Source organism: Nyctibius grandis, chromosome W (assembly GCF_013368605.1).
Source record: "Nyctibius grandis isolate bNycGra1 chromosome W, bNycGra1.pri, whole genome shotgun sequence".
Classification (NCBI taxonomy): Eukaryota; Metazoa; Chordata; class Aves; order Nyctibiiformes; family Nyctibiidae; genus Nyctibius; species Nyctibius grandis.
Genome location: NC_090694.1, coordinates 8,242,191 through 8,314,279, shown reverse-complemented (window position 1 = coordinate 8,314,279; position 72,089 = coordinate 8,242,191). Strand labels below are relative to the sequence as shown.

The 72,089-nt window shown below is 44.7% G+C and overlaps 1 pseudogene; it reads left to right on the top strand.

Moving 5' to 3' along the window:
- Nucleotides 1–11,746: 11,746 nt before the first annotated feature.
- LOC137675661 (tetratricopeptide repeat protein 33-like) lies at nucleotides 11,747–45,841 on the top strand (annotated as a pseudogene).
- The last annotated feature ends 26,248 nt before the right edge of the window (nucleotides 45,842–72,089 follow it).

The window sequence follows — 72,089 nt, the reverse complement described above, 5'->3', positions numbered from 1 at the left end:
AAGAAGGCATTCAGTAACTCTGCCTTCTTCTTATCCTCTGTCTCCAGGGCCCCCACCTCATTCATCAGTGGGCCTACATTGCCTCTAGTGTTGGTTTTACCTGCAATGTATTTGAAGAAGCCTTTTCTGTTGTCCTTGACCTCTCTTGCAAGGTTTAATTCCAAGGAGGCCTTAGCTTTCCTAGTTGCCTCCCTACATCCTCTGACAACAGACTTATATTCCTCCCAAGTGGCCAGCCCCTCCTTCCATGATCTGTACACCCTCTTCTTCCACTTGAGTTTGCCCAGCAGTTCCCTGTTTAACCATGCAGGTCTCCTGGTACCCTTCCTTGACTTCCTACCTGTTGGGATGCTCTGATCTTGAGCTCGGAAGAAGCAGTCCTTGAATGCTAACCAACTATCTTGAGCCCCCTTACCTTCTAGTACCCTGTCCCATGGGATTTCCCCTAGCAATTGCTTGAAAAGGCCAAAGTTGGCCCTCCTGAAGTCCAGGGTTGTAATTCTGCTAGCTATTCTGTTCCTGCCACATGAGATCCTGAACTCTACCATCTCATGGTCACTACAACCAAGGCTGCCCTCAACCTTCACCTCTTCAACCAGACCCTCCTTGTTAGTGAGGATCAGATCCAGCAGCGCTCCTCTCCTAGTTGGCTCATCCACCATTTGCATCAGAAAGTTATCATCAACGCACTGGAGGAACCTCCTGGACTGAGGATGGCTGGCTGAGTAGGCCTCCCAGCAAATATCAGGGTAGTTGAAATCCCCCATGACAACCAGGCCCTGTAATTGAGAGACTGCTCTCAGCTGCCTGTAGAAGGCCTCATCACCCTCCTCATCCTGATCTGGTGGCCTGTAATAGACACCCACAACAGTATCACCCCTGCCAGCCTGCCCCTTAATTCGCACCCACAAACTCTCAACTCGCTCCTGATCCGCCCTTGGATAGAACTCAATACATTCTAGCTGCTCACTCACATAAAGAGCAACTCCACCACCTCTCCTTAGTGGCCTGTCTTTCCTGAACAGGACATAGCCATCCATGACCACATTCCAGTCATGCAAGGCATCCCACCAAGTCTCTGTAATTGCCACTAGATCATAGCAAGCAGGGGTCAGTCAGCGAACACAGTGAGGAAGACTACTGGCCTTCATCTGAAGACCCCTGAGGACCACCAGGAAAAACGACTGTGCATGCGAACGGACATTTGCATATCATGGCTATGTAAATGAGTTCTTGGAAATCCTATGACTATGTATAACTTTATGGTATATATTCTCTGGAAATTTGCCAAACCGGTGCACACGATTTTGGTGGGACTACCCCCGTGCTGCCCAGCGCTGAATAAACATACCTACTTTACAACCTTGCCGGTTGTGGAGTCTGTTTTCCGCACGTCATTTTGACGAGCCAGGCAGGAGAACCCCTGCTCGGCTGCGGGATCGACTGAGGAAGCGGACGCCGCTAGGCGCGCCCCGAGCCCTTTTCTCGGAAGGGGCCTCCGATTCCAACTGCTCACCACGGGAGCAGACAAGAATCTCCTGAAGCCGCGGATAAATGGTATGTTTAACAGGGGACCGGTCGGGAAGCCAGTAAGTCGTTGGGGACGCCCACGCGTGGCCGGGGCTGCTGGTAAACCGCGCAGAGACGTCTGGCGTACAGTGTAGTTCCCCGTATGGGAGGAGGGTACCCGATGTGGGGATTCGCTGACCGATAGAGCGGCCGCTAGCGATCTTGAGGGTAGATCGAGTGAATCCGAGGTTATCGCTGCATCCAGTTATCGGGAGCAAGGACGGACCTTCTAATGACTGTATAAGAAGCAGGAGAAGGGTAAGCGGGCCTCTCACAATTGTGATATGAATATTTGCAGCTGCTGGAGGGATAATAACCGGAGCGATTGCTGTATACCTTATTTACAAGTGCCCGGGTATTTTACATCAAGTGTCTTTTACGCAAAGAATCTTTTATGTTAAGAGTGTTTTTATGTTAAAGAGTATTTGACTGCGTGTTTTATGTTAAGAGTGTTTGACTGCATGTGTATGTTTTGGTGATACGGCGCCGCTGTAAACTGAGTGAGAGTCCTGATTCATAGCACCGGATTTGTCTGTAGAAATTTATATATGTGAATTAGGTTACTGTGGGGCTAAGTCAATTCCTTTGGTATCGGAAACCTGGCTAGTTGGCGGGGGTGGGGAGCAGGACGGAGGAATCTCTCCTTCGCTGGTTCGGTTTAGAACCTTGGGACTTTGTGGAAAGTTTAGGAAGAAGGATAGGACCGACTCTAGAAGGGCTTTATGTGGATTCCGCAGGGCGGTTGTTAGCCTTGGACTGGGAACATTCCCTGTTTTGTGTGTGGTCTCTTTAAGAGCGTTTACCCGAACCTCGGTGTCCGGGGAACATTCCCCATTTTGCGTGTGGTCTCTTTAAGGGCGGGATATTGCAAGAGACGATTTGCAGGGAAGGTATCACGGAATAGTAAGATGGGTAACGCTCAAAATAAAGAGGTCCCGAAGAAAAGCTCCCTGGGATGCATACTGTTGTTGCCACTTGTCTGCGGCAAGCTCCGTTCGGTTGCTGGCTGGCCTGAGGCTATCTGCACCCCAGGGCCATTGAGCACTGACACCAATGTGAGGATGCAACAAATGGCGTTTATTTAACTGCGCAACAGCCTTATATAGTCGTCTTGTCCCGTACGAACTCGCACGATAATGACACATCCTGCTCCTTTCGCCACGCCTACCTTCCGTTACAGCCCGAGATTTTCCGGTCGCCGTACCCTAATCTACCTACATTTCCCCCTCCCCATGCTTCAAGTCATGCGAAGTAAAGCGTATCGCTGATTCTGGAGCCTTGCATCAAAGCGTAAGCGTAGCTGGCGGATACAACATCCCGAGCCCAGGTTCTCCAGTAAGATTCCCCTGCAACTCCTGAGATGCAAAGCAAAAGCAAGCTAATCATGAGCGCATTGTTCAAAGCTTTTGTTTCACTCAGCAACGGTCGCCGTTCCTCATCTTTCTTGGCACCCCGCCGCTTTACCAGACTCTCTGTACTGTCATGACTCCTCACGTCTGAAGGTCGAGGCTGGTGCTGTTTCGGCTTCCCCCACAGGTACTCCTGCAAAACATAAAGCTCGGACAGCATACATATTACTTCGGGTTAGGATTTTGTTTTAAATCAGGGCGCAAACAGTGTGTAGGGACCCACTGTATAACATCATCCCGTTTGATGGCGGCATACCCCCTCCTGTGATGTAGCAGCTCCCAACCTGTTTCCCACTCCGCTGTCCCAGGGAACTGAACCTTGACTGGGGGGCCCACTTCTGGCACCCCTGGACCCCAATGACGCTCAATTGGGGCACGCTCTTGGTCTCCCCGGGCCAGATGATTTAAAGAATAAAGAGCGCGATGTAAAATGTGAGATTGGTAGTTGACAGGAATTACGTCTGGGAATCCTTCCCCCTCCCCAAGAATCTTAATTCTGTGTTTTTGTTTCTTACTCAAACCTGGTTCCCTGTGTCTCGCAGAGCCCAGTCAGAGAATCCCAGCCTTGGTTACCCATAAATCCTGCTCTCTGTTGTTGAGCCACAAAGGCTGTATTGACCATTCGTTGCACAGTTTTCTGCAAGCATGCAAACAAACAGGGTAACACAAGTAGGATAATGCCTATTATAAACATTCCCATAAGCAGACTCTATCTACAAAACATGCAGTTTACTTCAGAACATACTGTTATTCTCTATTATTCTAGCTGAAAGGAAAATTACTGATAGGAAAGCTGATTCTGTGTAAAGGTAACACAGAGCAGGCCTTTTAGAGCCTACTCTGAGGCCTACTCTTGCTAAACCGTTGCTAAACCATCCGGTATCAATTTCCCCCTTTGGAAGTAGTTAGATTTATTATCTCACTACTTCCATATACTATTCTCAATGATTGCCTCAACACAACCCACGCAGATCCCTATGATAATTATAATCACAACTATATAAACTATTCCCTCTAATAATGTGGCTAACCATCCTTTTAGAGACAATCCACCGTACTCCTGCGCCTGTAGAGACAGAAGCATAACCTCGACCCATTAGTAATAGTTCCCCTGGTCCCAACCATTTGTTAGTACCTGGTTCCCTATACCACACTTTGCCTTTGTTTTGCACATAGCTTGCTCCCTGTCGAACTGCCTCCCAATGTATTACAATTGGGGGTCGCTCCTTGTCTCCTGCTCAAGTTAAATGGTTAAGTACATAAACAGCTTTTGCAAGTCTCTCAGAAGGTTCAGTTTCCTCTCCCCCTTTTTGTTTTTGCAGAAGCTGTTTCAATGTACTATGAGCACGTTCCACAATCGCCTGACCCGTAGGCGAATGAGGAATCCCAGTGACATGTGTAATACCCCATAGTTGACAAAATTGATGAAAAATCTGTGAACAGTATGTTGGTCCATTATCAGTCTTAAGTTGTTGTGGAACCCCAAGACTTGCAAAGCAAGCAAGTAAATGTCGTTTGACATGACAACCTGTTTCCCCAGTTTGTGCTGTTGCCCATATTACATGTGAAAACATATCAACAGATACATGAACATATTTGAGCCTTCCAAATTCTGCAATGTGAGTAACATCCATTTGCCACAGTTGCAACGCACTCCATCCTCGAGGATTTACCCCTATTCCAATTCCCATGCCAATTTTCTGACAACTAGGACAAACACTAACTAATTCACGTGCTTGTGCCATGGTGAGGTGAAATTGTTTCGCTAACATTTTCGCTGATTGATGGAAGAATTGATGGGATAGGCGAGCTTGTTCAAATAAATTTGGTGATATTTGCGTATAGGACACAAGTGTGTCTGCTTTATTATTTCCAATGCTCAAACCTTGATCAAATTGATGACTACGAATGTGGGTGACAAAATAAGGTACCTCTCTGAGGTTTATTGCTTGATGCAACTGTAGCAAAATGGTGTAAAGTCGCATATTTCTTATTGGTCGTATAAAAGCTCTTTCAATTCGATTTACAATGCCTGCTGCATAAAGAGAGTCTGTTACATTATTTACAGGTAAGTCCTTCCATTTTACAAAGACCTGGTATATTGCAAAAAGTTCAAGTGTCTGCAATGAGTCCTCAGTTTGTCCTGAGAATTTACAATGTTTCCATTGTCCATCCTCTTGCCAGGTAATAACTGTTGAATGTGATCGTTTCCCTGTATCAGTAAAAACAGTTAGTCCAGTCACAGGTATCTCTGATCTGATAGGTTTTTCTTCCCAATCCTGTTTGCAAATAAACTGTAGCTTTTTATCTTTTGGCAAATGTGTTAACAATTGTCCAGTAAAGTCCTGTAAGGCCATTTGAAAAAGAGTTGACTGATTTGTTAACCACTGTAGATATTCCTTTCTGATAGGTAAATAGATAGCACCTGAGTCTAGTCCGGTAATGTCTGTAATTCTTTTATGCGCTTTGACAAGCAATTGTGCTATTGCTTCCACTTTAACCACAATATTCCGAGCATCACTGTGTGACAAATGAAATTGTCGTCGCAGTGCCCGATGTCCTTGATGAAAAAAACTCATGTGACATACGTGCCTGTTGTTTAATGTCCGGCACCTGCACAGTCATTGTAGTAGAATTTGGGGGGTCAGAAACCAAAGAGTCCACTCGAGCATTGCCTTCTGCAATAAACCCAGGCAAATTAGTATGATTTCTTACATATGAAACATAAAACAATGCAGTTCGGATTTGAGTTTCTTGCCACAAAGCTCGCAGAAATTCAAAAACACACTGATTACATATATGCTCTATAACAGATCTATCCAATTGCTTTATAATGCCAGCTACATATGCTGAATCAGTAACCAAATTAAAGGGAATGGGAAAATTCTGAAATATTTTTAATACAGCTCTTAATTCTACCACCTGAGGTGAACCCTTTTGTTGTACTACCATAGATTCCCACTTGCCGTCAGAATGCCAGACAAGGCCCGCCTTGCCTGTTTTCCCAGATCCATCCGTAAAAATGGTAGTTCCATCCACAGGAGTGTCTGCGCACCATACTCCTGTGGCAATTGGAAGTTCCGCACTCAATTTTATAACAGGATGGGAGGGCAAGTGGTAAACAACCTGTCCCGAGAAATTCTCCATGGCTGTTTGCAAAGCAAAGCTATTAGCCATACACCACTCAAAATATTGAGCTGCAATAGGAACGGTTAGTGATGCAGGATCTCTGACCACAAGCTCCCGACATCGCATCCGTCCTTTGATGAATAATCTGTGCCAATAGCTCTGCAATCATGGGAACAGGTAGGTAGAAACAACCATTCCAATATATGTAACAATTTGATTATTCTGAATTCCACTGAAGTCCATTGACCAATTATTGCATATGGATTTTGCCTATCAAACAAAGTTATAATTTGTATTTCCTGATTCAAATCAATACGATATACAAATTTGGAATGTAGCCTGCTTTCTATTTCTGTAATCAGTTGCTGTACCTCTGCAGTAGTCTGTCGTGGTGCTGTTAAAGTTGTGTCCCCTGATAATAATTGGAATAGAGGCTGCGAGTTGACTGCTTAGGCCTGGAACTGGTTGGGAAGATTCATTTGTGTCAGCACACAGTTCCTCCCCGCGTTCTTTCTCCAGTTTCCCTGCACTCTGCAGCTAGTTGTTATCAGCTGACCTTGAGCATTATACTGAGACCTGCACAGCTTCACAAAATGCCCCAGCTTCCCACAGCAATGACACATCAAAACAGAGTTATCTCTCCCACTCAGCTTCGACTTCTTAAGGCAGTTTTTCTTAAAGTGACCTTCTTGCCCGCATGTATAACAACGATGAACTACCTTAACTGCCGCCGCAAAAGTTTTTGCTAAATGCTCCATCTGAGATGTGGTGGTTCCTACTTTCCCACAAGCAATCATTAGCTCGGTTAAGGTGGGGGCCACGATTTGCCATCCCTGCAACAACTCTCCTGCAGTCCTCATCTGTGTTGTCCCTCGCTAACTGTAACAACAACGCTTCTTTTACAATTTTCCAATCTAATGGTTGCCAAATATTTCTTCCCTCAGGACCCGCACCCACAATCACTGGATATGCTTGTGGAATTATAACTCTTTCTAATAACGCATCCCGAACGATCCCTTTCCATTTCACTCCTCCCCCCTCTTCCCCTGTATACGCGGGCAGACGCTGACCCTCTCCCTCACCTCCCACATTACCAGATGGACGCAGACCTCCCCTCCCGCCCTGATCTAAAGGTGGAGTAGGGAATTGCAAAGGAGGTTGAGGTGGCCCTAATACTTGTCCCGAACACAGAGGGGGTTTGGGGGAGACATAGTCACGTGTCTTGAGGCGTTGGCTGGATGGTGCTGCTGCAATTCCATCTTTAATTCTTCCAGTCGTCTACCAAGCTCTGTCATGTCAATTTCGTGTCCATTTCGTGATGGTAACAGTCCTTTAATTCCTTGTGACTCTGGTACTGCTGACTCCATAAATGGCGACTTTAACGGTGGTCGTTTAGCGCCGGAATGTGAACTTTGCTCAACAGACTCAGGAAACGGCGAATCCGGTAAAGGTGGATACAAAGCAGGTTTACCCTCCTTCTTGTCCTCCTGCTCAGCCTCATCCGTAGAGAGATCAATGAGAGGAGGGGGTTTCGGCCAAGTCTCCTGTTCAGCGTCTGAATCAATTAGTCCAAATCGAGTTCGTGTTTTAGGGTGCACTACCGGTTCTGATGGATCTGTATCTATTTTAGTCGCTCCCCGCTCCTCAGCTTTTTTCGGAGCCGTCCGTACCGACGGCGATAAAGGAGCTGCCACCGGTACAGCCACCGGGGCCGTGGGAGGTGTTGGTCCCGCAAACAGTGAGGGGGTAGTAGACGTCTGCGGTCCTAAAGCCATAAAAGCTGTATGTGTGACTTCTCTCTCTGCTTTTATTCCTTTTAACGCTTCGCTAACCAGCCTCCATGTAGCAGACAATTTAAAGACTTCCTTATCACCACTTGACACCACATTCCAGAGAGAGTCACCAATCTTCTCCCATAAAGGCACTTCAAAGACATCATTAAAGGTTGTAAAATGTCCTTTGTCTTTTGCCCAAAACAGTAACTGCTTTAACGCAGCTTCGTCGTATTTAATTCCTCTCTCAGAGAGTATATGTTGGAGGAGTTTCACCACTGCCACTTCTGTCTTGGTCAGGGTAGACCCCATTCCTCCCCCAGCTGCCTGGGAAGCCCTACCCAGGTTTTCCTTTGCTAGCAAAACTCGGGCTTACCGCATCCGTTCCTGCCGGTGCGAAAATCCAGTGCCGGGGCAGCACTACAGCTGGCTTCCTCTCACCCTTTCCTTTCGTGCTGTTGTCCGCTGCTTCTCCGCAGTCTCCGGCTAAAGCCCCCTGGTCCAGGGGAAGGGCCCTGTTCGGGCACCACTTGTAGCCGTTATCTTGAGAGGGCACGGAGTAAATGCACACAGACCAATATGATCGTTAAGCAGATCTCGTTTATTTACGTATCTGAGGGTACATTTATACTATTCTATTGAGGGTACATTTATACTATTCTATTTTTGTACACGCTCTGTGTACATGTCATTTCTATTATGATTGGTTAGTATGCTTTGTTCACACGCCTCTACATTAGTTCTGATTGGCTTATGCTAAAAAGTTATATCTTGCAGGTGCAGCATTCTTTCTTATTTTTCAACTTCCCTATATCTTATTTTTCTCATAGCCAAGGTCCTCAACTTCCCCCATATCTCGTTGGTCTCATAGCCAAGGTCCTTGTTCTGTATTATGATTAGCTAGTTCATCACCACCCCATTACCACCCCCTGGACATGCCTGGACATAGCTCGTTCAGTACTTGACCGTTGTCCCGTGGGAACCCCACAATCCCAAAGTTACACAAACACATAACACCATATCGAATCAATGCCACTGAAATCCCTGTATCCAATTCCCTTAGACATAAACTGTTGACCAAGTCTGGGACTAGGATTGGATCCAGCTGCACCTGGACTCCTCTCTGAGAAGGAGTTTAGAAAGCAAGGGGGTCCTTTCTGAACCTCGTGAATCAACGGGAGCGTCTTCCTTACTTTTTTCCCTTACCCTTTTCCCCTTTACCTCTGTCCATTCCCGATCTGTGTGTAAATCATTCTAGCTCAATTCTAACTCAATTTCCCTTTTATAATAAGTAACAGAGTGAACTTTGCCATTCGAACTTTGTTAAGTCCTGCTTTTACAAATTCTCATTAAAATCGCTTTTGCTAATATCTTTGGTGGTGATTCTTTAAGCAACCTAAAACCTTAATCACTCTTCCCCTGCGACAAGCCCACATCCGAGGGTAAACAATAACCAACTGTTCTATTACCCAATGACCCCTCCCCAGCCGAAAAAGGGAATTAGGAAAAGGAAGGAGACACATGGGTTGAAATGGAAACAGATTTAATAAAATAAGAAAACCAATATCGATGCTAATGCTAATATAAAATACACAGAGTTATACTCAGCCCATACAGTGGTCACGAGCTGCGCATTCCCAGCAGTGAATGCTAGATGTCAAACACTGCGAGCACCACAGCTCCAGCAAAAGCGCGATGGTCACAACGAACGGGAGAGTAGGCCTCAGGAGCAGAATGATGGGGTAGACCCTCCAGGGATGGCAACCATTGAGAAGAGAGGGGCCGTCCCCAGCAAACTTTCCAATTTATAGTGAACGTGACGTTTATGGTATAGAATACTTCCGTTGGCCAGCCTGGGTCAGCTGCCTTGGTTTTCGCTCATCCTAGCTTTAGCACCTGGCTAACTCAAAACTGCTAATGGTCTTGATTGCTATGGAAACTCGTATACCATGTCTGGCCACGAACTAAAACAAAGTGTCTTATCATCTTTCTTTGGGTGCTGCAGTCTTCTCAAAAGTGCAGCTTTTCTGAACAGAAAATTGATTCTATGATTCTATCCCAGCGAAACCAGGACACAAGGACAGGTGACACGAACAGACTACAGAGATGCTGTTTGCCACTGTAGGGAGAAAATTAGTGTGGCCAAAGCTCAATTAGAAATCAAGCTGGCCAGCACTGTGAAAGACAACAAAAAGGGCTTTTTAAAATATGTTAATAGCAAAAGGAGGATCAGAGATAACATTGGTCCATTACTTGATGAGGTTGGTCACCTCACAAATAGGGACGTAGATAAAACAGAGACATTTAATGCCGCCTTCGCCTCTGTCTTCAACACCAATGATGGGTCCTGGCACCCCCGGAGCCTTGTGTTGGAAGACCGTGAATGGGGGGATGATACACTCCCAGCTGACCCTGAACTTGTTTGAGACTTGCTGCTCCAGCTGGATGCGCATAAGTCTATGGGGCCCAATGGAATTCATCCCAGGGTACTGAAAGAGCTGGCCGATGTAATCATGGGACCTCTCCATTATTTTTCAATGGTCTTGGGAGTCTGGAGAGGTCCCAGTTGACTGGAAGATGGCAAATGTTGTCCCAATTTTCAAGAAGGATAAGAAGGAAGCCCCTGGTAATTACAGGCCTGTCAGTCTCACTTCAGTGCCTGGTAAAATCATGGAGAAGGTTATTCTGGGAGTTATTGAAAAACACTTGAGAGACAATGCAGTCATTGGTCATAGCCAACACGGGTTCACGAGGGGAAAGTCCTGCTTAACGAGCTTAATTTCCTTTTATGACAAGGTCACCTGTCTAGTTGACCAAGGGAAGCCAGTAGATGTGGGGTGTTTTTTTTTTTTAGCAAAGCTTTTGATACTGTCTTTCACAGTATCTGTTGGGGCCTGCGTCGTGGAAGAACTATAGAGAGGACATACGAGTACACTGTTGTGTACGTGCTGAGGCAGCATGAGACAGCAAGAAAGTATAAGGATGTGGCTTTGCTTAGGCTCATAGCAAGTATCCAATCGGAACAGCAGAAGAGGCGCGTGGACAGAGCGTGCACAGTGCTTGCAGCCAATAGCTTAAGGCGTGATCGCGAGATAGGAAGTATGTATGTTATAAAAGAGCTGTGTGAACTGCAATAAAGTGGCTATCAGAGCATCACATTGATGTGCTGTAGTCCGTTCCTCGCATGGACCCCAACAAGTATCCTTCTGGACAAAATGTCCAGTACACAGCTAGACAAGTCCATAATATGATGGGTGAACAACTGGTTGATGGGTCAGGCTCAAAGAGTTATAGTAAATGGGGTTACATCAGGCTCGTGGCCAGTCACCAGCGGGGTTCCGCAGGGCTCAGTTTTAGGGACAGTGCTCTTTAATGTTTTTATAAATGATCTGGATGCAGGAATCGAATGTACATTAAGTAAGTTTGCCAATGATACTAAACTAGGAGGAGCTGCGGACTCCCTTGAGGGTAGAGAGGCCTTACAGAGAGATCTGGATAGACTGGAGAGCTGGGCAGTCACCAACCAGATGAAATTTAACAAGAGCAAGCACTGGATTCTCCACCTGGGATAGGGTAATCCTGGTTATACATACAAATTGCGGGACGAGAGGCTGGAGAGCAGCCCTGTGGAAAGAGTTCTGGGGGTTTGGGTTGATGGCATGTTGAATATGAGTCAACACTGTGCCCTGGCATCCAAAAGGGCCAACCGTGTCCTGGGGTGCATAGCTAGCCGGTCGAGGGAGGTGATTGTCCCACTCTACACTGCACTGGTGCAGCCCTCACCTCGAGTACGGTGTGCAGTTTTGGGTGCCTCAATATAAGAAGGACATCAAACTATTAGAGGGTGTCCAGAGGAGGGCGACCAAGATGGTGAAAGGTATCGAGGGCAAGGCTTATGAGGAGTGGCTGAGGTCACTTGGTTTGTTCAGCTTGGAGAAGAGAAGGCTGAGGGGTGACCTCATTGCAGTCTACAGCTTCCTCAAGGGGGAGAGCGGAGGGGGAAGTGTTGATGTCCTCTCTCTGGTGACCAGCAATAGGACACGTGGAAATGGAATGAAGCTGCATCAGGAGAAGTTCAGATTGGACATTAGGAAAAGGTTCTTCACTGAGAGCGTGGTCGGTCACTGGAACAGGCTCCCCAGGGAAGTGCTTACAGCACCAGGCCTGTCAGAGTTCAAGGAGCATCTGGATGACGCTCTTAGTCATATGGTTTAGTTTTAGGTAGTCCTGCGAGAAGCAGGGAGTTGGACTCGATGATCCTTTTGGGTCCCTTCCAACTTGAGATATTCTATGAATTATATCATGTGCACTGTTAACTGTATTTGGTAGATTCCAGTCATCTATTAAAAAGAAAAAATACAACCCAATTTCAACAATACTTGCTTATTTATTGTGTTTAATTCTCAAGGGTTTGTCGTTCAGTGTAATAATGCAATTCTATTATTCTTTTACAGAGTGTGGGGTTTGTAGGGAGGAAGGGAGTGAGTGACACCCTCAGAAGCAGTTCATTTATTTCTGAGAGAGTTGCTTTAATAGTTCAGATGAATCGTCCTTTAGCATGCCTGTTTCTCTCCATGGTCTATGGAATGAGTCTTGGTGACTATCTTATATTAGACAACTAACTTTTAAACTAGAAAAAGCTAGGTGAAATTGATACCAGACAGTTTCGCAACGGTTTAGCAAGAGTAGGCCTCAGAGTAGGCTCTAAAAGGCCTACTCTGTGTTACCTTTACACAGAATCAACTTTCCTGTCAGTAATTTCCTTTCAGCTAGAATAACAGAGAATAACAGTATGTTCTGAAGCAAACTGCATGTTTTGTAGATAATGTCTGCTTATGGGAGTGATAACAGTGTTATAGTCGTCAATGATTCTTGCTTGCGCTTAGTCTTAGAAAATCCAAGGTCTCTGTTAAATTCCTTGCTAATTACAAAGAAGGGCCAAAGACAATCAGGACTGTGAAAAACAACTTTGTGATGTCTAAATTAACTTGATTCACAAACTCTGGCGCCGGAGGAGAGATAAGTCCAGTGAGAACCAGAACAACATCTTCTCCTTGAGGCCACCTGCACTTGTCAACAAGAAGGCCTCAACCATGCTTGTGCAGAAGCACAATTAGGGGGGATTGCAACCACTAGAGACCCCCGGGGACCGCCCGGGACCCCATCCCCAGTTTGGTGCGCATGCGCAAAGACAATTACATAATGTATTAGTGTCCTAGTTTGGCCAGGGGGAGGGTTAACAGAGAGCATCTGCCACAGGTTTAGTAGCCGGCCCAGCTTTAAACTGTGACAATTAGCATATGCATAAGTTTCTTGGAATAGGTGGGCTTTTCTTGGAATTATATGAATATTCATTTTTCTGTAATGTACATAATGAGTATGCTTGTTTCTAGGTGTGCATGCTAGGAGGAGAGATCCCCCATGCACCCAGCGCTGCAATAAACCAATGTCGGCTTTCTAAACTATCGTTTGGTTTAGAGAGTTTTCTTGGTTACTATTTTCCGGTAACAAGATAAACCTGTCCTTAGTCATTGAAACAATGGTGGTTGCCTGGGTAATCCCAGAAAACTTAAGTCTCTTTTCAGTTCTTCTTATTCTTACTCCTCTTACTCTTATTTTTGTCATAGGTCCTGATATCTTAACATTAAATGTTCCCAGCAGTGCATGCATCAGAAATGGCTGTTCAGAGAAACCCACGTTCCTGGGATGCCTGGCAGACTTTGGGACGTGCCCAGTTTGGATTAGGAGAGAGAGCACTGGTAGGAAAAATGGACAACGTTAATATGCTAAAACTGTAAACCGTATCATCTGAATTGTGTGTGAGAGGATGAAAGTACAGAAATATCAAGGTAGCTGAATATTTTTATGTAACCTGAAAGTAGGCAAGGAAAAAGGTGGTGGTTGTTGTTGATCTCCAATATCCCCCCCTACTTTATTGTTTTTCACAAATGCTTCCTGTGTTGTTTTGTTGCTGGGCTTATGGAAGACCTGCCAAGCTCAAAGATTTTAGTATTATATGCTGTATTTACGTGATGGCTTTATGCAACAGAACAATTATGTTGACGTAACTGCACATACTACATTTTGGGTACTGTACTGCTACAGTGACGCTCACCATGGTTTAAAGCTGAAGGTACTGTGAAGTCCCACTTGATATTCAGGCTCAGTTTTACACATGACTGGTAAGAGAATTCTAGTATCTTGTTTTCCCTGTCTCATACTCTCCTGCTTTAGGTGCAGCAAATTATATGTACTCATTCATGCTTTCCTCTGGTTCCTTGACCCCAAATGATGTGTGAAGTTGGTTCTCTTGCTAATAAGAGAGCAAAAAGGCTGGGATGCTCTGCAGTAGATGGAGTCCATCTTTTCCCTAGCTGCAGCTGTATTGAAACGGTTGGGGCCTCAAGAACAAGGAGGATGTTGTAAATACCTTAGACACACAACTATCCTGGGTGCTCAACTAAACAAAGGAAAGCCTTTGCAACTTGGATAGCTGTAATGGCTGTAAGATAAGGAGACTCTGGGACAATCTCACTTCAGACAACTGGGCCTTGGCAAAACAAATGCACAGAAACATAAAGATAAGGGAGTTGCAACAACCACCTCAAAGGACGTCCTACGTGATCCCAAGACTGAGTTTGCGCAGAAGCAAAGGTCAGTCAGTGAACACTGTGAGGAAGACTACAGGCCTTCATCTGAAGACCCCTGACGACCACCAGGGAAGACGACTGCGCATGTGGAACGGACATTTGCATATATTAATGAGTTCCAGGAAATCTCATGGTTATGTAAATGAGTTCCCGGAAATCCTATGACTATGTATAACTTTATGGTATATAATCTCTGAAAGTTTGCCACATCGACGGAGCACTCATGGTGGATAATCCCCAGTGCTGCCCAGCGCTGCAATAAAGAATGCCTGCTTAATAACACACTCTGGTGTTACTGAGTTTTCTTTCGGGCACCTTACCCAGCCGCACCTATCTTCCCACTTCAGTGAGGAAAGTTAGAAAGCAAGGAGGTTTGGAGACTACTGAACTTTTGTATCAGTATACCATGGTGGTGTATGGCCATGTGGTGTGATGCAAAAGGAGACTCTTCCCCCATGTTGGATCACCCTTGGTCTATAGGTTATACACCTGTAAAAAAGTAACATATGACGTGCGGAAAACAGACTCCACAACCGGCAAGGTTGTAAAGTAGGTATGTTTATTCAGCGCTGGGCAGCACGGGGGGTAGTCCCACCAAAGTCGTGCGCGCCTTCGCGGTAATTCATCTTGTATTTATGTAGAAAAGTGTTACATATTCATCATTTCAAGGACACCTATATACATTCATGACTTTCCCCGAGAAGGCGGTCTTTATTACAATAAGTTCCTCCTGGTGGTCGTGGGCCGGGGTCTCAGGGATGAAGGCCGTATGTCTTCCTCGCTGTGCACTTCTCACCTTTTCTCCTTGCACGGGCGTGGTAACATCTTGGCTCAAACCGCAAGACCAGTTCTCAATGGGTTTTGTATAACCTTTATGTTCTGCAACTTATTCTATTGAGATATGCTTAGGCAGTTAATTTACGCATCAGGCTGATAAGATAAAGAATTAAAGAATTTCTCAACCCCTAGGACAGCTCACAGGCAAAGAATTTCTCAGCCCCCAGGACAGCTCACACCCAGATCACATAGCAAGTAAAAAAAAGAAAAGGAGTTATGTCCCTTATCACATATATAAAGTAATAGTTTTCTGCTAGTGTGGAAACATAGTGAGTGAACTTTTTAATTCAGGCCTGTTCACAGAAGTCCCATAGAATAATAATTCATTATGAGCTCTCAGGTAAAACAAGATACTGTTTTTATTTTATTTCTAATATAAGTAGCTGTGTGCTGGTTTGATACAAATAATTTTGCCATTAATTTAAGAGCATTTTTGCAAAGTTACAATGTTTGTGCTGAATATTTTCATTTTCAAGAATAAAAAATAATCATTTTTTTGAGTAAGGCTACCAGATAATGCAAAACCAGTTTATTTTTAAAATGTACTAAGGAGCAGTATTAAAAAAAAAAATCAAACAAAACCCAAACAAACCCAAAACCATGAGAATAACATAAGGCAAAAGCTGAGTGTTGCAGATGCTTAGTGTGCTACTTTATGTTGTCACAGTATCATAATATGAAATATTTAATATAAATCCATACATATCTGTATCACATCACATCAAATAACTGGTGACATTCCATGGCTTTTTTGGTCTAGAAGGTAAGAGTAGATGGTCTGTCCTGTCTGGATTTACAGTCTATAATTTTTTTTTCCTTATGTGCCCTGATGGGGGCCCTGATGGGATGCACCCGCGGGTGCTGAGGGAGCTGGCGGAAGTCATTGCTAGGCCACTCTCCATCATCTTTGCTAAGTCGTGGGCAACGGGAGAGGTGCCTGAGGACTGGAGGAAAGCGAATGTCACTCCGGTATTCAAAAAGGGCAAGAAGGAGGACCCGGGTAACTATAGACCGGTCAGCCTCACCTCTATCCCCGGAAAGGTGATGGAACAACTTGTTCTTGGTGCTGTCTCTAGGCACATCAAGGATAGGGGGATCATTAGGGGCAGTCAACATGGCTTCACCAAGGGGAAGTCATGCTTAACCAACTTGATAGCCTTTTATGAGGACGTAACCCGGTGGATAGATGATGGTAAAGCTGTGGATGTGGTCTATCTCGATTTCAGTAAAGCGTTTGACACGGTCTCCCACAGCATCCTCGCAGCTAAACTGAGGAAGTGTGGTCTGGATGATCGGGTAGTGAGGTGGATTGGGAACTGACTGAAGGAAAGAAGCCAGAGAGTGGTGGTCAATGGGACAGAGTCCAGTTGGAGGCCTGTGTCTAGCGGAGTCCCTCAAGGGTCGGTACTGGGACCAGTACTATTCAATATATTCATTAATGACTTGGATGAGGGAATAGAGTGCACTGTCAGCAAGTTCGCTGATGACACAAAACTGGGAGGAGTGGCTGACACACCAGAAGGCTGCGCAGCCATTCAGAGAGACCTAGACAGGCTGGAGAGTTGGGCGGGGAGAAATTTAATGAAATATAACAAGGGCAAGTGTAGAGTCCTGCATCTGGGCAAGAACAACCCCATGTATCAGTACAAGTTGGGGGCAGACCTGTTGGAGACCAGCATAGGGGAAAGGGACTTGGGGGTCCTAGTGGACAACAGGATGACCATGAGCCAGCAGTGTGCCCTTGTGGCCAAGAAGGCCAATGGCATCCTGGGGTGTATTAGAAGGGGTGTGGTTAGCAGGTCAAGAGAGGTTCTCCTCCCCCTCTACTCTGCCCTGGTGAGGCCGCATCTGGAATATTGTGTCCAGTTCTGGGCCCCTCGGTTCAAGAAGGACAGGGAACTGCTAGAGAGAGTCCAGCGTAGAGCCATGAAGATGATTAAGGGAGTGGAACATCTCCCTTATGAGGAGAGGCTGAGGGAGCTGGGTCTCTTTAGCTTAGAGAAGAGGAGACTGAGGGGTGACCTCATTAATGTTTATAAATATGTAAAGGGCAAGTGTCAAGAGGATGGAGCCAAGCTCTTCTCAGTGACATCCCTTGACAGGACAAGGGGCAATGGGTGCAAGCTGGAACACAGGAGGTTCCACATAAATATGAGGAAAAACTTCTTTACGGTGAGGGTGACCGAACACTGGAACAGGCTGCCCAGAGAGGTTGTGGAGTCTCCTTCTCTGGAGACATTCAAAACCCGCCTGGACGCGTTCCTGTGTGATATGGTCTAGGCAATCCTGCTCCGGCAGGGGGATTGGACTAGATGATCTTTCGAGGTCCCTTCCAATCCCTAATGTTCTGTGATGTGCCCGAAATTGTTACTGTAAATTATTTGAGATTTTTTGAATGCATTAGTCTCAGGAAATTCAAAGTTTTATTTCCTGGAAGAATCCTAGGTAACTGATGCTGCTTATTCTACAAAAAAATGTTATAGTTACAATAACGTCAATTATAGATATTGATATACCCATACTAGCTATACCATCAGGTTTGCTCACTGGATCCTATAAGCTTCATCTACATTAGCAAAGCCACATCACACCAACAGGAGGGGATATCTTGAGTTAATAGTGCTGGGACCCAATGTCCACATTATAGTCATTTTGTTTTACTTCAGACTAGCTCTGTTGTTTGGAGCACTTCAGGTGCTCTCTTGGAGTACATAGTAGAGTTTAATCTAGTAGAGTTTAATCTAGATTAAAATCATAGTAGAGTTTAATCTAGATTTAAAGGAATCTAGTTTATGTGGTCTGAGACTATTCCAAGATGCAAACCACAGAATCAATCAGGTTGGAAGAGACCTCTGGGATCATCGAGTCCAACCATTGCCCTGACACCACCATGTCAACTAGACCATGGCACTAAGTGCCATGTCCAGTCTTCTAAAACACATCCAGAGATGGTGACTCCACCACCTCCCTGGGCAGCCCGTTCCAATGCCTAATGACCCTTTCTGAGAAGAAATGCTTCCTAATGTCCAACCTGAACCTCCCCTGGCAAAGGTTGAGGCTATGTCCTCTTGTCCTATCGCTAGTTGCCTGGGAGAAGAGGTCGACTCCCACTCCACTACAACCTCCCTTCAGGTAGTTGTAGACTGCAATAAGGTCACCTCTGAGCCTCCTCTTCTCCAGGCTAAACAACCCCAGCTCCCTCAGCCGTTCCTCATAGGTCATTGACGTGTGGAAAACAGACTCCACAACCGGTAGGGTTGTAAAGTAGATATGTTTATTCAGCGCTGGGCAGCACGGGGGGGTAGTCCCACCAAAGTCATGCGCGCCTTCGCGGTAATTCATCTTGTATTTATGTAGCAAAGTGTTACATATTCATCATAATTTCAAGGACGCCTATACATATTCATGACTTTCCCCGAGAAGGCAGTCTTTATTATAATGAGTTCCGGGAGATCATTTCCATAGTCTCCGCCTTTAACTCCTCCTGGTTGCGCACACGCAGTTTCTCCTGGTGGTCGTGGGCCGGGGTCTCAGGGATGAAGGCCGTATGTCTTCCTCACTGTGCACTTTTCACCTTTCCTTCTTGCACAGGTGTGGTAGCATCTTGGCTCTCAGTCAAACCGCAAGACCAGTTCTCCATGGGTTTTGCACAGCCTTAATGTTCTGCAGCTTGTTCTATTGAGATGTGCTTAGGCAGTTAATTTACGCATCAGGCTGATAAGATATGAATTTAAAGAATTTCTCAACCCCTAGGACAGCTATCAGGCAAAGAATTTCTCAACCCCCAGGACAGCTATCAGGCAAAGAATTTCTCAACCCCCAGGACAGCTCACACCCAGATCAAATAGCAAGTAAAAAAGAAAAAGGAGTTATATTCCTTATCATCATACCCTCCAGACCCTTCACCAGCTTGGTCGCCCTCCTCTGGACTAGCTCCAACACCTCAACATCTTTCTTGAAGTGCGGGGCCCAGAACTGGACACAGGATTCAAGGTGCGGCCTAACCAGTGCCGAGTACAGAGGGACGATCACTTCCCTAGACCGTCTGGATACACTATTCCTAATAAAGGCCAGGATGCCATTAGCCTTCTTGGCCACCCGGGCATACTGCTGGCTCATGTTTAAAACTCATGTTTAAAACCAAAGTGTTTTAAGTGGGAACAATCGGAGATTTGCATCAAAACACATTATTAATCTGAAACAAAACACTACTATAGGGGCTCCTGTAATTATGTTATATTGACCTTACGGTCTGTGAAGAGAGAGGGAGGAGGAATTACCACCAGGTAGTTTACCCTCTGAATATTTTTGTGTCTCTCTTATTTGAGTAGGGAGCCCAGGGGTGGGAAAGCTCCTGTTGGCATCTCCAGTGCTTTAACACTGGGCATTTCTACTTTTTTGCCTTTCTGTGTGCTTTAAGGCATATTAAAGCGTCTTCTGATGGTGTTCTCATGTACAAAGAAGAGCTTGGGGAGTTATTCTAAACTGTAGATAATGTTCACTATTTATTTTTAAATGAAGCAATTTTTAAGGAGTCTTAAAAGGTTAAATGATTTCATAACTATTGAACCTGTGGCTTTTTGACTAGGTGATCTAAGTCATAATTATACTCTTCCCATTAGCCTTTAATTACCATGATTTTCTAATTTTCCAATGCATTATATTTTTAACAAAGAAAAGTTAATAAAGCATAGATGTCAGGGGTTTTAGTAATGTTTGAGATTTGGGAATTACTACCCTTCACAAGAGCAGCTTCTGTTTCTTTGTTTCATCTCCCCCCCGTCAAGTCTGTGTTCACTATCCACATAAAAACAATGTACTGTATTTTCATTTCAAGTTTCCCTGGTCTAAAATATAGCTTTCAAACAAATCTAATCTATATTATATGAGCTGCATAATATATTCATTTCTTGCAAATGAAAAAAAAATATTTGTTTTGGTTTTGTCAAACTTGTGACAGAAAGAGAAAAATTAGCCTCTTTTTATTTGGCTTTTACAAAAGCTGTTTGCTCTTTTTTCCTGAATTTAGTAAATAGGGTAAGTCAACAGTAATACTTAAATGTAAGCAGGCAGAACTTTATTTCTGTGCCCTAAGTAAGAGGCAGAAATTCCTTAAATTCTAGAAATTGATTTGCAAGAGCACACCTGAGTAAACTCTGAAAAGTGAGTGTAGAAACTGTAGGAATATTGCAAGCCTGACTATGCATTTCTCTCAATTTCAAATGTTTGTTTTTACAAATGAGACTTAGTGTATTGGTGATGACAACTTAGGCAGTAACAATTTCACACTGATATCTTCTTCCCATGAGACAAAGTGAGCCCCACACTTTCATTAAAAAACAAACAAAAAACCCCCAAACAAAAGCAGCATTAAAAAAAAAAAAGACCAGCTGAAAGTGACTGATTCTCCCACCTTGGAGATATTGAGAAGCCATCTGAATGTGGACCTGGGCAACCAGCTCCAGGTGGCTCTGCTTGAGTAGGGGGTTGGCCCAGAGGACCTCTGGAGATCCCTGCCAACCTCAACCATGCTGTGATTCTGTGACTTAAGTTTACTCCATTGTGGGCTGGGGCCTCCATGTCAAATCTGAAGTATTGAAGATTACATCTGCCCAGTTAACTTTGTATAAATATGAACCAATTGTGCATGCTTTTTGTTTGATGTTTTGAAGAATGCGGTTTGCTGTATTGTTACTAAGTAGTTAATGGTTTAGCAGTCTATAAGCATGATACTACATTTTGTAAAAGGAATCAAGCCTTGACAATATGAATCCTCAGATCAGCCCTTTCCTTTTATTTCTCTTGAAAGAAATAGTGTCAGCTCTTTTACATAATGATGGGAGTTATGTATTAGTAAATAGAGGAATTACTGCATTTTATTGGAATCCAGCTAATGTAACTAATTCTGAATTTGAGAGAATTTTTCAAAATTGTACTAATGTAATTGTATAGAAACATAAAGATTTTGGTAATCAAAAGGAATGTTAAAAAATTTAGTGGCATTTTATAGCCTTTGTAAACTGATGGTTGGCTTTCCATTGAAAAGCAATCAAGTCTGTGCTTCAGATTGTGTTCCTGTCAACTTGAAGGGATAAATAACTCAGATTTTATTTGTATAGATTTATATGAGATGAAAATACTTAATTACACTACTGTGATAATCTTCCTTCTAAGCACAACAGTGTGGATTATTTTATAGTGAATTACTTAAGCACAGTGATGGAATATTTAACTTTATCATTATATTAATATAGTTGATACTTATTCTTCTTATGTGCATAAATGAAAATAAAAAGAAGCAATGCAATTTAAAAAATAGCCATTTGTTTTATAATTTTTGCCTAGAATTTCTTGTTATTCCATTTGCAGTTTTTATTTCACACTTTAAATGGTACTGATTTCCTTATCAGGATTTGATAAGACATTTCTTTTAAAAATAAAACATGTGATGGCATATTTCTGTCCTGCTGACTCCATCCTGAACTACATGCCAGCCACGTACACAATCTAGCGTATAGTATTTGGGAAATATTAGAGAGAAAATAAAACTTTTTCAACAACTTTAAACAATCTTACCCAGTTATAGGTAATACCTGGTAATACTAGCTTCCCCAGAGGTCCTGTCAGTCCTGCAGTCCCCAGCTACTATACTGGACTCCATTTTTTTACCACTGTTAGAAGCCATAAATATATTTTGATACCCAACCAATTATTTTTTTTAATACATGAAAATACCTTCTACTCGGAGCTGTATTATTTTTATTTTCAGTTAACAAAGCAAAAGAGCAAGCACGTCTCCAAAAGTTTCAATACCCTCTCTGCTCCATTTCTAGCAGGGCTACTTAGTTTTTGCAAGCATTCCTGACTGCCTAGCTGGTTCTTCCTGTTAGTTACTCTTTTAAGTTGCTCAGAACTTTTGAGGCTTTAACCATGCCAATGAATTTTATCTTCTCAACGTCTAGACTTTGTAATTAAAAGCATTGGCTAAAACAGATGCAGGGTTTATGACAAACTAGGCTTGGAGAGAAAGTTGTTTTTACCATTATTTTAAAAATCCTTGTAATAACTTTAACAGTATAATTTGGTAATAGGGAAGTACATGTCTTCCATCCTCCTGGATTTTCCTGATTACAAGTTAAGAGCACTTATATTGATTCAGGCTTTATTTTGCTGGGCTAAATACGTCAAGTTCTAGGATGGGATGGATATTTTGTTCCCTTGATCAATCTGGACTATTTCCACATGTGTAGTAGAGCATAGCGTACAAATCTCTACATGGTAGAGCCAGTCTGAAGCAGTGACTTCTGCAGAGCATGCTGCAGTGTCTTGCTCACTGTGGTGTAAAGGAAGAAGAGGAGAATAGAAACTTTTTCACCTTCTTCAAAAGAAGAGGAAGAAGGAAGCTGCAGGAGTGAGGAAGATAGACGTTGAAGAGGAACTTGAAATGGACACAGTGGCTGATGGAAATTTTCTGAAACTCTAGTCTATATGGAGATGGGTGCCCAGGGCCAAAGAAACTGAGGAGATTTTTTTTTCTATCAGTTGCCGCAGGCCATTATGTTCCTATTCTCTTCTCATGCCTCCAGGTTCAGGCTCATGTCCTCTGGCCTCTTGTGCCAGCCATCAGGCACTGCACAGTAGGAAGGATGTGTCCTGAGTCACCCCTGGGGGTGATGCATCCTCATCTGCTCCGCATAAATTCTCTGTGGTGGCAAAACCGTTCAGCGTAGGAGAATTAAGCTACTGCCATCTCAAAGACATCTACCAAATGTGAACAGAGACTTCAACGGGTTTATAATTTAACCAAATTCCAATAGGTTTAATACAAAAAGTCTTTCACATCTGCAAAATTGTATGTAGGGGAAAGGGACCTGGGGGTCCTAGTGGACAGCAGGATGACCATGAGCCAGCAATGTGCCCTTGTGGCCAAGAAGGCCAATGGCATCCTGGGGTGTATTAGAAGGGGCGTGGTTAGCAGGTCAAGAGAGGTTCTCCTCCCCCTCTACTCTGCCCTGCTGAGGCCGCATCTGGAATATTGTGTCCAGTTCTGGGCCCCTCAGTTCAAGAAGGACAGGGAACTGCTAGAGAGAGTCCAGCGCAGAGCCATGAAGATGATTAAGGGGGTGGAACATCTCCCTTATGAGGAGAGGCTGAGGGAGCTGGGTCTCTTTAGCTTGGAGAAGAGGAGACTGAGGGGTGACCTCATTAATGTTTATAAATATGTGAAGGGCAAGAGTCATGAGGATGGAGCCAGGCTCTTCTCAGTGACATCCCTTGACAGGACAAGGGGCAATGGGTGCAAGCTGGAACACAGGAGGTTCCGCATAAATATGAGGAAAAACTTCTTTACGGTGAGGGTAACTGAACACTGGAACAGGCTGCCCAGAGAGGTTGTGGAGTCTCCTTCTCTGGAGACATTCAAAACCTGCCTGGACGCGTTCCTGTGTGATATGATCTAGGTAATCCTGCTCCGGCAGGGGGATTGGACTAGATGATCTTTCAAGGTCCCTTCCAATCCCTAACATTCTGTGATTCTGTGAAAATTGCCTACTATATTTCAAGTCCTTTCTCCAAAACATGAAAGCACCAGAGCCTTTGATTAAAATAGTTTTATAAACTTAAGAACTGCAAAGCATTAAGTGTTCACCTCATTCTTGAAGGCAGAATTATTTTTGCTGACAGGGATTTTCAGTGAGAAAATTTTTATTGAAAAGAAGAAATAATCTGGACAGAAATCTTTTACAGAAAAGTTCAGCCCAACAGTTTAAAGTTAAAATAGATGAAGACATTTACTATTCAGATTAAACCATATAAACTATTAAACTAAAGTGAAAATATCTGAAAGAATTGGATTTTTTTTTAAAGAAGAGAAATGTAATGAGGAGTCTTTGAATATACTAAATTTCATAATGAGTGTCCCTAAATATACTAAAGGTTTCTGTAAAAATTAGTTATTTGTATTCACTGTGTGTAGTGCAAGAAATAAGACTTAAATTGCAATAAAATGTTGGATGCTGGAAAAAATTCCATACATAATGATCATTAAACACCGAAAAAGCTTACTTACAGATGTATATATGTCTGTCTTTGCTGATGGACATCCTTTAAAAAAGGACAGATAGTGTCTGTCAGATGTAACATAAAGGCCTAATACAAGCCTTAGGAGTAAACATGACCTGCATAACCTCTTAGAATGCTCCCTTACCTTTTTTAGAGGGTCACTGTATAGTGACAATTACTAGGTCCATGTGTTATAAAAACATGTTATATAAAGTGTAGTCTGATCGAAACTGCCTTTCACATTTAAAGGCTCTGTAAAGCAGCAGAAGAGATTCTGCTCATGGGACAAATGAAAGAGGATGATTGCTTGCTACAGAATACCCTATAGTGAGACAAAATGTAAAATATTTTAAAAATACAAATTCTTCAAATATTGTAACTTGATGTCCTGGTTTGGACTAGGACAGAGTTTTCAGTTAAGTTTCTTTTAAGTGACTGCACTTTCTGAACTTCACTACACCGGCTTGTTGCCGTGGAAACTAGGGTCCCTGTTGGGTCTCTTTGTTCCACAAACGACTGTAAAAGTGTCGCACCTGCAGGGAGGGGCGGACAGGACAGGTGACCCAAACCTGACCAACGGGGTATTCCATCCCGCCCACGTGATATACTCAGTTAAAAGCTGAGGGACCACAAGGGTCGTGCTCTCTTCCCCTATACTCTTTTTATTGTTATTGTTTATTAAAATTGTTTTAACTTTCCAACCCATAAGTCTCTCTCCCTTTTTTCCTTTTCCCTTCTGGGGAAGGAAAGGGTTAATAGAGAGGGTCTGTCGTCTGCTTAACCGCCTGCCCAGCCTTAAACGGTGACACTTAGCAAGTGAGAATGTCTTGCAGTAGATTTTTATAGTACTCTTCCCCATGGAAGAAAAAGCAAATATATGAATACATACTGATTTAAAATCCTGTAGTCCTTACATGCAGGGTCTCTGAGACCATAGCTGCCCATTAAAATAAGGCTAGAACTATCAAGGTTATCTAGTGCCACCACATCTTCCTGTAATTCCAGACAGGCAGTTGGAGTAAGAGAAGGAGCTTTACATCTCAGCAGGAAAATTTAAAAGTAGCACTGTTATTTTCTTTTCTTTTGTCTTAATAGAAATTAGTGACTATGGAAGCAGTTACAGTGGCAACATGACATTTTATGTGTGTCCTGGTTTGGCCTAAACCAGGCCGATTTTCCTTTCAGTGATTTTTGCTTTCAGCTAAGTCTCCTCTAAGTAACTGCATGTTTGCAGACAGTGTCTGCCTCCAAGACTGATAACGCCCGAAGTTTGTAGTTATCGCTGAGGCACCGGTAGGGATGTTGTGCAGTAAGGCTCTTGCTGTACTTATTCTTAGAGAAACCAAGGTCACTGATGAATTCCTCACTGCTTACAAGTGAAAAGCCGAAGGGGGGGGTCGCAGCTGCAGGGGGGAGCAGACAGGGCAGGTGACCCAAAATTGACCAACGAGGGTATTCCATTCCACACACGTCATTCTCGGTATAAAGGGGGGGGATCACGAGGGTCGCGCCCTTTTTTTCTGCTATGGCCGGTGTCCAAGGAGGACTCCGTCTGTTTTCCTGCTGCCCCCGATCCCGATCCGTGCATCCCTGAATCCAGCTCTCGACCGTTGCTAGGCCCAGCCTGGGCCTTCCCGGAGCCTGCCCTGCAGTGCCGGTGGTGACGTGGCTGACTTCAGGGGAGCTCAATCTTGGTTTTGTATATATATTTGTATATATTTGATTATTTCTATTATTATTATTTTTTTTTTTTTTCATTATTATAGTTTATTAAAACTGTTTTAACTTTCCAACCCGGAAGCCTCTCTCCCTTTTCCCTTTCCCTTTCCCTCTGGGGGGAGGGGGGGGGATAACAGAGGGCATCTGCCACAGGTTTAATAACTGGCCCAGCTTTAAACCGTGACAGATTTATTGGCGCCCAACGTGGGGCTCGAAAGAAGCTCCGACAGGTTGCTCTGATAAGTCGAATCCCAGCTCCAGTGGGAGGAGACCCGGAGAGCTCAGCTGAGAGAGTATCGGAGTTCTTCCTTTGAGATTTACGAGGGGTTGGAAATTAAAACAGATAGCGAAGATGGTAATGTCATTTTTGATCGCTGTGCTATCTCGTCTCTTTATTAAGCCTTTTACAGAGTTAAGTGTAATAATACCTTACTTGCCGTTGTTTGTTAGTGTTTATGTGCAGTTTATCATTGCTGGGTACTGGTCAACATGCATTGTTTTGTTATGGCGTTTCGTACGGATTTATGTCGTGATAAACTGGGTTGTTACTGCTCTGACCTCGGTAGCAGAGATTTTATCTGCGCACTCTGGGAGTCCTTTAGCTGATTCTGTTAATGATTATACTTCCAATTTTACTTTGGGAAATAGTACCTTCTCCTTTTCTGCCAAGGTGATTCCACTAGATTTTGCGAAATTAGGATGGTGCTGTCTAGGTGGCATGGTTTTATTTTCGTTTGTCCTGAATGTGTTTCTGGTGTGGTATGTGATTAGATGTCAGTGCAGCAACAGCGGTAGGTATCATGCTGCCCCTGTAACCAGGAGAAAACACAGAAAGAAATCAGCTAGTAAAGTGAAGGATGATGACTCAGAGCCTTCTAAGGCAGAGCCAGCACAGGACCCAGGTGAGGGCCCTTCTCAGGCAGAGTCAGGGCCTGACACAGAGGGGGGTTTCCTTGATCGTCTTTTTAAAGCAGACCCATTACACAAGAAGGACAAGAAAGGTCCTTCTAAAGCAGAACAATCACAGGAGGACTCGGACTCGGAAGTAGAAATAACCTACCACTCCTTATCCCTGAAAGAACTGCGAAATATAAGAAAAGATTTTAGTCGTTATGACGGTGAGCCAATTATTACCTGGTTGCTCCGATGCTGGGATAATGGGGCAGATAGCATAGAATTGGATGGTAGAGAAGCCAGACAGTTGGGATCCCTGTCCAGAGATGGTGGTATTGATAAGATGCTTCCAAGAAGGTCGAACACTATCAGCCTCTGGAGGCGACTCTTGTCAGCTGTAAAGAGCAGGTATCCCTATAAAGATGATGTTATGAGCCACCTAAGCAAATGGACCACTATAGAAAAAGGTATTAACTACCTTAGAGAACTGGCTGTGCAAGAGATCATTTATAAACACCCTCAGGACATTGTAGATCCTGTAAATCCTGATGAAGTGGAATGCAACCGATCCATGTTCCGGAAGGTTGTGAAGAGTGCTCCACCAACACATACCCATACATTGTCAATATTAGTCTGGGGAGAAGATGCTATGGCACGACCTAGTGTGGGCGAAATGGCTAACTATATGCGACAGTATGAAGATAGTATTTCTTCCCCACTGCAGGCCCGTGTCTCGGCTGTGGAAAAACTGACTAAGGAAAACAAGGACTCATTTAAACAACTGTCAGACAAACTGTCCAGGATCGAGAATAAACTTGACTCTCTACCTACACAGGCCCGTGTTGCAGCCTTTAGGAGGCAACGCCCTCCTACTGGACCAGCTCAAAGGAAACGGGACACGTCACGAGGTATCCTGTGGTTTATCCTGCGTGATTATGGGGAGGACATGAACAGATGGCATGGACAACCTACCAGTACCCTACAGGCGCGAGTACGTGAGTTGCAAGCTAACAGAAATACCAGTGAGAATTTTCCTAGGAGGATGGCTGCTCCAGTTACCAATGAGCAGGACCCCAGTCAGGGTAGATGGGCCTCAAATCCTTTTTTTCCAAGAGTGAATAGGGGAAATGAAGGTCCAGTCCCCGTGAGCTGCACGAATCCAGTCTTTAATTAGAGGGGCCCTGCCTCCAGCCAGGAGGAGGAGAGGGACAACCGAGTTTATTGGACTGTGTGGATTCGATGGCCTGGCACATTAGAACCACAAAAGTATCGAGCCCTGGTAGACACTGGTGCACAGTGCACCCTCATGCCATCGAATCATAAAGGGACAGAATCTGTCAGTATCTCGGGAATAACAGGGGGATCTCAAGAGTTATCTGTATTGGAGGCCGAAGTGAGCCTAACTGAAAATGAATGGAAAAAGCACCCCATTGTGACTGGTCCAGATGCTCCGTGCATCCTTGGCATAGACTACCTTAAGAAAGGGTATTTTAAGGACCCAAAAGGATATAGATGGGCCTTTGGTGTAGCAGCTGTAGAGACTGAGGACATTAAACAGCTGTCTACCTTGCCTGGCCTCTCAGAGGATCCTTCTGTTGTGGGGTTGCTGAAGGTTGAAGAACAACAGGTGCCAATTGCTACTGCCACGGTGCACCGACGACAATATCGCACCAATCGAGACTCCCTGATCCCCATTCATAAACTGATTAGACAATTAGAAAATCAAGGAGTGATTAGCAAGACTCGCTCACCCTTTAATAGTCCTATATGGCCAGTGCAAAAGTCTAATGGAGAATGGAGATTAACTGTGGACTATCGTGGCCTAAATGAAGTTACACCACCTCTGAGTGCTGCTGTGCCAGACATGCTAGAACTTCAATACGAACTGGAGTCAAAGGCAGCCAAGTGGTACGCCACTATAGACATTGCTAATGCATTTTTCTCTATTCCCTTGGCACTAAAGTGCAGGCCACAGTTTGCTTTTACCTGGAGAGGTATCCAGTACACCTGGAATCGACTGCCCCAGGGGTGGAAACACAGTCCTACTATTTGCCATGGACTGATCCAGACTGCACTAGAAAAGGGTGGAGCTCCAGAACATTTGCAATATATTGATGACATCATTGTGTGGGGTGATACAGCAGCAGAAGTTTTTGACAAAGGGGAGAAAATCATCCAAATTCTCCTGCAAGCTGGTTTTGCCATAAAAAGAGGCAAGGTCAAGGGGCCTGCCCGGGAGATCCAGTTTTTAGGGATTAAATGGCAAGATGGGCGTCGCCAGATCCCGATAGAGGTGATCAACAAAATAACAGCTATGTCCCCACCAACTAACAAAAAGGAAACACAAGCCTTCTTAGGCGTTGTGGGTTTCTGGAGAATGCATATTCCAGATTACAGCCAGATTGTACGCCCTCTTTATCAGGTGACCAGAAAGAAAAATGATTTTCAGTGGGGTCCTGAACAACAACAGGCTTTTGAACAGATTAAACAAGAAATTGTGCATGCAGTAGCCCTTGGGCCAGTCCGTATGGGACAAGATGTTAAAAATGTGCTCTACACCGCAGCTGGGGACAATGGTCCTACCTGGAGCCTCTGGCAGAAAGTGCCAGGGGAGACTCGAGGTCGACCCCTAGGATTTTGGAGTCGAGGATACAAGGGCTCTGAGGCCAATTACACCCCAACTGAAAAAGAGATACTGGCAGCATATGAAGGAGTTAGAGCTGCCTCAGAGGTAATTGGTACTGAAGCACAGCTTCTCCTGGCACCCCGATTACCAGTACTAGGCTGGATGTTCAAGGGTAAGGTTCCTACTACTCATCATGCAACTGATGCTACATGGAGTAAATGGATTGCATTAATTACACAGAGGGCTCGAATAGGAAACCCTAATCGCCCAGGAATCTTAGAAGTGATTATGGACTGGCCAGAAGGCAAAGACTTCGGAATGCCACCAGAAAAGGAGGTGACACGTGCTGAAGAAGCCCCACCATATAATGAACTACCAGAGGATGAGAAGCAGTATGTCCTGTTCACCGATGGATCCTGCCGTCTTGTAGGAAAGCATCGGAAGTGGAAAGCTGCTGTATGGAGTCCCATACGACGAATCACAGAAGCCACAGAAGGACAAGGTGAATCAAGTCAATTCGCAGAGGTAAAAGCCATCCAGCTGGCTTTAGACATTGCTGAACGAGAAAAGTGGCCAAGGCTGTATCTTTATACTGACTCATGGATGGTGGCAAATGCCTTGTGGGGGTGGTTAAAACAGTGGAAGCAAAGCAACTGGCAGCGTAAAGGTAAACCTATTTGGGCTGTTGAACTGTGGCAAGATATTGCTGCTCGGCTAGAGAAACTAGTCGTGAAGGTACGTCATGTAGATGCTCACGTACCTAAAAGTCGGGCAACTGAGGAACATCAAAACAACCAACAAGCAGATCAGGCTGCTAAAGTGTTCCAAATAAATTTGGACTGGGAACATAAAGGTGAACTATTTTTAGCTCGGTGGGCTCATGACACTTCAGGTCATCAAGGGAGAGACGCAACATACAGATGGGCTCGTGACCGAGGGGTGGACTTAACTATGGACTCTATTGCACAGGTTATCCATGATTGTGAAACATGCGCCGCAATTAAGCAAGCCAAACGGTTAAAACCTTTGTGGTATGGGGGACGGTGGTTGAAATATAAATATGGGGAGGCCTGGCAAATTGACTACATCACACTCCCTCAAACCCGCCAGGGTAAACGTTATGTGCTTACCATGGTGGAGGCGACCACCGGATGGCTGGAAACATACTCTGTGCCCCATGCCACTGCCCGGAACACTATTCTGGGCCTTGAAAAGCAAATTTTGTGGCGACATGGCACACCAGAGAGAATTGAGTCGGACAATGGTACTCATTTCAAAAACAGTCTCATAGATAACTGGGCCAAAGAGCATGGCATCGAATGGGTATATCACATCCCCTATCATGCACCAGCATCTGGGAAAGTTGAACGATATAATGGGCTGTTAAAAACTACCCTGAAAGCAATGGGGGGTGGAACCTTTAAAAACTGGGATAAGCATTTGGCACAAGCTACCTGGCTAGTCAACACCAGAGGATCTATCAACCGAGCTGGCCCTGCTCAGTCAGACCTTTTACATACAGTAGAAGGGGATAAAGTCCCTGTGGTGCATGAAAGGAATCTGTTGGGAAAAACTGTCTGGGTTCTTCCTGCTACGGGCAAAGGTAAACCCATTCATGGGATTGCTTTTGCTCAAGGACCTGGATGTACTTGGTGGGTGATGCTGCAGGATGGTGGAGTCCGATGTGTCCCTGAAGGTGATCTGATCTTGGGTGAGAATACTTAATTCTGAACTGCATGATGTTAATTGCTGCATAATACTAACAGTGTTCATAAGTGTCTTTCAGGTTGAAGCAGTGGTGATGAGACCGGAGCTAGCTGCAGGTGGCGTCCAGTAACCTCCTCGAGACTGACATCTTTAACCTGCAACCCGTGGGCACGAACTGTGACAAAGCTCATATCATCTCTCCTACCCTGGGAGACTCCTAGCCAGATGGAAACCCACAATCCTGAACTAAATGAACTTGATGAACTTTTTTCTTCTGTATAGAGATGAATCATAAACTAATGTTATCTGTATATATTTTAAAATGAAAAGTTAGTGGTGATCTGAGTATGACGTGAATGGTATGGAATAAGGGGTGGAATGTCCTGGTTTGGCCTAAACCAGGCCGATTTTCCTTTCAGTGATTTTTGCTTTCAGCTAAGTCTCCTCTAAGTAACTGCATGTTTGCAGACAGTGTCTGCCTCCAAGACTGATAACGCCCGAAGTTTGTAGTTATCGCTGAGGCACCGGTAGGGATGTTGTGCAGTAAGGCTCTTGCTGTACTTATTCTTAGAGAAACCAAGGTCACTGATGAATTCCTCACTGCTTACAAGTGAAAAGCCGAAGGGGGGGGTCGCAGCTGCAGGGGGGAGCAGACAGGGCAGGTGACCCAAAATTGACCAACGAGGGTATTCCATTCCACACACGTCATTCTCGGTATAAAGGGGGGGGATCACGAGGGTCGCGCCCTTTTTTTCTGCTATGGCCGGTGTCCAAGGAGGACTCCGTCTGTTTTCCTGCTGCCCCCGATCCCGATCCGTGCATCCCTGAATCCAGCTCTCGACCGTTGCTAGGCCCAGCCTGGGCCTTCCCGGAGCCTGCCCTGCAGTGCCGGTGGTGACGTGGCTGACTTCAGGGGAGCTCAATCTTGGTTTTGTATATATATTTGTATATATTTGATTATTTCTATTATTATTATTTTTTTTTTTTTTCATTATTATAGTTTATTAAAACTGTTTTAACTTTCCAACCCGGAAGCCTCTCTCCCTTTTCCCTTTCCCTTTCCCTCTGGGGGGAGGGGGGGGGGATAACAGAGGGCATCTGCCACAGGTTTAATAACTGGCCCAGCTTTAAACCGTGACAATGTGGATAACAATTCTGTGTTTTTCAGTATTATATTTCTGCTTTAAAACTAATCCCTCTGATCTTTTGCACCACTTAATTTTTTTATTATTATCATTTATTTAAAATAATGTCACATGCAAAATCTTTTTCTAATAGATTTACAAAGATCACAGAATCACAGAATCAACCAGGTTGGAAGAGACCTCAGGGATCATCGCGTCCAACCACTGCCCTTACACCACCATGTCAACTAGACCATGGTACTAAGTGCCATGTCCAGTCTTTTCTTAAACACATCCAGAGATGGTGACTCCACCACCTCCCTGGGCAGGCCATTCCAATGTTTAATGACCCTTTCTGTAAAGAAATTCTTCCTGATGTCCAACCTGAACCTCCCCTGGCAAAGCTTGAGGCTGTGCCCTCTTGTCCTATCGCTAGTTGCCTGGGAGAAGAGGCCAACTCCCACTCCACTACAACCTCCCTTCAGGTAGTTGTAGACTGCAATAAGGTCACCTCTGAGCCTCCTCTTCTCCAGGCTAAACAACCCCAGCTCCCTCAGCCGTTCCTCATAGGTCAGACCCTCCAGACCCTTCACCAGCTTGGTCGCCCTCCTCTGGACTCGCTCCAACACCTCAACATCTTTCTTGAAGTGCGGGGCCCAGAACTGAACACAGTACTCAAGATGCAGCCTCACCAGTGCTGAGTACAGAGGGACGATCACTTCCCTAGACCGGCTGGCTACACTATTCCTAATAGAGGCCAGGATGCCATTGGCCTTCTTGGCCACCTGGGCACACTACTGGCTCATGTTTAGCCGTCTGTCGATCAGCACCCCCATGTCTCTTTCCACCGGGCCGCTTTCTAACCACTCTTCCCCCAGCCTGTAGCGCTGCATGGGGTTGTTGTGGCCAAAGTGTAAGACCCGGCACTTGTTCTTGTTGAACCTCATGCCGTTGGACTCAGCCCATCTATCTAACCTGTCCAGATCCCTCTGTAGGGCCTTCCTACCCTCCAGCAGATCGACACTGCCACCCAGCTTGGTGTTATCTGCAAATTTACTGAGGGTGCACTCAATCCCTACGTCTAGATCATCTATAAAGATATTGAACAGCACCGGCCCCAGAACTGAGCCCTGGGGAACACCGCTAGTGACCGGCCGCCAGCTGGACTTTGCCCCATTCACCACCACTCTCTGGGCTCGGCCATCCAGCCAGTTTTTAATCCATTTAAGAGTCCACCCATCCAAGCCCCGGGCAGCCAGTTTGTCCAGGAGGATGCTGTGGGAGACAGTGTCGAATGCCTTACTGAAGTCTAGATAGACTACATCCACAGCCCTGCCCTCATCTACTAAGCGGGTCACTTTGTCATAGAAGGAGACCAGGTTGGTCAAGCAGGACCTGCCTTTCATGAATCCATGTTGGCTGGCCCCGATGCCCCGATTGTCCTGCATGTGCCGTGTAATGGCACTCAGGATGATCTGTTCCATCACCTTGCCTGGCACCGAGGTCAGGCTGACAGGTCTATAGTTCCCTGGATCGTCCTTCCGACCCTTCTTGTAGATGGGCGTTATGTTTGCCAATTTCCAGTCAGCTGGAACTTCTCCAGTTAACCAGGACTGCCGGTAGATAATAGAGAGTGGTTTGGCAAGTTCATCTGCCAGTTCCTTCATTACTCTGGGGTGAATCCCATCTGGGCCCATAGCCTTGTGGGTGTCCAACTGGCACAGCAGGTCACTAACCGTCTCCTCCTGGATTACGGGGGGTTCACACACCCCCCTGTCCCTAACTTCAGGCTCTGGGGGCCGAGTCTCCTGAGGACAACCAGTCCTGACATTAAAGACCGAGGCAAAGAAGGCATTGAGCACCTCTGCCTTTTCCTCATCCCCTGACACTACACTACCCTCCTCATTCAGCAAGTGGTGGAGGCTCTCCTTGACCCTCCTTTTGCTGTTAATGTATTTGTAAAAGCTTTTTTTGTTGTCTTTGACTGTAGCAGCCAAATCGAGCTCTAATTGAGCTTTGGCCCTTCTAATCTTCTCCCTACACGACCTGGCCACGTCCCTATAGACCTCCCAAGTTACCCGACCCTTCTTCCAGAGCAAGTAGGCTCTCTTTTTTTCCTTAAATTCTAGCCTAAGTTCCCTGTTTAACCAGGCCGGTCTTTCTCCCCGACGGCTTGCCTTCCTACAGACTGGGACAGCCTGCTCCTGAATATTTAACAATTCCCTTTTGAAGCATGTCCAGCCTTCCTGGACTCCTTTGCCCTCCAGGACCGATTCCCAAGGGACTCGGTCCACCAGCCTCTTAAACAGGCTAAAGTCTGCCCGCCGGAAATCTAAGGCAGAAGTTCTACTCTTGCCCCTCCTTACTTCCCCCACTATCGAAAACTCTAACATTTCATGGTCGCTACTCCCAAGACAGCCACCGACCCTCACATCTCCCACTAGTCCTTCTCTGTTCACAAACAACAGGTCAAGCAGGGCCCCTCCTCTAGTGGGCTCATTTACCACTTGCATGTGGAAGTTGTCCTCCACACATTCGAGGAACCTCCTAGATTGCTTCCTCTCTGCCATGTTGTATTTCCAGCAGACATCCGGCAAGTTGAAGTCGCCCACGAGTACAAGGGCCGGCGACCGGGCGGCTTCCGACAGCCGCTTGTAAAATGCCTCATCCGCCTGCTCATCCTGGTTGGGTGGTCTATAACAGACTCCCACCGTAATGTCCGCCCTGCCGACCTTCCCCCTGATCTTCACCCATAAACATTCAACCTTGTCATCCTCACCATCTTCCTCAATTGCAACACAGTCCAAGCACTCCCTAACATACAGCGCTACCCCACCGCCTCTCCTGCTTCGCCTGTCCCTCTTAAAGAGCTTATAGCCATCCATAGTTGCACTCCAGTCATGAGAGTCATCCCACCACGTTTCTGTGATGGCAACCACATCATAACCTTCCTGCTGTACAGTGGCTTCTAGCTCTTCCTGTTTGTTGCCCATACTGCATGCATTGGTGTAAACGCACTTCAGCTGGGCTAGCGGCCTTGCCCCTGACACAGGTCTGTCGCCACTAGGTTCATTTGTGGTTGCCCTGGTCTTATCCCCCTCCCCCATCGAACCTAGTTTAAAGACCTCTTGATCAGCCCTGCCAACTTCTGGGCCATAACCCTTTTCCCCTTCTGATTCAGCTGTTCCCCATCCGGCATAAGCAGGCCCGGTGTCATGAAAGCCGCCCCGTGGTCAACAAACCCAAAATCCCACCTACGGCACCAGTCTCTTAGCCACGTATTAATCTGTTGTACTTTCATAGTCTTTTCCCTATTTTCACCAAATAGCAAAGGAATTGAAGGGTATATCACCTATGCACCTACCCCCTTTACCAAACGCCCCAGGGCCCTGAAGTCCCTTTTGATTGCCCTGGGACTTCTCTCTTCAATCTCATGCCTACCCACCTGGAATACTAATAGTGGGTAGTAGTCAGAGGGCCTCACCAGTTCAGGAATCCTCCTGGCAACATCCCTTACCCGTGCCCCTGGGAGGCAGCAGACTTCCCTGTGAGTCGGGTCTGGCCTGCATATGGGGCCCTCCGTTCCCCTTAGCAGGTAGTCGCCTATAACAATTACTTTTCTTTTCTCCTTTTTGGAGCTGGTTGCAACCCTCTTACTTGGTTGCTTCTGTTTACGTAGCCCCGTAGAGGGTCTTTCACCTAGATTTGTATCTTCCTGACACTCAGGAAGACGCTCAGGCTCCAGCGCCTCATACCTATTCTGCAGGGGGACGCGGGGAGGGGAGGAAGGTCGGGATGGGATTTGCCTGCCACTCGGAGCAGGGACCTGCCTCCATTCCCCCCCATCCCCTAGGTCTCCTCCTGCTCCTTGTGGAGGAGGAAGAGGATCCTCCACTACCCGGGGAGCATTAGGCCCGTCCGTTTTCCCAAGGACAGGCAGGGAACAGTACTGCCCGCCATCCTCTTCCTGGGATGCTCTTGTACTCCTTAACCTTTCCACCTCCTCCTTGAGCTGGGCCACCAAGGAGATCAGGTCGTCGACCTGTTTGCACCTCACACAGGTGAGGTCTCCGTTACGCTCGAGTGCCAGGGCCAGGCTCTGGCACTCCCTGCAGCCTGCCACCTGTACCTCCGCATGCTTCCGCAGCAGGACCGTTTGGGTTGCCATGTCTTTTCTGGCACCCGCAAGGGACTTAGGGCTCCGCCGAGTGGAAACCATACCTGCCTGCCCGCCTACCCTGCTCGCCGCCCTGCCTGCGAGAACTGCTGCGCAAACTGCCACGCCCCTGGGGCTGTGCCCTCCCCCGCCCCGGGACACACACAGTCACTGCTGACTCCCCCTCTCCCCTCTGGGCAGGGACTAGTCCCTGTCCTCCCAGAGGCTCTTTATCACCCGATCACAGGGGGTGGTGCTACGCCCCCTCCTCTCCTGATTCATTGCCGGGAACTTCCGGGTCCAGGCGGGTCTCGGGCTGCTGCTCGGGGGGGCCCGGAGCACGGAAACCGCATGGAAACCGCCCGCCCGCCATGGCCCGATCTCTCCCCGTACCAACCTCAGCCGCTGCCGCGGCTGCCGCTGCCGCTACCGCCGCTGCCGTTGCCGACTGGCCGATGATTGTTTTATGCAGTATTGTATGAATCAAGACAGCTTCTCGGCTTATTAAATGTTGTCTTAGATTAATCTATATTTGATTACTGTGTTTAATATGCATGAATGTAACTATATAGACAGGTTTTAATTAGGAGGCCTCTTTCATGGACAGCTTAAAAGCAGATGGTGTTTGTTTATTTTTTTGTTTTCAACAGAAATACAAAAGAAGAGCATTTAGTGTTACTAGTAGCTTATCTATCCCTGGAGATTAAAAGCTAGCAAAGTTGAATAAAATGACATTGTTTTGCAAGAATTAAACTGCACTCCTCCTTCTGTTTCAAGTTCAGCATGCTCCTATACTTCAGAGCTGGCTGGGGACCAATAATAAAGTTTGTGTTTTTTTTTTCCTGGAGCTGAAAGGCTGCCTATTACAACAGCAGTAATACTGATAGCATAATCAGCATTTCTTAAATCTGATTTGTATCTCTTGTCTGCTGAGTTCATGTCATATGAAGTTCATATATTAATCTGTGCCGGCAGAAGGATGAATTGGCAGTTTCTGTCAATGCAGATGAAAAGTTGTGGTCTTTTTCAAATTAATTTGCATGCTTTGAATATTTATAAATTGCAATAGAATATGGCATTTGATGGTTGTTCATGTCTTTAAAGTCTTTATATGCAAGTTGCTAGAACTCTTCCCAAATATAATCCAAAATCCGTATCATCAATGATTTTCCACCCCACAGGAAGGCTTCTGTACATCATCATGCAAGAGTTTGGTCACTCAGGTGGCCACTTCCATAACTGACCATACAGTCATAAATGTGAAATACACACGTGCCTGTGTGCACATACACATAAGTCTGAGTAGATAAGGTTGGTCTTGACCTTTTCTCTGTTAATATAACTAGAAATCCCACATAGTTGTAATTTTTGGGATAGCATTTTTCTAGTATTGTAGCAATTTCTTCTTACTGCTGAATATCACATCTACTGGATTAGATGGTCATGTTTTTTTATGTTTAACAATTTTTGTTGAGTATTTGTATTTGCAGAACTTTTCCCAACTGAGCTGAAAGACAGTATCAGTTATACTTAAATAATTGTATTAATACTACATGGTTTATAAGATTATAGGAGTTCTTTCTTAGAGCACCTCTCCAAGTTGGTAGTTTATTTGTGTGCTTTTGCCTAAACTGGTGTGCTTGCAACCACAAAGCTGTTACAGAAACTGCTTATTATGGGGCTAGGATTAATGTATTATTGTTGTCCGAAAAGAGGATTCGAGCCCGGTGTGCAATTAACCAATCTCACACGCTCAGGAGAGATATTGTATTTATTCTGCGCAGGGTGCAGGGTGGAATTGATACCAGACGGTTCAAGTTAGCAACAGTTTAGCAAGAGTAGGCCTCAGAGTGGGCTCTAAAGGCCTGCTCTGTGATAAGGGACATAACTCTTTTTCCTTTTTTTACTTGCTATTTGATCTGTGTGTGAGCTGTCCTGGGGGCTGAGAAATTCTTTGCCTGTGAGCTGTCCTAGGGGTTGAGAAATTCTTTAATTCTTTATCTTATCAGCCTGATGTGTAAATTAACTGCCTAAGCATATCTCAATAGAACAAGTTGCAGAACATTAAGGTTATACAAAACCCATCGAGAACTGGTCTTGCGGTTTGAGCAAGATGTTATCACGCCTGTGCAAGAAGAAAAGGTGAGAAGTACACAGCGAGGAAGACATACGGCCTTCATCCCTGAGACCCCAGCCCACGACCACCAGGAGGAACTCATTATAATAAAGACTGCCTTCTCAGGGAAAGTCATGAATATGTATAGGCATCCTTGAAATGATGAATATGTAATACTTTGGTACATAAATACAAGCTGAATTACCGCGAAGGTGCGCACGATTTTGGTGGGACTACCCCCCGTGCTGCCCAGCGCTGAATAAACATACCTACTTTACAACCTTGCCGGTTGTGGAGTCTGTTTTCCGCACGTCATTTTGACGAGCCAGGCAGGAGAACCCCTGCTCGGCTGCGGGATCGACTGAGGAAGCGGACGCCGCTAGGCGCGCCCCGAGCCCTTTTCTCGGAAGGGGCCTCCGATTCCAACCGCTCACCACGGGAGCAGACAAGAATCTCCTGAAGCCGCGGATAAATGGTATGTTTAACAGGGGACCGGTCGGGAAGCCAGTAAGTCGTTGGGGACTCCCACGCGTGGCCGGGGCTGCTGGTAAACCGCGCAGAGACGTCTGGCGTACAGTGTAGTTCCCCGTATGGGAGGAGGGTACCCGATTGGGGGATTCGCTGACCGATAGAGCGGCCGCTAGCGATCTTGAGGGTAGATCGAGTGAATCCGAGGTTATCGCTGCATCCTGATATCGGGAGCCAGGACGGACCTGCTAATGACTGTATAAGAAGCAGGAGAAGGGTAAGCGAGCCTCTCACAATTGTGATATGAATATTTGCAGCTGCTGGAGGGATAATAACCGGAGCGATTGCTGTATACCTTATTTACAAGTCCCGGGTATTTTACATCAAGTGTCTTTTATGCAAAGAATCTTTTATGTTAAGAGTGTTTTATATTAAGAGTATTTAATTGTGCGTGTGTGTTTCTGAGAGTATTTTATGTTAAGAGTATTTGACTCTGTGTGTGTGTGTGTGTTTCTGAGACACAGCGCCGCTGTAAACTGAGTGAGAGTCCTGATTCGTAGCGCCGGAAATGTTTGCAGAAATTTGTATATGTGAGTTAAGTTGCTGTGGTGCTTGGTCAATTTCTTTAATATCAGAGTTCTGACTAATCTCTTGAAGAAGCCTATTTAACTCCCACAGGATGGTTAATAACTTTGGGCTGGGAACAACATCCGCAAGAACGCCTGCCCAAATCTAGATACCCAGGGGCAATACCTTGTTTTGTGTGTGGGACTGTGGTACTTAATAGACAAGGTGGATGACATTTGGTGTGGATCCTTTTAAGTTGTAAGACCTGTAAAAAGGTGGTACTGTGTGTTTGGGAGATGAAGGGCTGAGTGAATCATGGTTTTTTTCACCCTCCGAAGCCATCCGGAGTGGCAGAGGGACTGTGGAATGATCCCACCACAGGACCCTATGGTACTCGCCCTTGAGCGAGAAAATAATAGAGCGAGAAAATAATAGAGTCTAAAGGTAAACTGAGGCGGTGTTGTTCGGCATGTAGTATTGGACAAAGGTACACTAGAATAAATACTTGCCAAGCACCGGAACAAGATCTAACTGATTTGTTTAAGCCTCCTCCTCGATCACAGGAACAGGATGAGGACTCGGACGGACACCCCACTCCCCCAGACAGCCCCGTATCCTCCCGCACCAGGAGGAAACCTGCTCCAACAGCTTTACAAGCACCCCTTTGAGAGGCAGTAGGATCTGATGGTGGGACAATGCTAATAAAGGTACCTTTTTCTACTACTGATTTAGAGGCATGGAAAAGGGTTGCCAAAGATTACAGGAACGATCCAATAAGTGTAACCAAACATTTCCAGTTTATTGTGAAACAGCATAACCCTGATTGGAATGACATACAATTGTTATTAGATTACATGACTGAAACGGAGAAGCAGTTAATCATAAAAACTGCAGGAGATTTAGCTGAGTATCACTATGAAATCACAGGAAGAGATATAAAGGAATACCTCCCCCTTCGAGATCCGAACTGGCAACCCAATAGATCTGCACACACGTGGAAAGGTTAAAGACATATCAGGAGTGGATCTCGAAGGGAATGGAGAGCGCCATTCCTAAAACCATAAATTGGTCAGCATTATATGCAATCAAACAAGGTCCCTCCGAGTCACCATCCGAATTCCTGGATCGATTAAGGGACGTAATGCACCACAATACACCGCTGGATCCTGATTCAGAGGTAGGAATACAACAACTGGTATTGCTGTTCTGGGGAATCTACCCTAGCGGATCCCCTGGTCACGATAAAGCTAGGGAAGATTCGAAACCCTCCCCAACAGAACCCCCGATTATAATAAAGTTGGGGAATGAGAAAATACAATTTTAGTAAATACAGGAGCTACCTATTCAGTGTTAAATACATGTAGGAGTAATTTTCCATGATCGTAGTGTGTCAGTTGTTGGTGCCACAGGGCAGGAAGAAACTGGACCGTTTTTCCAGCCTTTAAAATTTGGAATTGGGAAAAGGGTGTTAACCCATCAATTTCTCTACATACCAGATTGCCCCATGCCGCTGTTAGGAAGAGATATGCTAAGTAAATTGAATGCACAAATTACTTTTACAAAAGGAAAAATCCAAAACCATATTCCTGAAAACAAAGCTCTGGATACCCAAGTTTTATATTACAGAAGGAAGACGAGTTACAGGAGATACCAGAAGATGCTGTGACCCCTCTCGTATGGGCTTCAGGAACACCGGGAAGATCCCGAACGGCAGGACCGGTAACCATCCAGTCAAAACCAGATGCCGGACCGGTAAGATGAAAGGAATTCAAACAAGAGTCTTAGAGCATTTCTCGGGATGGCCGGATGGTGTTGCCTGTGGATAATGAATTTTGGACTCATTGCCAAACCCTTATATGAAGCTGTACAAGGGAAAGGAAACCTCCTTGTTTGCACTCATAGGTGCATTTACAAAATTAAAACAGACTTTAATGAGCGCTCCAGCTCTGGGCCTCCCGAACTTAGAAAAACCATTTGAACTATTTGTACATGAAAGACTGCATATTACCCTAAGAGTGTTGACTCAGAAACTAGGATCATAGAGAAGACCTGTGGGATACCTTTTAAAACGACTAGGCAATGTCAATAAGAGATGGCCAACATGCCTCCGAGCAGTGGCAGCTACAACACTGCTGATCCAAGAGGCCCAAAAATTGTCCCTTGGGCAAAAGCTAACTGTGTTTGTGCCCCATGCAGTTACAACTGTTCCAGAACAAAAAGGAGGACACTAGCTGTCACTGAGCCGGATGCTGAAATATCAAACCATCCTTCTGGAACAAGATGATGTGGAGCTGAAAGTAACCAGCATCCTGAATCCAGCAACCTTTCTGACTACGGATCCTGGTAGGACAAAATTAACACATAATTGCTTACAGACGGTGGAACAGACATACTCCAACAAAGCTGACTTGAAAGACATGCCAATGGACAACGCAGACTGGGACTTGTTTATGGATGGTAGTAGCTTTATGCGGGATGGAACACGGGAAACAGGATACACAGTGGTAACCACTGAGGAAATAATTGAAGCTAAGGCTCTACCATCTAACACATCAGCTCAGAAGGCAGAACTCATAACCCTTCTGGGAGCATTAGAATTATCGAAAGACAAAACTGTTAATATATGGACAGATTCAAAATTTACCTTTGGAGTAATCCATGCTCATGGAACCATTTGGAACCGTGGCAAATGGGTATCGGTATCTTTTAATAATGATAAATACTTTTTCAGGCTGGCCGGAAGCTTTCCCCTGTCGCACCAACAAGACAAGAGAAGTAACAAAATATTGCTTAAGAAAATAATACTGAGATTTGGGGTACCTATGGAACTATCTTCAAATAGGGACCCACACTTTGTAGCGGAAGCTGCTCAAAATTTGGCTAAAGTATTAGAGATAAAATGGAATCTCCATACCCCATGGAGACCTCATTCAAATGGAAAAATAGAAAGAATGAATCAAAATCTAAAAAGACAAATGAATAAAATCAGATTAAATAACCAGGTGCTTTACCCTTAGCTTTGCTACAAATACACATTCAACCTAGGACTAAGGAAAAGGTTAATCCTTTAAAATTATTTATGATAAACCCTATCAAATGACAGAAACAGGAGTTTCCCATGATCTCAGGATCAACAATATCTAAAAGAATGTGTTATCTCTCTAGGAAAGATTTTATCCTCTCCCCACAGGTACATCACTGTGAGTGCATCAATACCAACCTGGAGAAAACACCATCTGAGACAACAATTAGAATCGAATAAGTATTTTGAAAAGGTCTCAATGATATAGTAAAAGAATTTACTAACTTTATAGAAAAGGGGGGATTGATAAGGGACATAACTCGTTTTCCTTTTTTTACTTGCTATTTGATCTGTGTGTGAGCTGTCCTAGGGGTTGAGAAATTCTTTAATTCTTTATCTTATCAGCCTGATGTGTAAATTAACTGCCTAAGCATATCTCAATAGAATAAGTTGCAGAACATTAAGGTTATACAAAACCCATCGAGAACTGGTCTTGCGGTTTGAGCCAAGATGTTATCACGCCTGTGCAAGAAGAAAAGGTGAGAAGTACACAGCGAGGAAGACATACGGCCTTTATCCCTGAGACCCCGGCCCACGACCACCAGGAGGAACTCATTATAATAAAGACTGCCTTCTCAGGGAAAGTCATGAATATGTATAGGTGTCCTTGAAATGATGAATATGTAATACTTTGGTACATAAATACAAGCTGAATTACCGCGAAGGTGCGCACGACTTTGGTGGGACTACCCCCCTGTGCTGCCCAGCGCTGAATAAACATACCTACTTTACAACCTTGCCGGTTGTGGAGTCTGTTTTCCGCACGTCATCTGTCTTACCTTTATACAGAACAAACTTTCTTGTCAATAATTTTCCTTTTAGCTAGAATAATAATAGTTTCTGAAGTAAACTACATGTTTTGTAGATAGAGTTTGTTTATGGGATTGATAACAAGGTTCTAGTAAACAAACATTCATGCTGTTTACGCTTAGTCTTAGAAAAACAAAGGTCTCTGCTAATTATATAAGGCCAAAAGACAAAACAAAACTGTAAACAACAACTTTGTGATGTCTAAATTAACTTGATTCATAAACTCTTGTGTCAGAGGAGAGATAAGTCCAAAACGGTATCTTCTTCTTGGGAACACATGTACTTGTAAACAAGAAGGCCTCAACCACGCTTGCGCACAAGCACGATTTAAGGGGGATTGGGACCACCAGTGACCCCCAGAGACCACCCAAGACCCCTTCCCCAATTTAGTACGCATGCGTAAAGACATTATGTAATGCATTATATAACGTGTTATGCATAAGTTTTTTTTAAATGGGTGAGTTTTTTTCTTGGAATTGTGTATATAAGGAGCAAGCTTTTGTTCTTAGGTGTGCATGCTAGGAGGAGAGATCCCCCATGCACCCAGCTGTAATAAACCAATGTCGGCTTTCTAAACTATAATTTGGTTTGGAGAGTTTTCTTGGTTACTCTTTTTCGGTAACAGAATTATCCACAAATCAAGCACACCTATTGCAAATCCCAGTACTGTTTTTATACACTAAAAATTACATGAAGCCATCCTTCTATTTACATTGTACACTTTTCATTGGTTAATATATCTAATTACAATTAACATAAATGCTTAATTTTAAAACTAATACTTCTGTCAAGGTTGATTTACATTTGACAATGGTCATTCTTCTCCATTAACCAGACCATACATCAAAGCCCTTCTGCTTCGGGATACTACTTTTTTCTTTTTCTTCTGGCCAGCCTTCCCGTCTTCCTAGATGTAGATAAGGTGGTTGCTTTTCTTCAGGCTAGCTTCCCTAGATGTAGATAAGGACGATGTCTTCTTTCTTCAAGACCGAGCTAGTTATGTCCTGACAGAATGTATCCTACATACATTTTTAAGCAATTAAGTACAGGTGCACTAAGTAAATGTTCTACCACAAATATGAGTTTCACTACATCATCCTAGCAGGCTATATCCTACATACATTTTAAACAACTAGTAAGTACAAGCACACTATATCATTATTAGGTCTGTATATTAAATGACTATATGCTAATTTAAAAGAAGCAGTATTAGTGATACTTTAAATCCCAGTCATCCCTTTTCTATATTTCTTTAAACCATGTCTGTCTGCTTTTGCCTTCCCGTATGTCTGATGATAGGAGAAAAGTGGGATAGAAAACCATCAAAACAAAAATTATTTTGTCTTTTACCCTTCTAATTACAATATTATTTTTGACATGTGGACTCTTATTTGTGCCTTTGTAGCCAGGTACCCGATTTGTTCATGCATTCTTGGTACTTTCAGACACTTGTATGCACAGTTGTTTGGGGGTAATGCTGCTATTGAATTTACAGCTGAGGGAGGATTGTTCAACTAAAGACAGATTGGAGTAAAATCATTTTGTCTTTGCTTGAATGATGTACATAATTTTTTTTTCTGTTAGTTTCTGTGATGAAATATGTAAGCTTTAAAGTTTCCAATCCTTGTTTTTTCCCTATTCTATTTCTAGGCAATCCAAAGTTTCCAGGTGTCCTTACACATCTTTCCAATGAACCCTGAAGTGTGGAAAGAGGACCTATCCTGGGCAAGAAAACTACATGAACAGCAGAAGGCAACAAAGACTGAGGCAGTGCAAGCACTGGCAAAATAAAAAGCTTGCACAAGAATCAATTCCAGAATACGACTTTGAAAGTGATGAAATTGTGGCAGTCTGTGCTGTCATCGCAGAGAAGGAGAAAGCTCATTCAGCAGTTAAAACGGTAGTGATTGTTTCTGCTTCAGACACAGTAGACACAGTTACTGAGAAGGAGAAAGCTCATTCAGCAGTTAAAACGGTAGTGATTGTTTCTGCTTCAGACACAGTAGACACAGTTACTGAGAAGGAGAAAGCTCATTCAGCAGTTAAAACGGTAGTGATTGTTTCTGCTTCAGACACAGTAGACACAGTTACTGAGAAGGAGAATTGCTCTACAACTCCTGATGAAACCCTTTTTATCAGAGCCTGATAGGGCAGACTTATGGGATGTGATACAAAAATCGGAAATCTCCAAACCCCCTTGCTTTCTAACTTTCCTCACTGAAGTGGGAAGCTAGGTGCAGCTGGGTAAAGAGCCTGAAAGAAAACTCAATAACACTAGAGTGTTATTAAGCAGGCATTCTTTATTGCAGCACTGGGCAGCACTGGGGATTATCCACCATGAGTGCTTCCCCGATTTGGCAGATTTTCAGAGACTGTATACCATAAAGTCATACATAGTCATAGGATTTCCAAGAACTCATTTACATAGCCATGAGATATGCAACTGTCTGCATGCAGTCATCTTCCCTGGTGGGCGTTGGGGGGGGTGTGTCTGGTGTCTTCAGATGACGGTTTGTAGTCTTCCTCACTGTATCTTACATAAACTCAGTCCTGGAATCACATAGGCCATGTCCTATGAGGCAGCAGTTGCAACTCCCTTATCTCTATGTTCCCGTGCATCCACCCATCCCAAGGCCCAGCCATCTGAAGTGAGAACATCCCCAGCCTCCTTATCTTACAGCCATTACTGCTCTCCAAATTGCAAAGGCTTTCCTTTGTTTAGTTAAGCACCCAGGATAGTTGAGTAATTAAGGTATTTACAATGCCCTCCTTGTTCTTGGGGCCTCAACCTTTTCATTCCCCCCTTTACTTGTTACTTGTAAATTCTTTTACAAAGGTTCCAAGTTTTCATATTTCATTATCTTAGGTAGGGTCCAAATTTTCATAGCTAATTTCTTCAACTTATACCATAAAAGGCAATTGAAAGCTGTTAGTACAATGACAAACACTAACAATATCAGGAGTGGGTGAATTAGGTGAACCAAAACTGGGAGTGAAGGGTATTACTATATTAAAGCAAAAGCAAAACCACAATATAATCATTAACAGTCTCGAGTCAACTTTATGGATGTGGATCCCGTGGTTTGGAATTTCCATGGTCCTTCAGGTGCTTTCTTGATTCTCGAGTAGTGGATCCAGGCAGCGTGCTTCTCAAGCTTGACCGCCATGTAGGTCGTGAGCAGAACTTGAAAAGGGCCTCTCCATTTCTCTTCGAGAGGGTTACCTGAAATATTTTTAACATAAACCCAATCCCCAGGTTTAAACAAATGCACTGGTGAGTCTAAATCACATGCTCTAGCAGAGATTACCAATTTATTTACTTCTTGTAATTGTTTTCCTAGTGCAATTAAATATTGTTGCAAAGTAATTTCTCCCACTTAGGTAAGGTCCTGCCCTTGATATCTAGTTTGAAATGGCCTCCCGTATAAGATTTCGAAAGGACTCAACTTTTCCTTGGTTCTTGGTTTGGTTCGAAGTCTTAACAACGCAATAGGGAGGGCTTGATCCCATCTTAGATTGGTTTCCTGTCAAATCTTACCCAACTGCAATTTAATTAAATGATTGTCCTGGTTTGGCCTAAACCAGGCCAGTTTTCCTTTCAGTGATTTTACTTTCAGCTAAGTCTCTTCTAAGTAACTGCACTTTCTGAAACTAACTGCATGTTTTGCAGACAGTGTCTGCTTCTAGGACTGATAATGCTCAAAGTTTGTAGTTATCACTGAGGCACCGGTAGTGTGCAGCGGTAGTGTACAGCTCTTGCTGTACTTATTCTTAGAGAAACCAAGGTCACTGCTAAATTCCTCACTGCTTACAAGTGAAGAGCCGAAGGGGGGTCGCACCTGCAGGGAGGAGTGGACAGGGCAGGTGACCCAAAATTGACCAACGAAGGTATTCCATCCCATACACATCATTCTCAGTATAAAGTGGGGGGATCACGAGGGTCTCGGCCCCTGCCCCTTCCCTTGCTTCTTCTGCTGTGTTTGGGTGCTTCTGCTGCTTCGGGCTTCTTCTGCAGCTTGAGCCTTTGGCCAGTGTCCAAGAAGGACTCTGTCTGTTTTCCTGCTGCCCCCGATCCCGATCCGTGCATCCCTGAATCCAGTTCTCGACTGTCACTGGGCCCAGCCTGGGCCTTCCCGGAGCCTGCCCTGCAGTGCCGGTGGTGACGTGGCCGACATCGGGGGAGCTCGATCTTGGTTTTGTATATATTTGATTATTCCAATATTATTATTATACTCTTTTTCATTATTATAGTTTATTAAAACTGTTTTAACTTTCCAACCCATAAGTCTCTCTCCCTTTTCCCTTTCCCTTCCGGTGGGGGGGGGAGGGTTAATAGAGAGCATCTGCCACAGGTTTAATAGCCGGCCCAGCTTTAAACCGTGACAGATTGATTGGCGCCCAACGTGGGGCTCCAGAGAAGCTCCAACAGGTTGCTCTGATAAGTCAAATCCCAGCTGTGGCGGGAGGAGACCCGGAAAGATCAGCTGAGAGAGTATCAGATTTCTTCCTTTGAGATTTACAAGGGGTTGGAAATTAAAACAGATAGCGAAGATGGTAATGTTATTTTTGAACGCTGTGTTATCTCATCTCTTTATAGAGCTTTTTACAGAGTTAAGTGTAATAATACCTTACTTGCCATATGCAGCATATTATTGCTTGCTTCTTATGAATGTTTACATGTGGTTTAACAGTGGGAGCTGCCCGAAAGGTGTCGTTTGGCTATGGGGTTTGATACTGATTTATGCCGTGATAAACTGGGCAGTTACTATTCCGATCTCTTATCTCTATGACACAATGATGGGCAGCTTTAATCGCGAATCAGTAGCAGCGACTTCATCTGCACGCTCCAGGCGTCCTTTAGCTGATTCTGTTAATGACTGCCCTTTCAATTTTACTTCGGGAAATAGTACCTTCTCCTTTTCTGCCAAGCTGATTCCACTAGATTTTGCGAAATTAGGATGGCGCTGTCTAGGTGGCATGTTTTTATTTTCGGTTGTCCTGAATGTGTTTCTGATGTGGGATAAGATTAAATATCGGTGCAGGGACAGGTGTAGGTGTTATGCAGCCACCTCAGCTCCTACAGCATGTGCTGCCGCTACAGCTACTAAATCCACTCAAACCCCGGCAGCTTGCACCGCAGCTGCTACACCCCCCAAGATGGCCACTGCATCTACTCAGACTCTAGCGAGTCTCAGCACTCCCATGACAGCCACTGCATCTACTCAGACCCCAGCATCTACCGTATCTGTACCAACCGCCCCTGTAACCAGGAAGAAATACCAAAAGAAATCAGCTTGAGAAGCAACGGATGATGACTCAGAGCCTTCTAAGGCAGAGCTATCACATGACCCAGGTGAGGACCCTTCTCAGGCAGAGTCAGGGCCTGACACAGATGGGGGTTTCCTTGATCATCTTTTTAAAGCAGACCCATCACAGAAGAAAGGTCCTTCTAAAGCAGAACTATCCCAGGAGGAGGACTCGGACATAGAGATAACCTACCACTCCTTATCCCTGAAGGACTTGCGAAATATAAGGAAAGACTTCAGCCGTTATGACGGTGAGCCAATTATTACCTGGTTGCTCCGATGCTGGGATAATGGGGAGGATAGCATGGAATTGGATGGTAGAGAAGCCAGACAGTTGGGATCCCTGTCCAGAGATGGTGGTATTGATAAGGTGCTTGCAAGAAAGTCAAATACTATCAGTCTCTGGAGGCGACTCTTGTCAGCTGTAAAGAGCAGGTATCCCTATAAAGATGATGTTATGAGCCACCTAAGCAAATGGACCACTATAGAAAAAGGTATTAACTACCTTAGAGAACTAGCTGTGCAAGAGATCATTTATAGACACCCACGGGACATTGTAGATCCTGTAAATCCTGATGAAGTGGAATGCAACCGATCCATGTTCCGGAAGGTTGTGCAGAGTGCTCCACCAGCATATACCCATACATTGTCAATATTAGTCTGGGGAGAAGACGATACGGCACGATCTACTGTGGGTGAAATGGCTAACTGTATGCGACAGTATGAAGATAGTATTTCTTCCCCACTGCAGACCTGCATCTCAGCTGTGGAAAAACTGACTAAGGAAAACAAGGACTCATTTAAACAACTGTCAGACAAACTGTCCAGGATCGAGAATAAACTTGACTCTCTACCTACACAGGCCCGTGTTGCAGCTGTTAGGAGAAAAAGCTCTCCTACAGGACCGGCTCAAAGGAAACGGAACACGTCACAAGGTATCCTGTGGTTTGCCCTGCGTGATTATGGAGAGGACATGAGCAGTGGCATGGACAACCTACCAGTACCCTACAGGCACGAGTACGTGAGTTGCAAGCTAAAAGAAATACCAGAGAGAATTTTCCTAGGAGGATGGCTGCTCCAGTTACCAGTGAGCAGGACTCCAGTCAGGGTAGATGGGCCTCAAATCCCTTTTTCCCAAGTGTGAATAGGGGAAATGAAGGTCCAGTCCCCGTGAGCAGCACGAATCCATTCTTTAATTAGGGGGGCCCTGCCTCCAGCCAGGTGGAGGAGAGGGACAACCGAGTTTATTGGACTGTGTGGATTCGATGGCCTGGCACATCAAAACCACAAAGGTATCGAGCCTTGGTAGACACTGGTGCACAGTGCACCCTCATGCCATCAAATCATAAAGGGACAGAATCCATCAGTATTTCGTAAGTAACAGGGGGATCTCAAGTGTTATCTGTATTGGAGGCCGAAGTGAGCCTAACTGAAAATGAATGGAAAAAGCACCCCATTGTGACTGGCCCAGATGCTCCGTGCATCCTTGGCATAGACTACCTCAAGAGAGGGTATTTTAAGGACCCAAAAGGGTATAGATGGGCCTTTGGTATAGCAGCTGTAGAGACTGAGGACATTCAACAGCTGTCTACCTTGCCTGGCCTCTCAGAGGATCCTTCTATTGTGGGGTTGCTGAAGGTTGAAGAACAACAGGTGCCAACTGCTACTACCACGGTGCACCGACAGCAATATCGCACCAATCGAGACTCCCTGATCCCCATTCATAAACTGATTAGACAATTAGAAAATCAAGGAGTGATTAGCAAGACGCGCTCACCCTTTAATAGTCCTATATGGCCAGTGCAAAAGTCTAATGGAGAATGGAGATTAATTGTGGACTATCGTGGCCTAAATGAAGTTATGCCACCGCTGAGTGCTGCTGTGCCAGACATGCTAGAACTTCAATACGAACTGGAGTCAAAGGCAGCCAAGTGGTATGCCACCATAGACATTGCTAACGCATTTTTCTCTATTCCCTTGGCACCAAAGTGCAGGCCACAGTTTGCTTTTACCTGGAGAGGTATCCAGTACACCTGGAATCGACTGCCCCAGGGGTGTAAACACAGTCCTACTATTTGCCATGGACTGATTCAGTCCACACTAGAAGAGGGTGGAGCTCCAGAACATTTGCAATACATTGATGACATCATTGTATGGGGTGATACAGCAGCAGAATTTTTTGACAAAGGGGAGAAAATCATCCAAATTCTTCTGCAAGCTGGTTTTGCCATAAAAAGAGGCAAGGTCAAGGGACCTGCCCGGGAGATCCAGTTTTTAGGGATTAAATGGCAAGATGGGCGTTGCCAGATCCCAATAGAGGTGATCAACAAAATAACAGCTATGTCCCCACCAACTAACAAAAAGGAAACACAAGCCTTCTTAGGCGTTGTGGATTTCTGGAGAATGCATAATCCAGATTACAGCCAGATTGTACGCCCTCTTTATCAAGTGACCAGAAAGAAAAATTTTTTCCGTGGGGTCCTGAACAACGACAGGCTTTTGAACAGATTAAACAAGAGATTGTGCATGCAGTAGCCCTTGGACCAGTCCGTACGGAACAAGATGTTAAAAATGTGCTCTACACCTCAGCTGGGGACAGTGGTCCTACCTGGAGCCTCTGGCAGAAAGTACCAGGGGAGACTCGAGGTCGACCCCTAGGATTTTGGAGTCGAGGATACAAGGGCTCTGAGGCCAATTACACCCCAACTGAAAAAGAGATACTGGCAGCATATGAAGGAGTTAGAGCTGCTTCAGAGGTAATTGGTACTGAAGCACAGCTTCTCCTGGCACCCCGATTACCAGTACTAGGCTGGATGTTCAAGGCTAAGGTTCCTACTACTCATCATGCAACTGATGCTACATGGAGTAAATGGATTGCATTAATTACACAGAGGGCTCGAATAGGAAACCCTAATCACCCAGGAATCCTAGAAGTGATCTGCCAGAAGGCAGAGACTTCGGAATGCCACCAGAAAAGGAGGTGACACGTGCTGAAGAAGCCCCACCATATAATGAATTACCAGAGGATGAGAAGCAGTATGCCCTGTTCACCGATGGATCCTGCTGTCTTGTAGGAAAACACCGGAAGTGGAAAGCTGCTGTATGGAGTCCTGTACGACGAGTCACAGAAGCCACAGAAGGACAAGGTGAATCAAGTCAATTCGCAGAGGTAAAAGCCATCCAGCTGGCTTTAGGCATTGCTGAACGAGAAAAGTGGCCAAGATTGTATCTCTATACTGACTCATGGATGGTGGCAAATGCCTTGTGGGGATGGTTAAAGCAGTGGAAGCGAAGCAACTGGCAGCGCAAAGGGAAACCTATTTGGGCTGCTGAATTGTGGCAAGATATTGCTGCTCGTCTAGAGAAACTAGTCGTGAAGGCACGTCATGTAGATGCTCATGTACCTAAAAGTCGGGCAACTGAGGAACATCGAAACAACCAACAAGCGGATCAGGCTGCTGAAGTGTTCCAAATAGATTTGGACTGGGAACATAAAGGTGAACTATTTTTAGCTCGGTGGGCTCATGACACTTCAGGTCATCAAGGGAGAGATGCAACATACCAATGGGCTCGTGACCGAGGGGTGGTCTTAACCATGGACTCTATTGCACAGGTTATCCACGACTGTGAAACGTGTGCCACAATTAAGCAAGCCAAACGGTTAAAACCTGTGTGGTATGGTGCGGCAGGCAGCAAGGAAGGCACAGACTCTGAGATCAAGGATGCAAGGGCCTCAAGCCGAAAGGCCTAAGGCTTTTTATTGTTATGCTACTACTCTATTTAACTGCTACAATGCAGGAGCCAGACTAGGCAGTTCAAGATAACATCAACATTCACATGCTAAGCACTCATCACCCATCCTGGGAAGAGCCCACAGTGTCCTGGGCTCAAAACATCAACAACCATTCCTGTTTTCAGCTCTGTGTTCAGAACTGACCTTCAACACATGTTTACTTGTTACATGCCTCAAAGAGCCCTGTGAACTGGTCTCGGCTCCTTTATCTCAGAAGCAAGCAAAAACTATTCTCAGTGCAGTGTTCCCAAGCAAATCTTATGCTCCCCAAGTAAAGCACAGCTCTTTGCAGGCTGAGGGTCTTCCACAGTATGGGGGGCAGTGGTTGAAATATAAATATGGGGAGGCCTGGCAGATTGACTATATCACACTCCCTCAAACCCGCCAGGGTAAACGTGTGGAGAGAAGGACTCAGCACACGATCCTATGTGAATCAAGCATAAGCCGTTTATTACGAAAAAAAGCCCCTTTTTATAACGTATTTGCTTCCGTACATGCAGCCAGGCACTGTCCATGCAGAACCTGATTGGTCGCCCCGCTTCTGCCACACGCTGTCCACGCGCCCCCCTGCAACCTCCCATTGGTCAGTCCTTTCACCATCCCCCTGTGCTGTAACATGATCCTGCAGTGCCAAGTCCAGCACTGTTCACAGTGATGTTTACTGTCAAGTATGCAGAGGCTCTGTGGGAAGCACACAGTAGATTGGCCTGTGGACTTGCTTGGAGAGCTTGTTGACTTCAGCTCTTGATTCTTTCCGTTAGCTGCAACAATATCCCCCAACAATTCCCCCTTTTTGTTTTAAAAAGATCATGGATACATCCGTATTTCCTTCATTCCCACCATTTCCTCAGGCATCATAGGATCAGCAGATCCCGTAAGTTCTTGAACAATCCATACCTTTTTCGCTGCTTATTCTATCATGCCTGAGACACACCACAACAAACAACATCCAAACAACAATATCAAAAATATTACCCGTGCCCATGTGCTAATAGAAGGAAAATTAATAGCAGTCCTATTTTGCAGTGTAGCATGTCTAACTGAGTGTACATCTAACAGCAAATTACTTAAGGCCGCAGAAGTAGCATTGGTCTGTTTTGAAAGCCAGCATCCCAACTTATTCAAGGTACTTAATGCTCTAGCAGCAGTTGCTCCAGGCACTAGTAAAGAAGCTGTAAAAAAAAATTTTTAATGTAACCCAGACATTGGTTTTCGGCTGAGATGGTATCCATGCTGTGAGGCTTGCTATGAGAGTATATAGAAAAACAGCTATATACAACCCTCCCATCTTCAAGTGACTGTCTCCTGATTCTGAGTTACTTCTTTTTCCTTTCCCATGGTGGGACGCACACACCTGGCTGGCATCCAACGAGGTCCTACATCTGTGGAAACACAAGCATAACCCCGTCCCCAGGTTAACAAATCATGTGGTCCCATCCATTACCCTGTTTGCAAATCTTGAATAAAAACTTTTACAGAATCACAGAATCACAGAATGTTAGGGATTGGAAGGGACCTCGAAAGATCATCTAGTCCAATCCCCCTGCCGGAGCAGGATTCCCTAGATCATATCACACAGGAACGCGTCCAGGCGGGTTTTGAATATCTCCAGAGAAGGAGACTCCACAACCTCTCTGGGCAGTCTGTTCCAGTGTTCAGTCACCCTCACTGTAAAGAAGTTTTTCCTCATATTTATGTGGAACCTCCTGTGTTCCAGCTTGCACCCGTTGCCCCTTGTCCTGTCAAGGGATGTCACTGAGAAGAGCCTGGCTCCATCCTCATGACACTTGCCCTTTACATATTTATAAACATTAATGAGGTCACCCCTCAGTCTCCTCTTCTCCAAGCTAAAGAGACCCAGCTCCCTCAGCCTCTCCTCATAAGGGAGATGTTCCACTCCCTTAATCATCTTTATGGCTCTGCGCTGGACTCTCTCTAGCAGTTCCCTGTCCTTCTTGAACTGAGGGGCCCAGAACTGGACACAATATTCCAGATGCGGCCTCACCAGGGCAGAGTAGAGGGGGAGGAGAACCTCTCGTGACCTGCTAACCACACCCCTTCTAATACACCCCAGGATGCCATTGGCCTTCTTGGCCACAAGGGCACACTGCTGGCTCATGGTCATCCTGCTGTCCACTAGGACCCCCAGGTCCCTTTCCCCTACGCTGCTCTCCAACAGGTCTGTCCCCAACTTGTACTGGTACATGGGGTTGTTCTTGCCCAGATGCAGGACTCTACACTTGCCCTTATTATATTTCATTAAATTTCTCCCCGCCCAACTCTCTAGCCTGTCTAGGTCTCTCTGAATGGCTGCGCAGCCTTCCGTTGTGTCAGCCACTCCTCCCAGTTTTGTGTCATCAGCGAACTTGCTGACAGTGCACTCTATTCCCTCATCCAAGTCATTAATGAATATATTGAATAGTACTGGTCCCAGTACCGACCCTTGAGGGACTCCGCTAGACACAGGCCTCCAACTGGACTCTGTCCCATTGACCACCACTCTCTGGCTTCTTTCCTTCAGCCAGTTCCCAATCCACCTCACTACCCGATCATCCAGACCACACTTCCTCAGTTTAGCTGCGAGGATGCTGTTACACCAGGTTCCATCTGCGATCGTCCTTTCATTGATCCAAAATGCATTACAACAGGAGGATCAGTTTTATCAGTTCAAATCTGGAGAAAGTTCAATACATATACTGCCTTGTCCAGTCTAGCTTCAGGTGTCTCACCACTCATTCCCCCTTTTTGTTTTAAAAGCATGCGTTTCAGAGTCTGATGCGCTCGCTCGATGATTGCTTGTCCCGTGGGAGAATGAGGGATGCCAGTAACGTGAGTAACACCCCAAACCTGTAAGAAAGCTTGCACCTTAGCAGAACGATAGGCAGGCCCATTATCAGTTTTTATCTGTTTAGGGATGCCTGCAGTTGCAAAAGCTTTTCGCCAGTGTTGAATAACGTGACCAGCATTTTCGCCTGTTTGCGCTGTAGCTATAATCAAAGAAGAAGAAGTGTCAATTGTTACATGAATATATTTTAACCTGCCAAATTCAGCAATGTGAGTTACATCTGTTTGCCAAATGTCCAAGGCCTGCAGTCCTCGAGGATTGGTTCCTTGTATCTGCGTAGGTTGCGGCAGTTGTTGACAATCCGGACACATAGCCACGATATTCCGAGCATCACTGTGTGACAAATGAAATTGTCGTCGCAGTGCCTGATGTCCTTGATGAAAAAACTCATGTGACATATGTGCCTGCTGTTTAATGTCCGGCACCTGTACAGTCATTGTAGTAGAATTTGTGGGGTCAGAAACCAAAGAGTCCACTTGAGCATTGCCTTCTGCAATAAACCCAGGCAAATTAGTATGACTTCTTACATGTAAAACATAAAACAATGCAGTTCAGATTTGAATTTCTTGCCACAGAGCTCGCAGCAATTCAAAACCACACTGATTACGTGTATGCTCTATAACAGATCTATCCAATTGCTTTACAATGCCAGCTACATATGCTGAATCAGTAACCAAATTAAAGGGAATGGGAAAATTCTGAAATACTTCTAATACAGCTCATAATTCTGCCACCTGAGGTGAACCCTTTTGTTGTACTACCATAGATTCCCACTTGCCGTCAGAATACCAGACAAGGCCCGCCTTGCCTGTTTTCCCAGATCCATCCATAAAAATGGTAATTCCCTCCACAGGAGTGTCTGCGCACAACACTCTCGTGGCAATTGGAAGTTCCGCACTCAATTTTATGACAGGATGGGAGGGCAAGTGGTAAACAACCTGTCCCGAGAAATTCTCCATGGCTGTTTGCAAAGCAAAGCTATTGGCCATACACCACTCAAAATATTGAGCTGCAATAGGAACGGTTAGTGATGCAGGATCTCTGGCCACAAGCTCCCAACATCGCATCCGACCTTTGATGATAATCTGTGCCAATAGCTCTGCAATCATGGGAACAGTTTTCTTTGTTTTCGAGGGTAGAAACAACCATTCCAATATGTGTAACGGATCTGACCATTCTGAATTCCATTGACCAATTATTGCATACGGAATTTGCCTATCAAACAAAGTGATAATTTGTATTTCCTGATTCAAATCAATACGATGTACAAATTTGGAATGTAGCCTGCTTTCTACATCTGTAATCAGTTGCTGTACCTCTGCAGTAGTCTGTCATGGTGCTGTTAAATTTGTGTCCCCTGCTAACAATTGGAATATAGGCTGCAATTGTGACGACGTAAGCCCCAAGTACGGCCGCAGCCATAACTTGAGCCTTATGTTCCACAGTACCCACTTTTGCACATGCCTTTATCATAGCATTCAAATCTGGTTTTCCAGGTAAAGCTTCAATGATCTTTTGACAATCAGCATTAGCATTATCCCTAGCTAGCTGCGTTATCAATGTCTCTCGCAAATCCGCGTCAAAAACTTGTTTCTCAACTGCCTCTTGTAATCTCTCGACAAAAGGTAAAAACGTCTCTTTTGGTCCCTGTCTCACAGTAGTATATCTGCGCACTGGAGATGCCAGTTGTGCAGTTTTTACAATTGCATTCATACCCAGCGCCTTTTTTTTTTTTTTTTTTTTTTTGTTCCAGGATAAGAGGGTCCCATTGAGCCTGATGGTTAGAATTAGCAAATTGACCCTCTCCCATTAAGACATCTACTCCATTACCATACCGAGGATCATCTTGACTGTATCGCAAATTTACCAGCGCCTGAGCTTCAGAAGCACTTCTCCAATTTGACATAAACACCGTAAATTGCACAGGCTGGAAAATTATCCTTCCCAGCTGCTTAATATCCCAAGGAGTCAAAGTCTCCATTGTCAACAACCTTAACATTTGCATACTTGGAGGAGAATTTATACCATATTGAGCTACACTCTTTTGCAAATCTTGTACAACTTTCCACAAAAAAGGAGCATGCGTATGAGGCTCACCCGCAGCAGGATCATTAAAAATCACAGGATAAACAGAAGGACCAGACGCAGATCCACCCGCATCACCTCCCATGCCTCCCAGTTTCTCTACCACCTCCCACTCCCCCTCCTAAGCTGCCGATGATTTTATAGCCTCCGAAAATTTCCCAGGGTCTTGAGGGAACACAGTAATTCCCGGCACGCTAAAGAGTTTATCTGGAGGGGCATTAATCTTAGGTCTACAAGAGAGGCCCTCTGTGATACTTAGCCAATTGAGTGCCTGTGATAATTCTTCTTCTCTAGCAGAGGAGCCTTCTGTGGAGAGCGGAGGTGCAGAGGGCGGGGGTGGGCGGGCGGCGCTGCCAGTCTGAGGTGCAGCCGGTGTCAGATCAGAAGTCGGAAGCAGAGGGAGGGAGGGTGACCATTGTCGACAGCTTCTGATATTATTTCGCTGAGCAGTTGCGGCGCATTAGAAGGAGATGGTTGCTCTAAATTCTTGTAGTATTCCGCTACTGCATGGGGAGCAGTAGGTACAGGCGTCTTCACTTTTACTGGCGCCGCGTCTGTTTGTTTTCGCCTCTCGCCTGCGGAGGCACCAACGCCACTGATACATGGCACAGGAGGATTAGGAGACTCCGGATTTTCTCCTTTTTCCTCCTTGTCTTGCTGCTGTTTTACTTTTTGTACAGTCTCTTTCATTACACGCCATGTCGTTAACAGTTCCGTGGCAGATTTATCTCCCTTTGTCGCTGCCTCAAAAAGGGCAGATCCTCATCCTTCCCATACTGAAGGCAGAAGTAGCAGATCCATGCTTTTTCCCCCACAACAACATTTTTCGCAACAATGGGTCCGGGAGACTTATCCCCTGTTGTTTAAAACTGACTGCCACATAGATAAAATGGTACTCTCTTCCTTAGTTATAGTACCCCCCATCGTGCCCCTGGTGGCTCACCGATTCCACGGTGTCTCCTTACCAAGTTCCCGGGTAAGCAGCTCTGCCCGCTGCTGTTCCACCAGCAAAAAACCTTCTTCCGAACGTGCCTCGCCGGCCAGATGATCACATCGGGGTCACCAATTGTGGAGAAAAGGACTCAGCACACGATCCAATGTGAATCAAGCATAAGCCGTTTATTACAAAAAAAAGCCCCTTTTTATAACGTATTTGCTTCCGTAGATGCAGCCAGGCACTGTCCATGCAAAACCCCATTGGTCACCCCGCTTCTGCCACACGCTGTCCACGCGCCCCGCCCTGCAACCTCCCATTGGTCAGTCCTTTCACCATCCCCCTGTGCTGTAACATGATCCTGCAGGTGCCAAGTCCAGCACTGTTCACAGTGATGTTTACTGTCAAGTATGCAGAGGCTCTGTGGGAAGCACACAGGAGATGATAGGCCTGTGGCCTTGCTTGGAGAGCTTGTTGACTTCAGCTCTTGATTCTTTCTGTTAGCTGCAACAATATCCCCCAACATAAACGCTCCGTGCTTACCATGGTAGAGGCAACCACCGGATGGCTGGAAACATACTCTGTGCCCCATGCCACTGACCGAAACACTATTCTGGGCCTTGAAAAGCAAATCTTGTGGCGACATGGCACGCCAGAGAGAATTGAGTCGGACAATGGGACTCATTTCAAAAACAGTCTCATAGACAACTGGGCCAAAGAGCATGGCATCGAATGGGTATATCATATCCCCTATCATGCACCAGCCTCTGGGAAAATTGAACGGTATAATGGGCTGTTAAAAACTACCCTAAAAGCAATGGGGGTGGATCCTTTAAAAACTGGGATAAGCATTTGGCACAAGCTACCTGGCTAGTTAACACCAGGGGATCTATCAACCGAGCTGGCCCTGCTCAGTCAGACCTTTTACATACAGTAGAAGGGGATAAAGTCCCTGTGGTGCATGAAAGGAATCTGTTGGGAAAAACTGTTTGGGTTCTTCCTGCTACGGGCAAAGGTAAACCCATTCATGGGATTGCTTTTGCTCAGGGACCTGGATGTACTTGGTGGGTTATGCTGCAGGATGGTGAAGTTCGATGTGTCCCTGAAGGTGATCTGATTCTGTGTGAGAATACTTAATTCTGAACTGTGTGATGTTAATTGCTGCATAATACTAACAGTGTTCATAAGTGTCTTTCAGGTAAAGGCAGTGGTGATGAGACCGGAGCTAGCTGCAAGTGGCGTCCAGTAACCTCCTCGAGACTGACATCTTTAACCTGCAACCCGTGGGCACGAACCATGACAAAACCATGTCTCCTGCCCTGAGAGACTGCTAACCAGATGGAAACCCACAATCCTGAACTAAATGAACTTAAAGAACTTCGTATAGAGATGAATCATAAACTAGTGATATCTGTATATATTTGAAAATGAAAAGGTAGTGGTGATCTGAGTATGACGTGAATGGTATGGAATAAGGGGTGGAATGTCCTGGTTTGGCCTAAACCAGGCCAATTTTCCTTTCAGTGATTTTTACTTTCAGCTAAGTCTCTTCTAAGTAACTGTACTTTCTGAAAGTAACTGCATGTTTTGCAGACAGTGTCTGCTTCTAGGATTGATAACGCTCAAAGTTTGTAGTTATCGCTGAGGCACCGGGAGGGATGTTATGCAGAAAGGCTCTTGCTGTACTTATTCTTAGAGAAACCAAGGTCACTGCTGAATTCCTCACTGCTTACAAGTGAAGAGCCGAAGGGGGGTCGCAGCTGCAGGGGGGAGCGGACAGGGCAGGTGACCCAAAATTGACCAACGAAGGTATTCCATCCCATACATGTCATTCTCAGTATAAAGCGGGGGGATCACGAAGGTCTCGGGCCTTCTTCTCCCCTTCTTCTGCCCATTCCCTGGCTTCTTCTGCTGTGTTTGGGTGTTTCTGCTGCTTCGGGCTGCTTCTGCGGCTTGAGCCTTTGGCCAGTGTCCAAGAAGGACTCTGTCCGTTTTCCTGCTGCCCCCGATCCCGATCCGTGCATCCCTGAATCCAGTTCTCGACCGTCGCTGGGCCCAGCCTGGGCCTTCCCGGAGCCTGCCCTGCAGTGCCGGTGGTGATATGGCTGACATCAGGGGAGCTCGATATTGGTTTTGTATATGTTTGTATATATGTGATTATTCCAATATTATTATTATTATACCTTTTTTTTTTCATTATTATAGTTTATTAAAACTGCTTTAACTTTCCAACCCATAAGTCTCTCTCCCTTTTCCCTTTCCCTTCAGGTGGGGGGGGAGGGTTAACAAAGAGCGTCTGCCACAGGTTTAATAGCCAGTCCAGCTTTAAACCGTGACAATATGTAAACCAAACAAATGCACAAACAAACGATCGCACTAACCAGAAGATTAATACAAATCGTACATGCAAATGTATGCCACCCGGCAGGGTTCTTACGAACCACGATTTATGAGTAGCTCCAAATGACCGGTCCCAAAACAAAAACAGAAAGAATGCCTTTTCTTACCAGTGGTCCTTGTCTGTCCCCACTCGGATCCACTGAATGGGGGAGTCCCTCCAGAGACGTCTCCGGGGCCAGCCAAGGGAGTCTCCGACCCAGGAGTCCTGCAGCCGGACAGAGAGGCTCCTGGCTGGCTCGCCAAAACTGATACAAAAATCGGTACTCTCCAAACCCCCTTGCTTTCTAACTTTCCTCACTGAAGTGGGAAGCTAGGTGCAGCTGGGTAAAGAGTCTGAAAGAAACTCAATAACACTAGAGTGTTATTAAGCAGGCATACTTTATTGTAGCACTAGGGATTATCCACCATGAGCGTTCCCCCGATTTGGCAGATTTTCAGAGACTATATACCATAAAGTCATACATAGTCATAGAATTTCCAAGAACTCATTTACATAACCATAAGATATGCAAATGTCTGCATGCAGAATCATCTTCCCTGGTGGGCGTTGGGGGGGGGGTGTCTTCAGATGACAGTTTGTAGTCTTCCTCACTGTATCTTACATAAACTCAGTCCTGGAATCACGTTCGAGGCAGCTGTTGCAACTCCCTTATCTCTATGTTCCCGTGCATCAGCCCATCCCAAGGCCCAGCCATCTGAAGTGAGAACATCCCCAGCCTCCTTATCTTACAGCCATTACCGCTCTCCAAATTGCAAAGGCTTTTCTTTGTTTAGTTAAGCACCCAGGATAGTTGAGTAATTAAGGTATTTACAATGCCCTCCTTGTTCTTGGGGCCCCAACGGTTTCAGTTGCCATACTGTTTTAAGAACTAGTGTTATTTATTGTGTTGGGTTTGCTTTGGTTTTGTTTTTTAAGCAGTGGGGGACCCTACAAAAGAAAAAGAATTGAAGTTATTTTTCTTTTGTAAATTGAAAAAACAATGACCTAAGTTGTTCTTTCATCCACATTTTTGGAGAAGAAAGCCAAGAGTTGATTTTAAAAAAAAATATGAACAAATGTAATGTTAACATGCTTAACTACATTCTAACAACTGCTTTCATGTTACTGTATTTCATAATTATACAAGTGAATGTCTACATTTTCCCAGTAATTAATGAGCTTTTATTTTAACTGCAAAAGAAAGAGATTTTTAAAAAAAATCTATTTCAATCCTTATTCATTAACATTATTTATCTTACAGTTAGTGTGAATTGTTCTCTGTTATCAGAAGTCTTTATTTTCATTAGGATTACTTTTCCTATGAGGAAGTTTCCTATGAAGCAGAGATGGATTATTATTTTGTGCTTGTGTGATAGACCTGGCATCTGATTTGTAGTCAAATGAAATCAGTAGAAACTTTCATGTTGCTTTCATAGGTGAATGGGTTAAACACTTTCTGATTAGATGAAAGGAAATGCTATACCAAACAAGCCCCTGAATGCTTAATTATTATTAAATGTTTTACCAGAAGAAAGAATATTCAGCTGAGACTGAAACTGGCCTTTACTTATTTTAAGTGCTATACTACAGACACCACTGAAAGTAAAATGGTGGGAGTTGGAAATAGGTACGTCTGAAGTATATTACATTTAGCCTTTTCTGTCCTAGTAAGGGTAATCTGATAAAGTGAATCAGTTTGTTTTTCCTAATTATTATGGCCTGCCATTTAAAGTATGTTCTTAGTGAACCAATTTTTCAGGACAGCATTGCCTGAGTCTCCCTTTTTATTCTTTTTGGATTTTAGATGCTGTGGTGGGTATTCCCACTGTGTTAACTTAGAGGTGTAACTTAGGAAATTTGTTTGCCTAGTTTTCATCGTTCTTTAGGGGGAAAATGGCTGTTGGCTCCACACATGGGCAATTCAGAGAAACAGAGTCAGGCTGTTTCTTTGTGCTCTGTGCTGGGACTACACTCTTTTCATTGTCTTGGAGACATAGTAGAGATGGCTGCCTCCTAACTGGACTGGAAAAAATGGTCAACTGAAGAATTCCCAGAGAATTCAGGATTTGGAACACATTATTTCTACTTGATTTTGATAACATTTTGCATGACAAAAACATATTGAATAATATGTTTGTAGACAAGTGAAACATTTTGAAATCAATCATCTTTGCATTTTTCATATCGTATTTCTATTTTCAAAATACCACATTTTTAAAGGAAATAATGTTGCTTGAGAAGCATAGTGATTTTTGCAATAGAAAGTATACTGTAGAAAAATTACTTAGCTCAGATCATACTTAACAGGACATGTAAAGTCTTTGCAGAAATTAATTGTCCCTTTCAAAGACTTATTTACCATGTTGTACTTACATTACTGAGATTTCATTAATTTTTGCAAGATTCTTCCTGAATATATTTTTGTATATGTGGGAATTTTTAGATCTGTGTGTGCATGCACACACACAAAAAAATACACTTTTTAACATCTACTGAATATTCAAAAGAATTATAATTAACTAACCAGGTAGCTTGTGCCAGATGCTTATCCCAGTTTTTAAAGGTTCCACCCCCCATTACTTTCAGGGTAGTTTTTAACAGCCCATTATACCGTTCAATTTTCCCAGAGGCTGGTGCATGATAGGGGATGTGGTATACCCATTCGATGCCATGCTCTTTGGCCCAGTTATCTATGAGACTGTTTTTGAAATGAGTCCCATTGTCCGACTCAATTCTCTCTGGTGTGTCGTGTCACCACAAGATTTGCTTTTCAAGGCCCAGAATGGTGTTCCGGGCAGTGGCATGGGGCACAGAGTATGTTTCCAGCCATCCGGTGGTCGCCTCCACCATGGTAAGCACATAACGTTTACCCTGGCGGGTTTGAGGGAGTGTGATATAGTCAATTTGCCAGGCTTCCCCATATTTATATTTCAACCACCGCCCCCCATACCACAAAGGTTTTAACCGTTTGGCTTGTTTAATTGTGGCGCATGTTTCACAATCATGGATAACCTGTGCAATAGAGTCCATGGTTAAGACCACCCCTCAGTCACGAGCCCATCGGTATGTTGCATCTCTCCCTTGATGACCTGAAGTGTCATGAGCCCACCGAGCTAAAAATAGTTCACCTTTGTGTTCCCAGTCCAAATCTATTTGGAACACTTTAGCAGCTTGATCCGCTTGTTGGTTGTTTCGATGTTCCTCAGTTGCCCGACTTTTAGGTACGTGAGCATCTACATGACGTGCCTTCACGACTAGTTTCTCTAGCCGAGCAGCAATATCTTGCCACAATTTAGCAGCCCAAATAGGTTTCCCTTTGCGCTGCCAGTTGCTTCGCTTCCACTGCTTTAACCACCCCCACAAGGCATTTGCTACCATCCATGAGTCAGTATAAAGATACAGCCTTGGCCACTTTTCTCGTTCAGCAATGCCTAAAGCCAGCTGGATGGCTTTTACCTCTGCGAATTGACTTGATTCACCTTGTCCTTCTGTGGCTTCTGTGACTCATCGTATAGGACTCCATACAGCAGCTTTCCACTTCCGATGCTTTCCTACAAGACAGCAGGATCCATCGGTGAACAGGGCATACTGCTTCTCATCCTCTGGTAGTTCATTAAATGGTGGGGCTTCTTCAGCACGTGTCACCTCCTTTTCTGGTGGCATTCCGAAGTCTTTGCCTTCTGGCCAGTCCATGATCACTTCTAAGATTCCTGGGCGATTAGGGTTTCCTATTCGAGCCCTCTGTGTAATTAATGCAATTCATTTACTCCATGTAGCATCAGTTGCATGATGGGTAGTGGGAACCTTACCCTTGAACATCCAGCCTAGTACTGGTAATCGAGGTGCTAGGAGAAGTTGTGCTTCAGTACCAATTACCTCTGAAGCAGCTCTAACTCCTTCATATGCTGCCAGTATCTCTTTTTCAGTTGGGGTGTAATTGGCCTCGGAACCCTTGTATCCTCGACTCCAAAATCCTAGGGGTCGACCTCGAGTCTCCCCTGGTACTTTCTGCCAGAGGCTCCAGGTAGGACCATTGTCCCCAGCTGAGGTGTAGAGCACATTTTTAACATCTTGTCCCGTACGGACTGGTCCAAGGGCTACTGCATGCACAATCTCTTGTTTAATCTGTTCAAAAGCCTGTTGTTGTTCAGGGCCCCACTGAAAATCATTCTTCTTTCTGGTCACCTGATAAAGAGGGCGTACAATCTGGCTGTAATCTGGAATATGCATTCTACAGAAACCCACAACACCTAAGAAGGCTTGTGTTTCCTTTTTGTTAGTTGGTGGGGACATAGCTGTTATTTTGTTGATCACCTCTATCGGGATCTGGCGACGTCCATCTTGCCATTTAATCCCTAAAAACTGGATCTCCCGGGCAGGTCCCTTGACCTTGCCTCTTTTTATGGCAAAACCAGCTTTCAGAAGAATTTGGATTATTTTCTCCCCTTTGTCAAAAACTTCTGCTGCTGTATCTCCCCACACAATGATGTCATCAGTGTATTGCAAATGTTCTGGAGCTCCACCCTTTTCTAGTGCAGTCTGGATCAGTCCATGGCAAATAGTAGGACTGTGTTTCCACCCCTGGGGCAGTCGATTCCAGGTATACTGGATACCTCTCCAGGTAAAAGCAAACTGTGGCCTGCACTTTCGTGCCAAGGGAATAGAGAAAAATGCATTAGCAATGTCTATGGTGGCATACCACTTGGCTGCCTTTGACTCCAGTTCCTATTGAAGTTCTAGCATGTCTGGCACAGCAGCACTCAGCGGTGGCGTAACTTCATTTAGGCCACGATAGTCCACAGTTAATCTCCATCCTCCATCAGACTTTTGCACTGGCCATATAGGACTATTAAAGGGTGAGCGCGTCTTGCTAATCACTCCTTGATTTTCTAATTGTCTAATCAGTTTATGAATGGGGATCAGGGAGTCTCGATTGGTACGATATTGTCGTCGGTGCACCGTGGTAGTAGCAATTGGCACCTGTTGTTCTGAGTATAATAACCATAATAATAGAAATAATCAAATATATACAAATATATACAAAACTGAGATCTAGAGCTTGGAAATCCTCCTCCGGCAGAGTTGCTCCCCCCAGCACAGGTAGAAGGGAAAATGCAGTAGCTCCCCCTACCATCACACCTGCAGGCTTTTAACTGGAGAATTGGCAAAGCTGGTACCAATCAGTGGGAGACAGGAGGGCCCCTCCCTCCTGGGCCCCACCTCCAGGAGGCAGTGGGTTAGTGATAAATAGGAAAGTGAGAATGACATGTATGGGATGGAATACCTCGTTGGTCAATCTTGGGTCACCTGCCCTGTCTGCTCCTCCCTGCAGGTGTGACCCCCCTTCAGCTCTTCACTCATAAGCAGTGAGGAATTTAGCAGTGACCTTGGTTTCTCTAAGACTAATTGGCCTGGTTTGGGCCAAACCAGGACAATATATTAAAATTTAAACATCACCATGCTACATTTTTATTAATTCAATTCAGTAATAGATCTTAAATGCTTACTGAATATGCATTTGATTAAGATACGGTTGTAACTGTTCACTCAACTCCTGCTTAGATTTTGGCTAACCCAGCTCATGCTAAGGCCTGATGTATGCTGGGAGCAGTGCCATTAGGTCAACTCGAGAGAAGCAGGACAGGTGGCCAGGAAGAGCTAAAGGGCCATTATGCAGCCATGATCACCTGCAAATTGCTGTCTCTGTCAGACATTATCTTTTGTCTGGCAGTTTCCTCAGTTAGTTCCACTAACTTATGGAAATGGTGTAGACCAAACCTCCAAGCTGCAAGTTATAAAACATCAGCTTACCCAAAAAGCTTTTGAAGCAGATCCAACAGCAGCTGGACTGCTGAGGTTTTCGTGTTTCCTGGTGTGACAAGGGACGCCCGCACTGTGATGGAGGAGAAAGGATGAGCACTCTCACCATCGGCTAAGTAATTCTTTTCTCATAGGAGCACGATATTAATAGTTACAGGTTATGTTATAAAACCTTATGACTTGACTGGTGAATAAGTGAATTCATGTGATAGACTAGTCTGGGCAAAAGGGGATTGAGCCCCTGTTTGTTGTGTGTGTTTATTATATTTCTTAATGAGCTTATGAAATAAAGTTTAAATCACAGAGTACATTGTCCTGTAAATTTGTGAAAGGGTTGGGGCCACAAGAACAGGGAGGGCTTTGTGAGTGCCTTGATTGCTCAACTATCCTGGGCCTCAACTGAACAAAGGAGAAGCCTTTGCAATTCAGATAGCTGTAATGGCTGTGGGATAGGGAGGCTCTGGGACAATCTCACTTCATATGGCTGGGCCTTGGGAGGGGTGGATGCACGGGAACATAAAGATAAGGGAATTGCAACAACAGCCTCAAAGGACATGGCCTACATGGCCTACGTGATCCCAGGACTGAGTTTGTGCAGAAGCAAAGGCCAGTCAGCGGACACAGTGAGGAAGACTACAAGCCTTCATCTGAAGACCCCCCGACCACCAGCAGGGAAGATGACTGTGCATGTGGAGTGGACATTTGCATATCTCATGGTTATGTAAATGAGTTCCCGTAAATCCTATGTTTATGTATAACTTTATGGTATATAGTCTCTGAAAGTTTGCCACATCGGTGGAGCACTCATGGTGGATAATCCCCAGTGCTGCCCAGCATCGCAATAAAGAATGCCTGCTTAATAACACTCTGGTGTTATTGAGTTTTCTTTCGGACTCCTTACCCAGCCGCACCTAGCTTCCCACTTCAGTGAGGAAAGTTAGAAAGCAAGGGGGTTTGGAGAGTACCGATTTTTGTATCATTTGAGAGATACGAATGGACCTTGACATGTAGTTTGATAGATGGTTTAAATTGTCCCAGTTGAAGAATTTATTAATCTTATTTTTCCTAACAACTTAATACAATCTTTTCAGCCATAGGAAGAGTTAGCATGAGAAGGATTTGGACAGTTTTCTTCAAAGAAGAGACATCCTCTGGCTAGAAAAGGAAATGTGCAAGAAGCTGTAAGGTATGTTTTCTGTTTCCCATTTTGAAGGAGCTCGGTTATAATCAAACATCTTTTCTTTCTTTGCGCTTTATGCTTGTGTCAATGTTATGTATTTACTCATACAGGAAGGACTGCCTCCTGCCTTTCAGAGGTCCATGTTATCACAGAATCTGTTTCCAGTGAAATGATTCACAGAATTCCTATTGACTTCAGCACTGCTGGGCCAAACTAATGGAGGGGTGTGTATCTACACCATCAAGCTGAACAGCCATGCTGTGTTAGAGGGGCTGTTGTTTCTATCCCCTGTACCAAATGTGGTTTTCCTTCTATTTAGATGAGGTTATAATTTCTAGATATTGTCATGACTGTAGAATCTTGCAACGGGCAGCAGCTAAGTTCTTGTGACAGTGTTAAACTGGGAAGAAATTCAACAGTTGATGATTTCAACATATGGTTTTTTTTGTACAGCATGCCATGTTTTGCATGTATGGGATTTTTTTGGATGTATTTGAATAAAATACTGACTTCTCTGCTGCTTAGTGATGCCTGTTTATTCTTTTGGTTATAACAAGAATAAGGGTTACCATTGACCATTTTAGAATGTTACTCAATCAGTTGGCTGCTTCTGTGTCTGCTGAGCATGTTAATGTTATAGTAAAAAAAAAAAACAAACACCCCCCCAAAAAAACAACAAAAAAAACCCCAGACATCTCAAGAAAAATGTTTAATAAAAGGTAGTACTCGGTGCTTTTAAATGAGAAAGCCTTTGTTATAAACAATAGGATATCTGTGAAGTACACTCCCACTTTGCCAGTAGGAATTTATTTTTATTGTTCTTCATCACTTAATGGCAATGGCTACAGTAGCTTGCATGTGTTTGCCTTCCATATGAATCTTATATTAAAATGCTGAAGTGTTGCAATGTAGTTAAAGAGGAAATCTCAACAGCAACAGTAGTTTAGGTAGATTAATTTTGCTTAATTTAACATCTACAATTAAACATTTAATTCTAAATTTTTCCCTTTGAATCTCTATAACTAATGGAAAGAAATATACAGCCTCAGAGGGCCATTCATATGCCTTGTGTTAGATAAGTATCTTAGAATGAGTTGAATCAGCCTCCCAAGGTGCCTAATTATTTCCATTGACTACAAAGGAAGCTGAAGGTGACTGACTGGCAGTTAACTTCAAATGCTGAAACAGGGCAGATGAATTCCACCCTTATAGATAGAGATAAATATCTTTAAAAAATAAAAATAGATTATACTGAGAGAGAATAAATCCTTTCTGACAATACTAGAGAGTAAAGAAAGTATGGATCAGATAACAACAGTGACTCTAATTTGATAATATGATAAGAGATTGGATTTTAATAGTTATGGGGGGAGGGGAAAAGCAAACTTAACAGTTTCCTCTATTCTTCTAGTTCCTCAAAGTTGTCTTTGAGTAACTGTTGGTGTTTGGGATCAGAAAGCAGGGGATTTAGACTTAAGTTGGTTTCCAGATCTGGTAAAGCCAACAGGTCTAGAACAAGGCCTAACAGTGGAAAGGTCTGGTTGTCCTGCTTTCATTAGGATTTGGTTTCAGTTTGTGGCCAGCCATGGTGATCAAGGACATTAGCAGTTAAATCCAGGGCAGCTGACCCTGGCTGTCCCACAGGTGTATTATATATCATTAACATCAAGCTCACTATAAAAGAGAGGGCTTGGTAAGAAGAGGTGGGGGTTCTTACTTCTTGTCTTGTTCTCATTGTGATTTCTGGAGTAACTTGCTAGTGATCTGTGGATAAGTATACTTTTGTATGTTTTGCACTGTCATTTATGTTGATTTCTTCATTTTGTTAAATCTGTTTAACTTCATCATACAAGTCTCCCTCTCCTTTTCCTAATTCCCTTCCTCATTTGGGGAAGAGATATTGGGTAAGAAACAAGCTGCTCTTGTTTAGCCCTGGGGTGCAGGCTAAGTGAAGACAGTTTATTTGGGGCCTAATGTAAATAGGTCATGTGGGAGAAGCATAGACTTTTGGTTTAAGAGTCTTTGAGGGTTCAAGTTTTCAGAGATTTGACTGTTTTTTTGGTACAAGTATTCATCATGTTGGTGGCAGTAGCAGGGCCATTGGGTGGCATTCTCTGGTGTTTGGTTTTACAGTCACTTTTGGGATGGCTAATCAAATGTGTGGTTTGGCTGTTGTTTGTTACTGGTTTTGTGCAGTTTGTTACTTCTGGGCATGGACTTAGAGGTATTACTCTGCTATGTAGTTGGGCATTGCTTTATGGTATTATAAATTTGTTTGGAACTGGGACCATTCCTGATTTCTATGGAATGGGACTGAGTGACCTGTATGTTTTTTCCCTCAAAGCTGATCTCACTGGCTCTTGAAAATTTTGAATACCTGTGGGATATTTTGACCACCATGCTCATATTGTCATGCCTTCTGAATGTTTTTCAGTTCTTGCTTTTGCTTTAATATCAGTATAAGGGCAGATATGGCACAGCTGCTGCAACCACTGTAACAGGCACTGCAGCTGCCCCGGTCCCCACAACTGGAATCACAGATACTCAGACCCTGCCAGTCCCTACAGCAGGCATCCTGGCTACCCCAGAGGCTATTCAGATCTCTGCACTGGGCAGTGTGATTACCCAACTATAGGAAGCACTTGCTGTGATGACCCAGACCTTGGCAACAAGGGCTGCAGCTAATCAGCCCCCAGTGATGGGTGATGTGGCTAACCTAGGGACTCAACCAGTGCTGGTATCAGTTGCCCCTGTACAGAAGATGAAAACCCCAAAAAGAGCAGGTTGTGATGGCTGACCAGGGACATCAGAGAAGGATGAGCCAGAGGTGACCACTTGATCTCTATCCCTGAGTGAGTTGCGAGACATATGTAGAGATTACAGCTGTCAGGAAGGCGAGCAGCTTGTTACTTGGCTGCTCTGCTGCTGGGATAATGAAGCCGATGGTCTCAAGTTAGATGGTAGTGAAGCCAAGCAGCTGGGACCAGTCTAGAGAAGCAGCTATCGATTGGGGTCTTGCAAGTGGTGCAGAGCCACTCTCTGGTGGTGACTCCTGCAAAGCATGAAGAACAGGTATCCCTTTAGGGCTGATGTCATATACCACCCAGGCAAGTGGACAACCATTGAGAGAGGAGTTAAGAATCTGAGGGAAACAGCTGTGTGGGAGATGACTTTTGATGACCTGGATGACCTGCAGACACCACTAGATCCAGATGCGCTCAAAGTTACTGGACCTCTGTGGCGCAAGTGGGTACAGACTGCGCCACTGTCATATGGTAACTCATTAGTGTTATTTAGCTGGGCAGTTGCCGATGCACCAACAGTGGGTGACATAGATAATTGTATGCAGCAATATGCAGACAATCTCGTTTTCTCCACAGGGGCCAGCATCCCAGCTAAGGAAAAACAGTCTGACAAATCCACAGAAATGCTCGGTAAGATGTTGGACAAATTGTCCCAAATGTAGGACAGACCCTGCTCCCCACCTGCACCGAAGAATGTCTCGGCCATCAGGAGACAGTGTTCCCTTGCAGGACCTGCCAAGGATGGATGGTACACATCATGAGGTGCCCTGTGGCTTTTCTTGCATGGCCATGGAGAAGACATGAGGAAATGGGATGAAAAACATACCTCAGCTTTACGGACATGCATACATGAGTTGCAAGGTGAACCGAATAGGAATGGGGCTTCTTCCAGGAGATTTGTTGCTCCATTTTCTAATGGAAAGCTCTACAGATAGCGTAGATGGGCTTTGGATCCCTATTTACCAAATGTGAATAATGGGGATCAAATCTATGTGAGCTGCTCGAACTGAGATGTCAATAACAACCACTATGTTCAGGATTGGAGGGGCCCTGCCTCCAGCCAGGTGGAGGATAGGGACAACTGTGTTGTTTGGACTGTGTGGGTTTGATGGCCTGGCACATCAGAGATACAGCAGTATAGGGCGTGCCACCTATTGGTTTTTACATATATTCATTGTTGCTTAGTGAAATGGTTTAAACTATCCAGCTTGCGAGTCAGAGACCCTTCTATTGTGGGGCTGCTGAGG